This window comes from Halichondria panicea, chromosome 1 (genome assembly GCF_963675165.1).
Source record: "Halichondria panicea chromosome 1, odHalPani1.1, whole genome shotgun sequence".
NCBI lineage: Eukaryota > Metazoa > Porifera > Demospongiae > Suberitida > Halichondriidae > Halichondria > Halichondria panicea.
The window spans coordinates 5667545-5739633 of record NC_087377.1 but is presented as its reverse complement, the minus strand read 5'-3'; the positions used below and the strand labels follow the sequence as shown (position 1 = coordinate 5739633).

Here is a 72089-nt window from a genome sequence, read left to right as displayed (position 1 = left end):
GATCAATTGATCTGGTCACCATAACGAGTTCACTGCTAGTCAGTTTCACTTTAGCCAATAAATATATCAACACGAGGTGAGGTCACCGAGGTCACCGAGTACACTGAGTACAAAAGATGATGTAATGCTAAATATCGTGACATCTTTTTTTTCCCCCCAAAAAAACACATAAACACATAGCTAAACGATACATGACTTAACATAATGGTGACCCATAATTCTAATGACTAGTTACATAATAACGTACTTGTGTTCTGTCCTATGCTGGGACATAGTTCATGAACCAATCTGGAGATTTCCGATTTCGTCCAGACTTGCGTACAGGTTTGGGTATGTTAGTTTCTAATTGAGGGGCGGCAGGTCCCTGTTCACTACTTGGGTGCTCTTCTTGGACTATAGCTTCTGGGAGCTCAATCTCTCGAGGTTCCTCAGTTTGAATCACTTGACGGCGGTTTCGTCTGTACTCGTTTCGTCTGTACTCGTGACATTGGACTTTATAGCTTCTGGGGCCAACTAATCCTGTGCAGAGACTCCAGGTTTTCTCTCCAGGTAAGCGCAATCTCACTGTGTCTCCTGTGTCTCCCGAGGTCAAAGGTGTTAGTCTGACGATTGTAATAGACGTTTTTTCTGCTGGTTTATCGCTTGAGTGTCCTCCTCTGTTGAGTGCTCTGGTTGGTAAATAACCGTTTCCCATTCGATTGTGGGTAGTGTGGGGATGATGTGGTGTGTTCGAAACCGCATTTCCTTGAAAATTCTGCGAACTCTGTTGAGCTGAATTGTGGGCCGTTATCTGGCACCAACTCTTCAGGCACACCCCACATGGGCTAACACTCAACGTAATTACTAAAGTAATCACTCACCTCACTCACCACTCACCATAAGTAATGTACGTCCTTTTAAGCTCACATAAGTCGGCCATGGTCGGGCTGCAAATCTGTGCTGCTGGAGAGGTTCTTTGACTCGGTGGCTTGCATATATGTATTCTTTGGACATTCGTGGCCAATACATTGTTTCTCTAATATGAGTAGTGTGGACCAATTCAATCATCTCCTTCCGTAATATCTCCTTCCGTAATGCCACCGGGATCACTAATCGTTGTCCTTTGAAGATCAACGAGTCTTGCTCGTCACAAATGTCATAATATGCCCTTCGATTTCGTTTCGGGCCAACCTTTTAAAACGGTGAGTCACAACACGTCTTCTGACAATGCTTGCTTCAAATGTTCTATTCTGTCAGTTCATTGACTTCTGGTAGGTACGCTCTGCTCAGTGTGTCCGCCAAATACATCTCCGGGCCTTTCAACCGGAGGTTTGCAACCGATTAAGTAATATTCGTTGAAGCCTATCTGGTGCCAACGGCTTGGTAATGATCGACACCAATGGCTGATGGTCTGTTTCGATATTAACTTGTTCTCGACCGTAGTCGCAAGCAAATACAGCCTTTGCATACCTGGTTGAATTATCAGAGGTTGGTACGCATCGTGGCCAGTGGAGGATAAGGTATAATGCGACAATCAGTTTCGTGATTTTATTGAATGACTGTAACTACTACTCATCCACGACAGTCAGTATCTAGCTACGACTGTTAGCTGCTATAAGGTTAGTATGTCGCTGTCTTAGTTATGTGCGCAGTGGTATAATGAAAAAGCATCCTCTAACAGTCACCCCACCAGGTTCCCCCCTAGCAGTCCTTCGGATGATGATGACGATCACTCACTAACAAGTCACATATACACTGATCATGCATGCATGATTGTTCATCATTGTCATCATACGGAACGTTTGTCTTGCTGTTGAAGCAATAGCTCTTAGAGATTGCTTTTTCCATCTCATCAAGTCGCCTCTTTGACGCGCTCCAGGGTTTCTTGTTGTGCTGCACAAAAGGGACTAGTATGGCTAAGATTGTGATGCAGTTTTAAGGACATTTTTAGCTGCAGTTTCAGTAAAAAATTAGCCGCGGCCGCGGCAGTGCTTTTCTATATGGACCTGGATTTGTGGAAATCAAATCCTTTGTTGTTGGTGATGCTGCTGCTGCTGATACCTGCATGTTGAAGTTATGGCGTTCTCCCTGTCATCTGCTACCTGCATGTTGAGCCTCCCCGACCCTGTTGGTGTCATACCAGCAGCACGGCCGGTGCCTGGTTGTTGAGTTCTCCCTGTCATCTGGTTTTCACTGATAATTAATATGTCTAAGAAGCATCTAGCAAGGGGTGAAGTGTTGCGGGTTATGGCTGCAATCTCAGTAGGTCAGCAGGTTTCAATGTGGTTAACAGGTGCCAAAGCTCGTGCTCAAAAGGGAACAATCTCAGATGGCCGCCCTTGATGTTTCGGGGGTAATCAGGTCTACAGTAGAACTACAGTAGAAGCTACGCCATGAACATCAGCAATTTCTTTGTGTCGATTTTGTGTCGATCATGCGCAAGTCAATTGTATATATTATTACATTTAACTGAAGCGAATATCTTGGGATGTGTTTATTGGAGAGGATGCATCCACACATCTAGGATTTCACGAGGTGATTTTCTTCGCTTTGCTAACAGCAGGAAAGAGCACGTCAAAAACAATAGAACTACTCTACTATGGTTGTCTTTGTGAACCTCAGTCAGTCACAATCGACATGCCATTTCGAGTCGAATGCCATTATAATTGTTCTTCGTACTCGATATAATACACTGCAGAGGCATCAGTGGATCTTCAATGGATCTTCAAAGAAAGGTATGGATCATACATAATTATGTGCCCAGCAATTCAGCAATGTGCCGCCCTTTTTGAGTATCAGACATTTCCACATGTGTGGTTTTGTCGATATCATTATGCAACGGAAGTGGTACAGCGAAACTTATGCATGCTGCCCCTCCAATAAGGGTGAGTATCATTTGGAAGAGTATAATCTTGACATACGCAACGGAAGTAGCGTACCTTTGACTGTTTGCTCACGGGAAAGCAGGTTTTAAACTTTTAGCTAAGACTGTGCAACTCATTATTAGTTGGGCGGAGTCCAACCACTGGCGAAGCGTAGTCGAGTCGAGTCTCACAACAATATACTTGAGACTGGGTACGAATATACCGCATCCGGAATTCTGAGTATAAAAAGAGCTGCGACCTTTGACCCCGAAATCCGAAATTTGCATTCAAGCCTTAGTAACGAGCTTTCTCTTGCACAAAAACCGCTCAGAAGCCACTCAAAGCCACTCAAACACGTGCGAAAATAAGGGGAGGGGGACCAGGTTGTTTTTTCTTAGCAACAAAAAAGAGTAACCATGGCTGACAAAATAAGGCTAAAGGTAGGTAGCAGCTAGGTACAGCCATGTAAAAATTCAGCTTCAGGTCAGCTACACTTCCAGTGAAGTTTCTGGAGGAGCTTGCTTCTTTTCATGAGTGTGTAGTAGACAGTATTGCAACTAAGACAGTATTGCAACTACGTCATTGGATAATATTGAAGGTGAATCAAAATAATTTTGTCATTAGTCAAGTGGGTGCACGGCATCAGGGGAAGAAGCTCTCCCTCCAGCGAAGAGGCCGAGCCGTGAGAAAATGGGTTATTTATCTTTTTATAGGTAAGGTGAATGTCATAAACACATAAGTCACTAACACACTTAAGTCACTAACACATAGGTGGTAATAGTGAACTTCCAGCACTAGACAACGCTTGTCCATTTTGCCACCTCTCACCTTGTGTTGTAACCACATCCCCTGGCTGGTTGATAGGAGCCAGATTTGGGGAATAGGTACAGGCTGTACAAGAAGTTCTGGAGTCATGTCAGGGGTGTGGAAACATCCAGCATACTTAAAGTGACCAAAACTACTGGGAGGGTGTAAATGACAGGAGGGACATAATCATATGAAACTTACAGTGCAGGTACAATGCACGTACAATCCATTTTTGTTTTCCAGGAGGTGTGTTCTGTACAAAGACTTTCAGTCAACATCTCGTTTTATTGTGTAATTATAAAAAAAAGTTTATAATGTTGCCTTTTGATCAAAGGAATAGCAGTGCCAATAAACTGCTTGTGGCGGCAATCAGTAATAACTATTACATACTTACTTTAAAGTTCATCGTCCACATCTGAGTACCCAATGTGCAATGTGTAATGTGTTGGCTCTTCTGACGGTTGCTCAGCATCATCAATCTCAAATTGTGTAAATGCAATAATACCTGAGCTCATTGGATTTTTGCTGAATGTAGCACTCCCATATAAATTATTGTCCACAAATATTGTCTTCTTCACCAGCACTTTCATGGCAGTCCTACATTCAGTCCTCTTCATGTCGCTCACTAGTCGTTCACTTGTACTTTCTCTACATTCTGTAATGTAAATACTGTGGAAAGGTCTCAGTCGAGAAGTATTTTGCAACCTCCACGATCGATCTGGAGTCACAATTAAATTAAGTAAAGTGAGGAGGAGTGTGGAAAGGACATTAACACTTGTACTGAATGTTATTACTAGTTAGTTAGTATGGTTTTTGTGTACTGTGTTTAGGAATTTAGTTTTAGTAGTGATGTCATTTCCTGTAGCTCAGCGCCCTTATTGTTCTTTTGTTGTAAAGAGGGCCTGCGCCTCTCTGTTAGTATTACTGTGTATGAATGCTTTGTTTTGTCAGTGTCTCTTTGTCAATATTGTTGTTACCTGAACCTCTGTCAGTCAACGTACCGCTCTCTATAGCTAAGCTAAACTACATATTAGATCCCCTGCCAACAGGTTATGGGCCCAGGCAATCACTCTCTATAGTTTGAAGAGTAGCTGTCTACGAAGACTCCACCGTGAACTGTCTAACAAACTCTCAATCCGATCGATCGATTCTCACAGCAAGTCTCGCAGCAAGTCTACTCATCAAAACTCAATAGTGTGGAATAATGACTGATTTCAAGATCTCGCTTGTGCCGCTGAACGGCAAGAACTATCCCACATGGAAAGTGCAATGCAGAATGCCGCTTGTGAAAGATAGTCTGTGGGACATTGTTAAAGGAACTGAGACTTTGGCTGAAGATGCAACAGATGAAAGCAAGAAAGAAATTCGTTGCAAGAAGGTCATCGTACTTGCAGTGGACCCGTCCCTACTCTACTTGCTAGGAGAGCCGGAGAACAGTCTGGAAAAGGCTGGAGGAACAGTTCCAGCGGAAAACATGGCTACACTTGAGGAGAAAGCTGTATGCAAATGAACACATTAAGGTGATGACAGAGATTTTCGAAGAGTGGGCTTGCCATTTTTGTCAAAAGCCCGGACATTTTAAGAATGACTGCCGGAAGTTCCTTGCATCACAGAAGTTCGATGCAGAAGTTTTTGAAGGAAGATGGATTGTTGATTCTGGTGCCACATGTCATATGTGTAATGACGAGAGCCAGTTCATAGAGCTGAAGCAGTTGGAGACGATTCAAGAAGTTAGGCTGGGCTCTCCTACAGTCTCCTGAGTGTGTCTAATGCCGGAAAGACAACTGTTTTTGATTGAGATCAATCAGGATGTATGAACAGAAGAAAGTTATAGCGTTTGCTACTCGAGTTGGAAATCTGTATAATCTTGAACATTGTCAACCGAAGACTCAACTCGCAAACACAGCAAACAAGGCCAACAAAGAAAAACTGTGGCATAGGAGATATGGTCATCTTGGAGAACAAAACTTGCAGAAAATTGCACGTGAAGAGTTGGCGGAAAAGTTCAACTATGACCCATCAAATGAGATTGGGTTCTGTGAGACGTGTGTTGGCCCCTTTTCGAGCAGTACAACTCAAACTACTGAAGTCTTGGAGCTCGTCCACTCAGATGTGTGCGGAAAGATACAGGAGAAGTCCCTTGGAGGAGGAGAATACTTTCTGACATTTACGGACGACAAATCTAGGTACACATGGGTGTATGTATTGAAGAGCAAGGATCAAGTGTTTGAACGTTTTCTCGAGTGGAAAGCCCTTGTTGAAAGGCAAAGCAAGCAGAAGCTTAAAGCCCTCAGGACAGCGGGCCTGGTATGGAAAAAAGCCCAGTGTTGACCACCTTAGAGTGTTTGGCTGTGATGCTTTTGCTCATGTCCCGAAAGATGAGTTCGATTCGAAAGCCCGAAAACGCATCCTAGTTGGTTACGGAAAAGAAACGAAAGCGTATAGACTGTATGACACGTACAGCCGTGATGTGCAGTTCAATGAAGAGACCAAGGAAAGCAGCCTTGAGTCACCTGCAGATGATTATCGAATTCCCAAGTAATACGATTGATGAAGCGAACGAACAATCCGAAGATGAACAACCGGACGAAATCGATCAAACTGTTGTGCCAATTAGAAGGTCTACCAGAACGAGAAGACAGCCAGACATACCAGTGTGCCATTTAACTGAGACCCCAAACCCCATTCAAAGAAGCCAGTAGTAGCCAAGACTGGAAAGTGGCAATGGACTGGATGAAAATGATGTGTGGGACCTGGTGAAGCTACCACCTGGTCGGAAGATGGTTGGAAGCAAATGGGTCTTCAAGAAGAAGACAGGAGCTGATGGAAAGGTTGAACGGTACAAAGCGAGATTAGTGGCTCAAGGATTCACTCAAAAGTACGGCATGGACTATGATGAAACCTTTTGTCAGACTAGAGTCTCTGCGTATGCTCATTGCACTATCTGTGAAACAAAACTTCAAGTTGCATCACAAGTGGATGTGACCACGGCTTTCCTGAACGGCTCGCTCGAGGAGGAGGTTTACATGAGGCCCAAAGGAAAGGAGCACCTAGTGTGTAAACTGAAGAAGAGTATCTACGGGCTCAAACAATCACCTCGATGCTGGAATGTAGCACTCGACGCACAATTGAGCGTAATGGGTTTCAGTCAATCGAAGAACGACCCGTGCATCTACTTCAAGGACAACAAGTTGTACCTCGGTGTGTATGTGGATGACATTATCCTGGCCGGAAAAACAGACAGCGCCCTGTCTGAAGTCAAGACCGCACTCTCAAGGAAGTTTGATATAAAGGACCTCGGCAATTTGAAAGTCGAGTGGCGTGCGGACGACTCTATCTGGATTGGACAACCTCTGTACACAGAAAATTTACTTGGAATGCAAGACTGTCAGCACACCTGGCTCCAAACTCACACAGTGCATAGACCAAGCCCTGTACCAATCTGCTATTGGAAGCTTGATGTACCTTTCTGTAAGTACTCGCCCAGATATATCCTCATCAAAGCCAACCACTGAACATTGGACTGCTCTGAAACGTCTACTACGTTACCTGAAAGAAACGTTGAATCGAGGTATACACTACAACAAAGACGGATCAAGCACTATTGTCGGTTACACAGATGCTGATTGGGCAGGTGATGTGAACGATAGAAAATCGACATCGGGATATGTGTTTCTGCTGAGTGGTGGACCATCTCGTGGAGAAGTCAAAAGCAGAAGTGTGTAGCACTATCAACAGCTGAAGCAGAGTATGTTGCCATGGCTAATGCAGCTGTTTGGCTCGGACAATTGATGGCGGAATTTACAAACTCAGAAGAAGCACCAATGCTATTGTACGAAGACAACCAATCGGCAATTGCTATGTCTAAAAACCCCCAGTTTCAAGGGCGGGCAAAACATATGACATAAAACATCATTATATTCGAGAACAGGTTAGTAATGGAACAATCTTACTAGAGTACTGTTCAACTACGGAAATGCTTGCAGATATTCTGACAAAAGGTCTCAGTCGAGAAGTATTTTGCAACCTCCGCGATCGATCTGGAGTCACAATTAAATTAAGTAAAGTGAGGAGGAGTGTGGAAAGGACATTAACACTTGTACTGAATGTTATTACTAGTTAGTTACTATGGTTTTTGTGTACTGTGTTTAGGAATTTAGTTTTAGTAGTGATGTCATTTCCTGTAGCTCAGCGCCCTTATTGTTCTTTTGTTGTAAAGAGGGCCTGGCCTGCGCCTCTATGTTAGTATTACTGTGTATGAATGCTTTGTTTTGTCAGTGTCTCTTTGTGAATATTGTCAGTGAATATTGTCAGTCAACGTACCGCTCTCTATAGCTAAGCTAAACTACACATTAGATCCCCTGCCAACAAATACATATTCCATTGTATACAGTAGGTAGTATAACATACCCAGTCCATAATAGCCAGGTTCATATTCATTTCTTGATCCAAAGTGAAGTATGTATGTAAGTATGTATTGGTGATTGAAAGACTCGACCCAAAACGTGTCACGACACTGCAAATAAACACAATGCATGAAATAAAATCATCTATAACACTAATTGAAAATCACAGTATGACTCCGTATTTTTATAGATAAGGGTTTCCATTAGAGCCGCCTTATAAGCTTCGATGGCAACAGCTTGTAACCTGGACGGTGGCACTTGTTCTGCAATTTATAGGTTAATCAATCAGTACTCACCTGAAAATGTTAAACGATATTTTTCCGCAGCTTTTCTGCTGACTGAGCACAGATCTTCATACAGTAGTACAAGTGGATTTACCTAATGGGTAGATTTACCTAATGGGGATTATATTTATGATTTCAAGAAACAAAGCTTGCGTTTGTCAGATAACCCAACTGCGCCATTTTCTTCGCTACATTCTTGGTCCTTGCATTCTTGGTCCCTGCAATTACCGACTCTGTTATTACAGAATATACGAATATACGTACTTACCGTGCCAGGTGTCGTATGAATTCACAAGGTTCAGCGACGTATTTCTTCACTACAGGTTGATTGTCATGAGCTACTTCAACTATGTTGAGACCTACGACAGTATATGTACATGTCGTATATGTGTACCTTTCGTATATGTGTACCTTTTTCCAGAAGAACTATCTTGGTACATCTCGAGCAATGCACAATGATGACATTTGAGCAGCCAACAATTCTTTTACTGTGCATAATTATAGAGAATTACCGACATACCTTCCTGACAGACAAGGAACGGCGTTGTCGTGGCCAACCCACTGTTGATAAAGTCAGCTTGTTTCAAATACGATAAAAGATATTTACCTCGCCATTGGTAGAGTAATTAGGTGTTGCCTTCAGCATGGATGCCTTGGCCACAGTGTCCAAGTACCCTCCTTTGTTATACACTGTAACCATACATTATTATTATGCCAAACTCCAAATAAACAAAATGTACCATGCACCGACTTTTCCTAAGCGGATGTACTGACTCGGTAGAACTCCAGCACACGTGAAAGCATGAACCAAGTAAATAAAAATAATGACAAACTCACTTCTGGTCGACAATGTATCGCACCACTGACGCCGCAATTGTCACATTGAAATTCAATGCGGAGGACGTGCCCCTTCTACAAAAAAATGTTTACAGACACTACCTGAACTACAGACACTAACTGAAGAGTAGTGGTGGGCTCCGTAGTGGTGGGCTTCCGAGAGTATGACGACATGGTTGGGATAGACGACGGGAAAATGCTGAACAACTGGTCGTCACTGGCGTTAGCATTGCCAGTGAAAAGATACATCAGTCGCACAAGAAATGAAATAATTGCAAGATTTTTATTTTCCAGAGAGTAGGCGTGTCAGGACGCAATGGCCCTTGACCAGAGCAAGAGCTGTGTAGCATCAATCCTGACTGCTGTTAGAATAATTATGTTCAAAGCTGAAAAGGCAGGTAAATAAGTTCTTTTTGTAGTGTATGTAAATGAAATGAATGGATATTTTTAAGTTGAAGCGAGTTCTGTAGAGTTATGAGCGAAAGTTGTCATTGTTATTAACATGATTTTGGACTTTTACATGAAGTAGATGCGACACGCTTTTAAACTATATAGACCAGTTCATATACTAAGTTCATACAAAGTTTTGTAGGTGCAATCCCACCAAAACAAAATGTCAATAGACTTTTGTAGACTATAGTACATTGTGACTCAATCATAAATAGCATATAAACTCACTAAAAAACAAATTTTGATGTACACAGTTATGTTTGCATGTCAAGCATTTCATCATATTCATACTCCAGGCCAGTGACGACCTCTGTCTCGATGTTCTCGGTGTTCTCCTCGTCACTTTCGCTGCTCACACTCTCCGAATCCACATGTACTTCCGTCTCATCAGTTATGGTATTCTTGCAGTCTCGACAAGTGCACCCTGGTCCACATCTGGATTCTTTTTTCATACATGAGCATCTCATGCTGATGCATCCTTTTTTGCAACCTTTGTTAGAAAATTTATCGTCTCTTTTATATTCTGCTGCAGTGTGGGACACTTCCAATCCACAGAGTACTCGCTTTTCTGGAGTTTCCATCTGGTTTTGGGAGAAGATCAAATGGATCTTGTGTGTGTGCTCTCTGATAAAGTTGAGCAACCCAACAGGAGCGCAGCCAGTGTCGCCACATAGAGGTCATTCGATCCTCCTCACTTGTAATGCGATCACTAACAATTGATCTTATATCATTATACCAGCACTCATGCTGTTTCGTATTATCCGTACATACTCCCTTGGTACATACTCCCTTGCTATTGAGTAGCCCTCTTAAGGATACCATTGCACTGAAGTGTTTTTTGAAATACAGTGTTCCTATCAGTCTAATGAACGAGAGGAAGTTTTCCTTGATCAAGTTCGCTATACTAAACAAAAGCTCTCCTGGCATGCCATTTCCCGTAATGAAGGCAGCATGTTGAAAAAAGACGTTGAAGAACACAGCTTTACCCATTCCGGCGAAGTAGGATATGTAGTCACATCCGGAACACACATACACACACATACAGCATTTGAAATATTCTTGGTAAGTGGTCTCTAGTAATTGTAGCTAGATCTGGGTCATTTTGGAGAGCTGAAATTAGCGGACTACCACCTCCGTGTTCTCTTGTAATGCTGTCAGTCCTATGTTATATACGTCAGAATATACTAAAATTGTGGTTGCAGTTGTCTGTTTAACATGTCTCCAGACTCTGAGATCAGCTTCTTCTGCTGTACTGAGGTATTGAGGCGCTGTTGTTGGTAACGAATTATCCCCTGAGATACAGCAAGGGTGCTGGTGTACCGAATATGATCCTGCAATGATAATGTGCAAATCTAATTGATCGCTAGCTTCAATTATAGACCTTTTACATTGTCGGCACTCTAAGAACTCTCTCCACTTCGCTGGGGGTTGTGTAGTGGGTGTAGTGGGTAAGTAGTGGGTTAATGTGCTCATGATTTTGGTCACGACGTTCTTGTTCAAACATTTTGGGGTTGAAAGGTTGCTGTCTTTGAGCGTCAAATATTAGGTGGAGTCAAATATTAGGTGGATTTCTTTGGCGTTATTTCTATAGTGTGGTATAAAAAACCGGTTGTAACTAAGTTATACTGTATACTCAGTTATGCTGTTGGAGGTTCTCAATTGCAAACCATCAAAAACAATTATTTCCGGTACAAAATTTGATGGTAGAGTATTGGTTACAACATCGAACTGTTGGTATCTTTTCCCAATTTTTTCCTTCCATATAGTTCCATATAGCCTTCACTCCTTATAGCTCTCGGAAATATAGAGTACTGTTCTTGAGTGGAGTCATACCCTTGTCCAGTTCTGTTGCACCAGGACAAGCGCTGTCGAAGACACTTGGTTACCTGCTTCATTTCAGTGAGCTTCTGTTTAACAAGCCGCTTTCCTTGTATTTTGGGGGCCATTGTCAATATTTTATGTTTTCTTACAGGGGCGTTTGTGCTAGCAGTTTTGAGTATATGAAACTGCACATACATCTCAAAGAGTTCTTTGCCTATTTTGCGGAATGTCAGCATGTCCTTTTGTGTTTCTGGTGTGGCCTGTACATTGTTAAATACATTAACGAGACCGCGGTCTGTGGTCATACTCATTGATAGCATGTGATATTTGTTTATGACCTCAATCATTGGATATGTTGTCCTCTCTCTTCTTTGTTTCAGGCGAGTGATCGAAAAGGGAGGGTTTGTGATCTAATTGATCTGAAGGAGGAAATAGCTGATTAAGGAGATTTCTGTGGGCAGTGATTCGGTATCTCAGATGTTTTTTGGAGATAAGCTTTAGTTGGTCTCACAATAGCCATTTTCATGTCTTTGTTGATGCATCAATAGCTACACTATGGCCAGAAATGGTCCTTTTTTGAGACAATTGATTACAGATAGAGGGTATTTTTGTATGTCTGCCAGATGGTGTGGGATTAACTTCTGGTATGTTTTTCTGTCGTAGGCTCTAAACAATGGTGCCATAAGTTTCAATGCTGCAACTCGTAATGTCCAGTTTGAGCACCTAACCCCTAGGTGAAGCATTATGTAGGCAAGGCAGCTCCCAAAACTTCCATGTGCTGTCTATCCCTAAATTGCACGTTTTCTTGCCCTTCAGGTATCATCTCGGATATGTGAAGAATGCATTAGCAGTGGATCTGTCTTGGCATTGATAGTCACTTGGGAAAGGTCAGGCATGCTATTCTTACTTGTACTAAATGGATCTAACATAACCCGATAGATTGCTTGCCAAACCTGGAGCAGATAGTTATGAGTTCTCTTGAAGTGTCCACATTTTTCTAGCGATGTAAGAGTTTCTCCTCTAAATCCATATTTTATCTACCCGTATAGTCTTTTTATCTCCATTAAATGCTCATAGGTTTTTCCGTCACCTGTCAGTAGTACATAGCCACTTTGCTTTGATGCATCATAAGTGTGTAGTAGCCACGTACCTCATCGTTTCAACTGAATCGGGGTGTTCGTCCACTAGTTCCATGTAGTATATGTTTGAAGGGCATATATCATTACCACCGATGGCATACAGTTGTTTGAAATCAGTGAAATTACTAGAACTGCATTGCTTCGCAAACATGTACGAATAATTATATCTTATTTTCCAATTTCTCTCTCTCCTTGCACTCATTTTTTGTTTCAATGAAATGGCTAAGACTTAATAACTGGTTTGTGTGTACAGTTGCAGGTGGGCGTGAAATAGGATCTCTCACACTGTCGGTTAACTGCTGCTGCAAACTTCTTGGGACTAGAGTTCTCCGACGTTTTGGTCCTACTTTCCCATGTTTGTGAGGTGAACTAGCTGGAGAATTGGAGACTTCGTTTTGACTGCACTATGATACCACGTGGGAGCATCACTAGATACCTCATGTAAGTGAAATTCACTAGTAGTTTCCTTTCTCCAACAGAGGCAGAGCTTTGTTCAGTGCATTCAATTTTGTTTTGGGAACTAGTCTGAATTAGTTGAACTGTAGTGCCATGATAGCTTCGACTTTGATCACCACAATAAACTGCAGCGTAACATATCGATGCTAGCTACGGTGAATGCATCGGGCTCTAGGTCATCCCACACTCTCCCATCTTAAACGTCTGGCTGTGTGCCTTCCGGTCATAGTAGAACTTGTAACATCCTTGAGCTCTTCTAATCGCTTGTACAGCAATGTCTCGAGCAGAGCTTAGTGTGTGAATCACTTGCTCTCGGTAATCAGCAACATCAAGGTCCCTGATTTCCACTTCGCTAGTCTGTTGGGGACCTACAGTCGACTCCGTATAGTAGGAACGACGGCTTCTCGCCCGTTGACTCGTGCGGCACGTTTCTATAAGCGTACAGTACTCCATAGAGATAGGTGTCCCATTGTTCTCCAAATACTGCGGCATGCTTCCTGAGGACCGTCTTGAGAGTTCTGTTAAATCTCTCTACCATTCCATCACATTGTGGATTATAATCGGTTGTATTGATCTTCCGAATGCCCATCATCTTGCATAGATCCATCATCAAGTGAGAAAACAAATTAGTGCCTCGATCAGACAGCAGGGCTTCTGGTATATCTTCCACTAACAGCTTGTTATTGCCTTTTGATCTCGAACGGGGTACACCAGGGGCAGGAAATTCTGGAACACAACCAGATGTTTGTTTCCCGATTTGGTGATGGGCAAATCCATTATATCAACGCCAAATATCTGAAAAGGTCTGGCCCCGTACTATTCACCATTACACATTGGGGACAGGATTTACAGAACAGCATCTTTGTACATACCTGGCCACCACTTGTATAACTTCTCAACGGAGAAGTGTCCAAGCCATAGGGCTGGCGTAGATGCTCAGGCACGGCACACCCGTCCTGTTTAGACTCAACAAAATATATAAAATATTTTCAATAACAGAGGCTTGTTCCGCGAGCTTTCGCGCTTTCTGTTCATTGGCGGGTAGTTTGTCGTTAATTAATAAGTCAAACATAACTCCGGATGCTGTTCAGCACCAAAGTCCAACTGAAAAGGGTTGGGAACGGGATTCAACTGCAGCATTTTACTGAGGGTCAGGTCTTCACTTTGCACAGAAGCTACCTGGACCTGTCCATGAGGGTTGCGGGATAGTGCATCGGCACTGGTATTCTCCTTTCCCGCATTATAAATGATATTGATACTCTTGAGTCCGCTACCAAAGACCTTCAGCCACCACCTTGCATGCTTGCCAGAGGTTTCTAGCACGGTCACTATAGACGATGACATCATGGCCATAGATGTAGACTCTGAAATGATTAACCGCCCACACTACAGCTAATGTCTCCAGTTTCGTTATGGAGTAGTTTCTCTCTTGGGGAGACAGTAGTGCTCTACCGTCAGCTTGGTCCTGGATCAGAACTGCTGGCATCCGTCTCTAACTTAAAGCCTTTGTTAAAGTTGGGGTATAATAAAACAGGTGCAGAAATCAAAAGATACTTAAGAGTGTCAAACGCAACCATTTGAACTGCGCTCCTTTGCGTGTCAACGCGTGCAGTGGCTGCGCGATCTTGGCAAAGCTCTTAATAAAACGGCGGTAATAAGATGTTAAACCCAAAAACGTAGGAAAGTGCAGATATACGTTGCGGGTTTGGCTGTATGCCGTCTTGCCACTTCAGATTATCGCCTTGTCTCTCAAAGAGTTTGGCAAGTTTCTTCCTCCTGAGAGCAGTGTCGTCCGGGGAAAACACACGAACCATCGCAGGCTCTGATGCTTCTTCAGGTGGTTCCAGGTGGTTCCAGCCTGGGCAGCATGCCCAATCCACGCTCCCTTGTCTAGGCTTTGTGTGAAGCCTGTTGGGTTACTCAAAACTACCTGGGCTAAACCAGTCATATAAGGTCTCTCCAAACTGTACGCTGACTCGGAGAACTGTGAGCTTGGTTCTAGCAAAACTGGACCCTTTCTGCCTTCTGTTTCTAATTGCACTACAGCACTCTTAAGGGGGGGAATGCGTACGGTGTCCACCAAGCGGATACGGAACGTCTGCACAGGAGACGTCTCTTTACCGACCCTACCCCAAGTTGTCTACAGACACCTTCTGACAGTAACAACTGCTCTGGGGCATCCATCTTCGGCGTGCACATGGTTTTGTCTTCGAAGGTTACGTCTAACATCATTTTACCATGAGGACGCTGGTGTGGTATTTTGTCTGGGTCTTTAAAGTCTCACTTCTTCAAGCGAGCTACCCTCTTGAAGAGTTCCGCTCCAATAATGCAGCTCCAGTGTCGACTACTCCTTGGGTGCTAATACAGCTCCAGTGTCGACTACTCCTTGGGTAGGCACCTGGACAGATGCTAGCCTGGGTTTGCTACTTTGGTCTTTCACTCGTACCTGTCCCACTTCACTGTCCTCATCTGATGATGAGTGTAGGTACTGTCGAGGGTCATCTTCCACTTGATCCTGTGAACGGGTTTGACTACTCAGTCGGGACTCCTGTTTACGCAGCTTACAGTCACGTGCAAAGTGATCAGGGGAATGTCTTCCCTGTTCTGGGGGTCAAGGGTTTGGTTGCAGGTAGGTGAACCTGCGTTCTCTCCCCTTGTTTCTTCTTGTTCTGAGAGGACGCTGTATCGCGGGTGTATTGCTGCCTGCGCCTCAACTCAGCTACTCGCTTCTCTTCCCGTCTAACGGCTAGACAGAGCTCCGGGTAGGCCCGAGACAGCTGGGCTCCTCATCAGGTCATACCTGAGTAACTGGCCATAGGCTATCTGGAAGAGTCTCTCAATCCGCTTCACATAATCTGCTACTGTTTCCTCTTCTGCTTGTAGAGCGTGACGAAAATCAGTTGCAGTACTTACTCGGTTCTGTGGGTCGATCCTCAGACGTAGAGCACTTATGGCATCTTTATATGTGGTCCTTGTAAGGCCTGTGGCCAGCAAGCTGCTGACCAGCAAGCTGCTGACCAGCCATTCCACACAGTTGCTCTGTCCAGTGTGGGGACCTGTGTTCTCTACTTGACATGCTATATACATGTACAGCACTGCACGCAGACTTGATGTGAAGTGTTCAAAACCCAAAATTGGAAATCGTTGGAACGGAACTGTGCACGAGTGTCACCAGGCTGGTGGTCACCAGGCTGTGTTTGACCGTTCCCACAACTTTTCAAAAAACTTATAAAAAAATTAACCATTCAGAACCCACAAATTAACCATTCGAAACTCAAAATTGGAAATGGAACTGTGCACCTGATATGAGGCTACCGTTCCCACAACTTTTCAAACAACTTGTAAAAAAATTAACCATTCGAAACCCAAAATTGGAAATCGTTGGAACAGACAGAACTGTGCACGAGTGTCACCAGGTGACCAGCCTACCGTTCCCACAAGAAACTTGTAAAAAATTAACCATTCAGAACCCAAAAATTAACCATTCGAAAACTCAAAATTGGAAATCGTTGTAACAGAACTGTGCACAGCATCAACAGGACCGTTTAGATGTAAAAATTTACCATTCAGAACCCAAATTCGAAACCCAAAATTGGAAATCGTTGAAACGGAACTGTGCACCTGACACCAGGCTGTGTTCAAAGTTTCAGACCGTTCCACAACTTTTCGAAAAACTTGTAAAAAAATTTACCATTCAGAACCCACCATTCGAAACTCAAAATTGGAAATCGTTGGAACGGAAGATATGAGGCTGTGTTCAAAGTTTCAGACCGTTCCACAACTTTCCAAAAGGCCAAATTCAAAACCCAAAATTGGAAATCGTTGAAACAGAACTGTGAACCTGATATCAGTGTCAACAGGCTGTGTTTAAACCGTTCCCACAACTTTTTAAAAACTTGTACCATTCAGAAACCCAAAAATTAACCCCAAAATTGGCGTCAACAGGCTGTGTTCAAAGTTTCAGACCGTTACACAACTTTAACCATTCGAAACCCAAAATTTAAAATTGTTGGAACTGACTGAGTTGACACGAGGTTGTGGCCAAGATTTCAGAAAATATTTCCAAAAATTTGTTAAAATTTCCAACCAACGGATCGGATCGGTCACTATTACCTGAACTGAGTGAAACTATGCTGTGGTGCTATGCTGTGGTGAAAATTTCAGACCGTTCCAACAATTTTTATTTTTTGCCAAGTTTGCCGAACAATATCTCGTTAAAGGAGCGTGTCCCTTGAAATGTAATTACAGTCTTAGAAAATTGTTCTCTGTCCTCAGAGTAGGTACACTACCACCATACCACAACACAGTTTTGATTGGCATGTTTATTGTGATAATTATGACAAACATAATTATGACTAAGCATAAGAGCACAAACATGAAGTGACCACTACACAGGAAACTTCTTCAATCTTGATCACACCTCTTTTTCAATTTTTCGTTAAATGTTCTTGCGTTCCAATTATGCACTAAGTGAAACGCTTGTGGTACACAATGAATATAGTATACAGTTGTTGAGAATTGGTTGTTTGTACATGGAATTTCGGTCGTGAGTTCTTGGTGTTGCGAGGGCAGGCTGTCACTCTCTACCTGTCTCCTGTATATAAGACTCTACGTCCTCAGTCATCCCAACATGGATAATCTGTCTAACAATCGTGACCCAGACCGAACTACCCTTAGTTGAGTCGACTTAGTAAACAAATTAAGGATCACTTCATGTTGGGAGTCCATCAAACTAGTATACATATCCACAAGACGAAATCTATCTTGGTACATTGGGTGCATCAATTAACTCGCAGCCCAAGCAAGTAAATGTACACATCTGACAATAATTATATCACGGTCATTTTGTAGTCGATGAAGAGCCATTGGAATGTCTCAGCCACGGTACCGATGTTGTAAATAAGATATGCCCTTGCATGGTGAAATAAAAATTACAATTGGGCTTTCCATTCCAAGCGTACAAACTTGTAATGACTTAAGGCATTACGAAACCAAAGAAATGCCAATTTCTTTCAATGACTTAGTGGCATAAAAATTTTATTAATTGGTATTAATCATTTTTTCACTGTGTATGCTTCGTCTACGACAAAACCTATCAATCTTTCCTTATAGCATTCTTCAATCAGCACCCAGCATTACGATGTAAACTAACTGCTTTACGCCCTCTTTCATCTCTTCATTAATACAACAATCTAGTAATAGCAACAACGGGCGATACAACCAGCCCTTCTGGTGAATTCTGGTGAAGTTTGTCGGAAGGCAAACATACCGTATAGCGGGTATATTTTGAGGGTATAAATGTTCGCCTGTTCGCCTGTACCGCGAACATTTATACCCACGAAAATAATTTATGAATAGTGTTCAGTATTATGGATTCGAGGCTAACGGTGTGGAGGTACAGCTGCATGTTGATGTGCGCATACTCAGACCATACTCAGACCACGAAAATAAAATCCGTGAAATCCTTCGTAGAGGTCTACCCGCAAACCCTGCACACGGATTCAATAACTTGGAGCCTTTAGTTCTTACAGCTGCTTCTTTGATTGCTGTGGATGAGTACATTTCAATCCAATCAGTGTGGTTTCACACCTTACCACTTGAACGCTGCAATCTGATTGGGCTGCAAGTTTTCTGCAGTTGGAACAAAAACGTGTATTGTCGTGAGACCCAACCACTGTCCGCCCAACTAACTCATCATATGGAAGTGCAGTGCAAATGTAGTGTCCCAAATGGATTGGCAGCTCGTGGACTTTTTACAGACAGAAAAAACGATGTTCATGAATTATTCATGGCTCGATCAATCAAAACCGCGAGAGTAACACGGATTAGGTCGCTTCCGTTGCCAATTCTCAATTAGACGTCTGAGCAATTGCGTTCCACCATGAAAATACAGACGATTCAATTGTACTAAGCATTTGCTCTCAGATGTTGCTACGTGTACCTGTGCCGTTTCTTGATAGACTGATGTACTCAACAGGTTGATTCAGTGACTGCATCAGTGTGTGGACCAGCCGAGACCCGATACTCGTAACACACAAAACTGTGTTTTATGGGGAGGTCGGGTCGAGCCACCCACCCAGGTATGAAGGCACTCGCCAGACCAAAATTAGCTGGATCCACCCCTCTGTGATCTGAATGACATTGTCGTTCTAATCAGCTGAGTTGAAACGGTTGAGTGAGAGCACTAGAGATCGCACAGACTGCAAGTGCAAGCAGCAGTCGGTCGAGTGGAGAGGGAAGGCAGACCACATACGTGCACTGCAAACTTCGCGTGTGTTGATGATTGCTGGGTCTACATGTGTATTGCAATACTAAATATATAGTCCGGAAGTCCGTCAGGAGGAGTTCAGTCGGGGGGGGGTGCTGTCGAGCAACAGCATAAGTCAGAGTTAGGTCAAGCTGAGAGCGAGGTCAGCACTTGGGCCAGGGTTCAGGTCGTTGCATACTCATGCGCCTAGGACCAGAGTTTGACACTAAAAATAATAGCGCGCGATAATCCACAGGTCAGAACAGAAAAGAGCAGGCCTCTATGCTTAACCACACCCATTTAGTCTGCAGGAGTAACACAACTACCAGCAAACCATTTCTGTCGGGTCTCAGATCTGTTGTAAACCATTGGTCGGTCGGTGTTGTCACGGTACAAAGTGGAAGGGGCGCAGTACTCTCCTAACGAACACACAGGAAATGATTAGTAATCAACTAAGTACAGATCATAAGTTGGTTAAAGGTGGACTGCTGTGGACTACGTTTCCAAGTTTACAGTGGCCATCTTAGTGTGGACGCAGCTCCTGGTCCAACGCCTACTGTCGCAACACACTGTGAGTATGAGATAATTATACGTGTGCCGTACATTGGCGAGACTATTGAAAAAAAGATGCTATAATATTACAAACAGAGTAGGCCAACGTACAGTTGTGTACCTTCATACCAAAAACTTTCGGCCTGTCTTTGATCATTTCTGGCTGCGACTGTCACTGTCAGTGGCGTATCCAGCTAGGGGCTCAGGGTGCTCAACATTAATTACTGCAACTTACTGGATAGCTAGCTGGGAGCTGAGCCTGAGCTTGGCTAGCTAGAGCTCGCAGAAGAGTTTTTATACGGTTGGAGACCACACATCCAAGTTTCCTGGGCATGCGTACTGTGACTTATAAAATAGTACAAGCCAAGAGTCTGCATCAGGAGGTTGTTCCTTGTCACTGTCAGTGTCTGTATAATTCAGAAAGCACCAGCGGAGGACTAGAAACTAGACTACCAGGTAGAGGACAAAGAATCTTAAACAATGGTTTTGATACAAATTTTCTTGGTGATAGTATAATTATTGTGAACTCTGCCTGTATGTCACTAGCTGCTCAGCAGAGAGGCCGTCTTTCAGTGGTCTGAAGAGAATAAAGACAGCAGTACCATCACACACAGAACGATTGACTAACTGGACTAACTTACACCATAACATAAGATAGTGATATATATATCTATACAGTTGTAGCATATAATACAGGCAATGCATGGTAGAGTTGATATCATTGTGACTGTTCTTTATCAAGGTGTATCCCCTGCCATGCGCAGTAGAGGTGGGTGTGGCTTCCAGTGCGTGGGCGGGCCTCAAAAAATTTCGCGCTATCGCGCGACCTCAGCACCCTCCTACCACTGACTGTGGCCCAACCTCTATTGAGGAGGACTTCGCAGGACTTCACTTTCGTTGCGGCCCGGCGTGTACTGTCAGTCACTGAACATGTGTGCGAGTACACTCTGAAGCTACTACCCTCCAGGAGCTGAACAGATCAGTGACAACAGATCCTGTACTGACGAACACAACAAGGCAGTTATAATGTAGAGTCTTGGGAAGCCTGGTGGTGTCGTCAGGATTTTGTTTGCGACATTGCGACGAAGAACCTAGGCTTTATCATCCACTATGGTGTCCCTAGGTCACTGGAAGACTACTTTCAGGAGAGTAGCCGAGCGATAATCAGCACTGAAAGCCTCGGCTGTGCGAGACTATCTGGAGAAGATTCATGCTGCTTCGATCCCCAAGAAGATGTTGTGCTGTGACAACAGTATACATGTATAATTAGTATCAAAAATGTTGGGGCTCGAATAATTATACAAAATCTTGTGTATATGGTGGGTGATTAAGTCAATCTCAAAATGTTAGGGTCATCAAATATATCATCAAATATGCATGACTAGGCTCTGTCGGAGTCGCTAATCGGTGCAGTATTCTCTGTTTAAGTCTCTTATGCAGGGGGAACTTGGGGAACATCCGATGTGATCTGTACAATGATCTTGAATACCTCAGCATCACATCTACCACTGTGTTAACGTCTGACCTCGTGCTGTGAGCTGTTGCTTCAGGGTGATGCCCATGGAGATTCTGTGGAGAGATCGAGCTGCCCAAGTTGCACCCATGTTGGAGATGATATGCTTGTTAATGTGCTCGTTCTGGAGATCACATGGGTGTTGATGAAGCGGCCCCAGGTCAGCTGATGAGAGAGGTAAATGATTGCAGCCTCAATGCCTCTAGTGCATACTTACACGCTCACCGTCTCCTTCCTTCCAGGCGTCCAGTACTAGTGAGGTAGATTGACACAACACTCGAGCATACCCGTACACGTGATCTCCACTGTCTACTACAGGTTCTCCTACTACAGACGAGCATACCCGTACACGTGATCTCTACTGTCTACTACAGGCTCTCCAAGATGCTGCCGTAGTCGTAGCTTTTTCCAGATGAACGGCAAAAAGGTGTGTACAATATGTTTGTATGTACATGCATATACAATTAATTGTGTTGTGGTAGGCTCTTCACTGGTATTACAAATGTGCATTGGCAGGCTCTTAGTAGGCTCTTGTAAATTAATATAGTTTAGTTTAGTTTGATGTACGCACTGAAATTCATCAGCCCTCAATACACGGCTCAAGCTCGGCATTGCACATGACGTTTGGCACGCTGCTCTCGCTCACATGTGAGGTGATCACCCCCAGGTATGACACCATTGCTCTCATGATCTCCTCACTACTCACTATCTCGTTGTTGTGCAGCACATCCAAAAAGATGATTTTGCTGTGTGGAATGTGTTTGGTGACTAGCTTCTTTACACAAGATTCTACCTCCCTGGATGACAGTCTCCAACTGTGTCCGTGCACAGGCCTTGACAGCGAACATGTGCATGAGCTTCCCATGGTGGTCACTTTTCTACGTTGTTACCCACAGACTTCACGAATGCCCTTTCAGAACTTTTGTGTGGCCTTCACTTCTCAAGTGCTCTCTGCTTGCTCAAGATTCATAGTTCGGAACAGTGACGTCGGCTGGGCACTCTTGCTGCACAACAAATCACACTCATCATTAAGACGCGAGACGAGATGAGAATTAGAGAGGATTGTACATTGCCCCCAGCAAGTGCAGCTTCTGCAGATCAGGACGGAAGAGTACCGCCTGCTGAGTACACTAATATCTGTAACAGTATGCACGTTACAATAAATATGTCAGTAGCAGTGCTGTTGGTACTAGAGCTTGCAACACTCAATTCCAGCTACATGCATGTGTAAAGCACGACATCACACACGTTATTTTCCTCTACATAAAAGTATATAATTCGGTTCCTGAGTAGTGGTAGTCTGGTGAGAAATCTCGGCACTAGTAGATTGAGGAACGTTAGCGAAGTAGGCACAAGCCTCCTTCCTGCACCCCCAACAGTACTTTATCCTGCAAATGTGCTGAGAAAGACCATCATTTCGAGTGACTGGCACATCTATGACCCTCTCTGTAGGTGGGCAAGTTCTGCAGCATAGGGATTCTGCGGTAGCCATAGATCAGTTTATTATTATTCCAAGGTACCATGCGATATAACGTATTCTTGTTCTGTGTTTTTCCGGTGAAAATACTTTGAGTACTGTAGTGTTTGTATAATTTATGTATTGTGATGTCATCATTTACTTCTGTCTTACTGTATTTACACTGGTGTTTTGTCATTAATATTTAGTCTCTTTTGTGCAGTATTTTGCTGATGATTGTTAAGTAATTATTGTGCTTGAACTAACTAAGTCAAGACACGACAGTGGCGATGAGGATCATGGGAACATGGCAACTACGCTGATGGGGCACAGGGGCACATAGAGGCTTTCGATCCTGATGCAGACGATTGGCCGCAGTATGCAGAAAGAATGGAGGAGATGTTCGTATGGTAGGAGATAACAAGAGATGATAAGACCGACGTTCTGTGTTTTTGTCCGTGGTGGGAAAGCGTACGTACAACATTCTGCGAAGCCTTCTCTCACCAGACAGACCTTCCACTAAGACGTTCAAGGAGTTAACTGCAAGTCACTTCAGTCCACCGCCATCAGAGGTGACTACAGCAGATCAAGACAACCAGGAGAGTCAGTCATAGCGGAGCTGACTGAATATTGCTGGATGCAGCTCTGACAGACCGAATAGTTGGCGGAATCAACAATGAGGCAACACAGAAAATACTACTGACAGAACGAGCATTGAAGAGATTGCCCAGAGTGTGGAGACGTCAGACGCCAACCTAAGGCCTGTTCCCATCAAGACAGAGCCAGTATTTCAGATTGGTAGGGAGAGACAAGAGACTCAAACAACCTCACGTTGTGGTACTGAGGGACATCTACCGACGGTGTGTCGGTTTAAAGATAAATATTGCAACTTTTGCAAAAAGAAAGGCCACATTGCCAGAGTGTGTAGAAATCGACTACAGCAGGCAGAGCCAGGGAGAGCCAAGCACTCAAGAAGAACGTCGGAGAGTGAAGACGGCGAAGACCTCATCAAAACAGTGGCCGATATCTCTCAAGTCAAGAAAGGAGGAGAAAAGTCACCACCCATCCAATGTCTGTGAGTTGAAGTAGATACAGGTGCCGTCATGGGAGAAGCTGAGTACTTCCCCAAACACCCGCTAGAACAATCTGAGGTCACTTATTTGGGAGAACCTATCTCTGTGATTGGTAGTGTTGTGGTTAAGGTTGAGTATGGACCACTGATTATTGTCAAGGGAAATGGTCCCACATTGCTTGGTAGGAATTGGTTGAAGGATATTAGGTTGGATTGGCAGTCTATCTATTATACTGAGCCTGCTGGGTTGCCCAAGGTACTAGAGAAGTACAATGAGATATTTGAAGATGGCCAAGGCGCCCACCATTTAGAAATCAATCCAAGTGTTCAGCCTCGTTACAACAAAGCTAGGACCATACCCTATTCTAAAAGAAAAGGGGTCGAGGATGAACTAGTTGCTGAGGGCACACTGGAGCCCGTTGAGTACTCAGACTGGGTCATAGTGGCAGTCTTGAAGGCGGACAAGAAAACTATACGAATTTGTGGCGATTTCCGAACAACTGTGAACGCAGTATCGAAACTGAACCGTTACCCAATACCGAGGGTAGAAGATCCTGGCAGTGAAAGGAAAAACCATTGATCTTAAACAGGCGTACCTACAGATGAAGCTGGACGCTCGCTCTCGAAAGTACGTTGTCCTATTTAGGTACACTCGCTTACCTTATGGTATCAGTTCCGCACCAAGCCTTTTCCAACGGCAGATGCTACGAGGCATACCAGGTGTTGTCGTGTATATGGATGACATACTGATCACTGGCCAAACCGAGGTGCTTACTGAAGCTGGCCTGCGAGCTAAAAAGAGCAAATGCCACTTCATGGAGCCGCAAGTAGTTTTCCTAGGACATGTCGTGGGGTTACACCCTATGTCGAGCAAGATGAAAGCTATCCAAGAGGCACCAAAACCAAGGAACGTGACGGAGCTCAAGTCCTATTTAGGTTTGCTAACCTATTACGGAAGTTTATGGCGAACCCCTTACACCTTGTTAAAAAGGAGCACAAGGTGGAAGTGGTCTACAGACCAATAAAAAGCGTTCCAAGAGTCCAAACAGCTGCTCACCTCCTCCAACCTGTTAGTTCGTTTTGACCCATCACTTCCAATTGTGTTGGCATGTGACTTGTGTTGGCATGTGACGCCTCTCAGTACGGTATTGGGGCACATAACGATGCCCGATGGTTCAGAACGACCAGTTTGGATACGTTTTGAACGATGCTGAAAAGAACTATGCTCAGCTAGAGATGGAATGGCTATCTCTCGTCTTTGGAGTCTATTCGTAGTTGTTTGGGCATCCTTTCACACTGGTCACAGACCTGTTGGGACTACTGAGTGAGTGCAAGTCTACATCACCTCAGGCGAGTAAAAAGGTGGACACTCTACCTGTAAATGTTCGAGTATACGCTCACGTTTAGAAACAATACGCAGTCCAAACTGAGAAAAGTTCTCTCTGCACGTTTCGATTACAGCTGTGGAGGTTGCTGTGGGCTTCAACAGGGTCAGCATAGTCAAAGTGTAGACGTGCCCAGGGCCAACTCCAGGGGGGCTCTACTCGGCATTTTTTCACCGTCCTCTCGATGTCCTGATTGACCCCCACCACACATACCGTACCCTCGCCCATCCCCTCTTTTGCTTCAAAGTTCTTGCATGAGGGTATTTTCACAGCCCACCCAGAATAAGAAGTTGAGCATGCGCAGTAGCTGAATGCCACATTAATTTTAGTGAAGAAAGGAAGTTTTAGGTAGTAGCTAGTAAGACTATACTCGACCAAGATCAGACATTATAACTTTCCCCCCTGAAGATATAATTATATGCAGGGAACCTATAGCTGAGAAAGGAAAACACAAGTCCAAGAAAGTTATCACACAGGCTAATTTTGCAGGTTACCTTGCCTTGGTTTTCTGAAACAAAGTACCTGATAGCTGCTCTGTAGGAGTATGACCTACCATCCTTTGAGAAGTTTCTGCTACATATACATCTAACATCAACGAATAGAGTCAGAGTCCACTCTTGTCATGCTTTAATCATACTCATGCATTAGTTTATAACATTGTTGTTGTCAATAAAATGTTCATACTATGCATTAAAATGAAAATACAGCAAAGTGTAAACCTCGATTTGAGGGGCGTATGTTCGAATGAAAACTCCCCGTTCGCGCCCAGTCCCCTAATAAACCTAGACTTCTTGCAGAAAAGGGTGGGCGTATTTTCGCGAGGGTACGGTAACATACGAGCCAAGGTCTTCATTCGGATGATTCCTTGGTGTCCCTCATGTTAGGCCTTGATCCCCACAACAAACATCCTTCGAAGGTCGACAATTCGTTCTTTTTATCGAAATACGAACTCAGCTGCAACCCTGATTCACATATTGTGCGAGCACCGGGTCCTTTCGTGTGGCTTTAGCAATTAATTTTGTTTTGCAGACACCGGAGAGCTTTCAAGATGCGTTGTCAATAGTACTAATTCGGCTGGTTCGAAATGTTTCTTGGTTAGCTTGGTCCGAGGCAAGCATGACAAGGCATCCACATCAGATAATGGGAGTTGTTTTACCAGTTCGGAGATTCACCACATCACGACAGCTCCCTACCACCCTGCATCAAACGGATTGGCTAAAAATCAAAAATCGGGAAGGCACATTCCGTGCTCAACTGAGCAAAACTCTTGCCGCGCATAGATCAGCTACTACGATGTGAAATGTTACTAGACTCGATTTCCTACGGCCTAATACAGTTGCAGTTAGCGAAGGTTCATTGCCCTCTGGAGAAAAGTGGATCCCTGGGGTTGTAATGAGCAAACTAGAAGGAGGCAGGATCCAATTGAGACAGAGGCAGGTTGACGTTGAACCTTACGGATCTGAGGATCTAACTGATGATGATTTACCCGAAGAAGAGGACATAAGTGAATCCATGGAAGAGGGTCGAGAGAGGGTGGAAAAGAGTATCCAAAGCGGAACCGCCGCCAAGTCGAGAGGTATGACCCTTCGTTCGCATAATGGACTTAGGGGAAAGGAATGTAGTGTTTGTGTATTCATGGGTATTGTGATATCATCATTTACTTCCTGTCTTACTGTATTTATACTGGTGTTTTGTCATTAATATTTAGTCTCTTTTGTGCAGTATTTTGCTGATGATTGTTAGTAATTATTATGCCTCGAGGCGTAGCCGCAGGAGGGATACGGTAAAGCTGTCTGTGTGTGTGTGTGTGTCTGTCTGTCTGTGTGTCTGTTCCAGCTGTAACTGCTTAACGGTTGCAATGCGACGAAAACTAACAGCTTCTATAAGGCTTGGATTTTGATTCGCAAACTAAAGCTTCTTTCTCGAGTTATGGCTAGTTTGACTCACATTGAAGGCCTCTTCAGAATCTTTCATAGCATCATCTGTCCGCACAAACTTTCTATTCAACATATGAATTAGCCTTGCACTAAAGCGCTAGCTTTTTGTTAGCTACAAGAGTCAAAAAATATCTGTTAAAACAGCTAACATTTATAGTAGCCATCAAATTTTGTGAAATTGATCTCTTAGGACACACCCTTTAATTATTCCTGGATGTAATGCGCATGTGCGCTCGTGTGAGAAAATAATATCCAGAATCCAGATTCTCCTGGTAGAGTCATCTTTTTCATGAGGGCCTACCATTAACAACATAGATAACAATAATTATGCATGTACACAAGTTTTTTCTTCTCAATAGATATTATATACACTGAACTGATCTTGGAAGTCAATCCTGAACAACAAAAGATGCATGTAAATAAGTCTTTTCTTCTCAGTGAGTTAATATAGATAAGCTTGAGGTCCTGGTAAGCCACATAATGGTAAGCCACATAATACAATAAATAAGAACAATAGACGCATGTAAATAAGACTTTTCTTCTCAGTGACTTTATATAGATAAGCTAACTTTAATAAAAATTCATTACTATAGAAACTAATATAACACTCTAATACTTTTGAGAAAGCATTAGCACAGCGCCAGCTTGAACACTAGTTGTGCTTGAACTAACTAAGTCAAGACACGACAAGTACCAGGCCGTATTTTAACCGGCCTTGAATCGAGGCTAGGAAGGAAGCAAATCGTGAGTATATTATTTTCCAAGGTGGAAGTCCAAAAGCGTCGTTGCGCATGCGTATTCTGCCAAGTGGATGTATGCAAACGGTGAGTGTGCACAACCTGTGATCTAGTGCTCATAGTTGAGCTAGATCTAAGATAATAATTGTAAAATGTTTTCGTAGGGAAGTACAAGTTCTGACACACTAATGTCACAATCTCAAACACTTCAGATGTTGTACCGAGTTGAGATCATCAACCCGGCCAAAACAACAGACTTGGTTGTTTAGAGACATGATTTCTACATGATTTCTTTGTTTCCTTTTTGGAGTTATCATAGGTACTTCCGGCGGTGTATCTTTACTTGAATCAATCCCTGTTGTAATCATGCGACTTTTGTTAACTTTTCCTCTCTTCTTGACAAACACCCTTGGATTTATAATGCTATACAAATCCAAAGTAACACATTGAATTGTTGCTGGTACTTGACCTTCCCCTCGGCTATGAAACGTCCTCTGCGGCAGCTGCAATAAATTGTGTTTCTCCAATCACCCAATCAGCTACTAGATTCATGTACAGATTCATCACATTATAATTATGTCGGATGAGATATTTTAAGTCAGTGACGCGGATAATGTACTTTTAAACTGTATTAGAATATAGTCTTATTGTTATTCCATTATTCTATTATGTCATAATTATGTGTTAGTATATTCCGATACTTGAAAATGCGTATAATACAATATTATCAATGGTTTCCAAAGATCTCATCATGTACTTGACTTTTGAAAAAGCTAGTCCGATGAGTACGGGGGCAGGTAATGATCCAGCATCACTGATGACTGGCTCAACTTCATGCACATGGTGGTTATCCATGATGACAATTTTCGTTAGTACCATTGAATGCACCACCACCTCGAACAATTTTCAATCCGACATTGCCGCAATGGCATTCTCTGAGATAGTTGTATCCGTTCGAAAGTTTGACTACAACTGAGGTCAGGTGGTGGATCCAAGGTGGTGGGAGCTCCCTTGATGTATTCCACTATAATTATATGTTCCAGCCTCACCAGTCTACTTAATTGTACAGCCATTTACATTCTTTAAAAAGTAGTAGCTGGACCAGGGTTCGGGCTTTGCCAGTCTATATGTATAGTCCCAGTCTATGTACCGCATAGTACGACATGAAGTTTGGTTATTAATGCGAGATCTTTATCCATAGTAAGGTCAACTTAAAGGTCAAACGGTTTGGTCACTCGTACCATAAGGTCACTCGTACCACGTTTTTCAGGTTGGATCGAGTATCATAATTCCGATATAATTCCGATCTAATGAAACAGTACCGGCTTTTGAATTGTGATACTTGTGAGCTTACAGTGTCTCGTGTCAACAGTTTGGAGACATCTTTAGAACTGAGAGCAAAGGCCAGAATCACAAGTGATGAAAGCGCGAAAAAAAGTGGGCAGAAGCTGGCCTTACAGAAACAAATTAATTTGTAACTGATGAGTGAAATGAGTGAAACAGGCACTGACAAGGGATGCTATAATGGCAACCATTGAAAGCCGCAACAAAAGATTGGCTCTGCACAACGAGGCACGAGTAGGCGACACCTAACGAGAGTGTGCGTTGTACTTGTGTCCGGTAGTATCTGAGAGTGGAGTGAAATTAAGAGTGGAGTGAAATTAAACACTGTGCTACGCTAAAGGGACCTGGTGTCCGCACGTTTGTAATTTTCACTCCCGTTCTCATCTAGTTTAAATATATATATATAGCTATAGGTTCTCTTTTTTTATACTATAGTATTTTCTTATGTTTTGTTTTTGTTTTGTAGATTTATACTTGTTTTGTTTGTGCAACCTTCAATATGACCTGTGGATTGATTATCCAATCATAGATGATGAGTCAGGCCATGTGCGTGCTTCATTTAAAGCACACTCTGCATGGTCTCAATTATTATTATTATTATGTGAACTTTACAGCTATGCACAAAAGAAATTAAGTGAAAAGATTGGGTGTGAGAAGGAAATAGCTGACAGACTTACTCCAACATTGGAGCAGCTGATGTATATTATATAATGTATAGAGTGATCAGGCTCTGATTGAATTGGGTGCCATGTGTGTGCATAGATACTGTAAATTATAGTATCTATGGTTTAAGACACTCTGCATGGTCTTACAACTAGAAGTGAACATGATGGTGTAAAGCAGAAAAACTGAACCAGAAGTGAACATGACAATGGAGCAAAGAAGCTGATGCATATAGTGACAAAGAACACCAAAAAAGTGAGTTTTGAGCTACATGTATCTGTATACCCAGGAGTGTATGAAGGGGAGTATCCAACTAGCTGTAGCTGTAGCAGTTGTAGTGTAAACCATGTTCCGTACAAGTATGTCATACCACATCACTATCAGACCTCATTTTAAGTGGTGCGTGGGTGTAGTGGTTAATTAGTTAAAAATGATATCAGCATACACGCACATGGTCTGCTGTGGTTTATACCTCCAGCCCACATTTAATTTTAGTCCGGGATATAGAATAGAATGTGCGTGGGAGTCGCATACTCTTCTTCATACACTCCTGGTATACCGTATTACTAGAATATTTTGCTGGTGAACCAAAACCTTTGCGAATGAGCCAAATCAGCAGAAAGGTTGACCGTGTGTATTTACAATAATTTAGGTTTTGCGGATTTTATTGATGCGAATTGATCAACCCTCGCAAAATTCGCAAATGTTTGATGCTCGCAAAACATTCGGTAATTATAATTAGTCTCGCAGGCCACACTTCGAAAACTGATATTATAGCCAGGTTTTCGTGTTGAGGTTCGGAACAATGACAATACAGCAAGTATTCAAAAGGGGCGTCGTTTATATACAATCGCCCGCCATTGCTAAAAGCTACAATGTACTGTTGGTTGTACAATCAAGCACCCTAGACTATTATTGTATTGCTTTCTGAATATCTAGCTGTCTGAATATCTAACTGATGGATGTCAAGAAAGCCAAAACTATGGTTTCATTATTCCAGGCAGAACAGCCAACACGTACCCAGAACATGATAATGTATGATGTGGGTATGGAAACAGAAATCAGTGCAATAGACAATATTTTTCTTGTATTATGTGCAGCTCTACGGATTTACATCTGCAATTGTTGTGTATAAAGCCTTGATAGTCTATGTTTGCATGATAGCTTCTTTCACTTTAGATACTTTTTGTTGCTGTAGAGTGTAGTGTCTATAATATATTATCTAAGGTAACTTTGAAAGACTGGATTTTTGTACGGCAACATTGCAGTATAATTATGACAAGATGCAATTATTGTGCTGCGCCACAAAATCCTGGCTATAGTCACCATACGTAGCCTGCAAGAATACGTAGCCTGCAAGAATATTATTTAATAGGGTATAATTATAATAGGATCAAGACAAATTACCGTGTGCATTTGCTATAAGTATACTTTAGTCTCTCGATTGAATGCAGTGCTTTTTTTAGATCACAATAATTATATTGTGGTTTCGAGGCTCAGCACGAGTTTGAATACCAAATTTTCATGATGTTGCGGCAGGCGAAACTGGGAGAAATTCCCGCACACTGATATTTCACATGTGAAGCTATTGGTGGGTGTGCATTGAAACACGAATATTAAAACCACGAAAATTTATGTTTATGGCTCTGTATCCAAATAGCGACAATGTGCACTCGGGGGGGGTACAGCATAGATCAAAGGGCGTGGTCATAATTTTACGATCATTCTCTTATAATTATGTCGGATAGGCACATGCGTCAAATTTTCACTGTCCGTAAAAATATCAATATACATGCACAGAGTGAGTATACAAGATACACATAGGAAACTGTCAGTTGTGCTAGTATCTAGATGCAGTGCTAGTGCTTGTAATACCACCGGTCACGATATAACTGAGTTAACTGGTAGTAGGGGACATCTTTTATAAAGCACGATCTGATCAACAGCCACTTTGACTCTGTATTAGAGTTACAGTACATTATAATATGGAGTATGCCATTCTAGTGCAACTTCTTCCCAGAAATTTAAATTCCCTGCGATTAAGATATCTTGGTTGTGCTAAATAGCATTGTACTAAAGTGATTAGGTCACGTGGTACTAATGTGATTTATGCCATTATTCTACAACGTTTTTGGGGTAGGCTGCCCCACCTCACTAGATGAAACCCTGCCGGATAATCGAGGTTCTACTGTACAGTAATGGCTTAGTAACATGCTATATAACGGCCAGGCACCTAAGTGACTGACTCAATATTCGACACATCCATTATCGCGACATGAACCTACTTTGTTGAGATGGTAGCAGGTGGTAGCCAGCTCGGCTTTCAGTTCTTGCTTTTGCTTTGAGACAACTGTAATGTCGAGACCTGTCACGTGAACCGTGCCCGTGCAGACTGTTTGTAACCTCTCTGCATGTATAAAGGCCAGAACATTGTTCTCCAAAGGTATAGGGGTTCCATTGTATTGCTTATGCAACATACTCTGTAGGTGAATCCCGTACCTTGATCAGTTTTGATGAAGCTAACGTTGAATGAAGGGGGTGGGTTGTGGAGGTGTACATATATTAAAATGGAAGAGTATGCATTGTTGAAAATGAATTTGCTCCGTACTATTTTATATACAGTAGCCCTCATATAAAAGTTCCCGTTCCGTACCGTTCCACTGCGTAAAAACGCACGCGTAGAAACGTGACAAAAACGAAACACATTGCTCATTAAAATTTTGAACGGAACGGAAACGGTACGGAAATTGTCCCGTTTTATTCCCTAATAACGAAAGCACACGGTTTATTTTTGCTCGAGCTACATGTAGCTAGCTAGCTATAGCAAGACAAGATGGTTTTCAACGACTACACTAAGCAAAGGATTCTAATCTTTCATAGTCACGGATACAGAGCTCCTACTATTACTAGGAAGCTTCAAGATGAGGGAATCGCTGTCAGTAGGCGAGGTGTGGCAAAGTTTTTGTCCAGATTTTGGGAGACTGGCACCACCAGAAGGAAAGAAGGGAGCAGCAGGCCTACTAAAATCACATCCCAAGTAAAACAGCTTATTGAAACTCAGATGAGGCTTGATGATGAAACCACAGCCATTCAAATTTTTGCTCTTTGCAACCGGAATCGGATAAGTATCAGCCTAGCCACCATCCTTAGAGCAAGAAAATGTCTTGGCTGGACGTTCAGAGGATCTGCCTACTGCCAACTGATACGAGATGTTAACAAGGTCAAAAGACGAGACTGGGCAAATGCTAACCTGCATGACAGCTTTGACGACGTTATATGGACGGATGAATGCTCCGTTCAAATGGAATCTCACAGAAGAACGTGTTGCAGGAAAATTGGAGAGGCTCCTAGACCTAAACCACGGTATTGTGCATTGATATACATGTAGATCTACATGACTGTATGATTATTATACTCAATTATTTGTGTATTGTCCTCTGTGTCATTCGTGTCTCCCCCTATACAGACCAAAACATCCAACAAAGGTGCATGTCTGGGCTGGGATTAGCAGGAGAGGGAGAACAGGTGTCTGTGTGTTCGAGGGAATAATGAATGCTCCACTCTACACGATGATACTTGACGCAACCCTCATCCCATTCATTAATAGTATTTATCCAGACCATCATCGCTTTATGCAAGATAATGACCATAATGACCCTAAGCACACATCACGGCATGCTGCTGCGTTCATGGTAACGAACAGAGTCAATTGGTGGAAAACACCCCCCGAGAGCCCCGACTGTAACCCAATAGAAAACTTATGGCATGAACTCAAAGAGTTTCTCAGAAGAGAAATCAAACCCAAGTGCAAGCAAGAACTGATTGACGGTATACACACATTTTGGAGAACAGTCACTATTGCGAAATGCCAGAAGTACATTGGCCATCTAAAGAAGGTACTTCCCAGAGTCATTGAGCTACAAGGAGCAGCAACTGGCTACTGACAAAACATAATTATTACACGTATAATTTTATACTGAGTGGTGTTATTGTTTTTTTAAATCATAAATAAAGTCATGTATACGGTACATTCAATCTTGAAGTATACATTCTTCATTACTATAGTAACAAGTATTCATGTGTCAATAAAAAGTATTGTGTAGTCAATAATTCAATTTAAAATTTAATTAAGTATGCAAAATAAACAGGTGTGCAATAACTAAAACTTGTGAAAATTAATAATCATCAGTTCTCTTGTTGCTGCATTCCTCTCCTTATTCTTTTGCAACCTTGTTCAATTGAGGTAAGACAGTTTCCCCATAGAGTTTCAAATCCTACTGGATTGCACCAGTACACAGGGAAAATACGAAAAATCTCAGACTTAAGTTCGAAGAGTTCTTGCCTCGGAAGTGCTGGTTGATCTCGACATCCATTGGGTGTACATCTAGCCATTATATCTTCTCCAAAGTATGTAAGCCTTGCCAGTCTCAATGCTAGGGTTGGTGCCTTGCTTTCATATTGGAGCTTTTTGTTTTGGGCCAAAGTGGTAGTCTTTGGCTGTAGGTTCTTCTTCTTAATTTCTGATGATGGCAAGGCATTGTTCAGAGACTTTTCCTTGCGCAGTGGTAGTGGGCTAGGAGCTGTGCCATCAGTTTGAGGTGACTGCTGAGGTGGCTGCTGGTTCTGAGGTGGCTGCTGGTTCTGAGGTGGCTGCTGGTTCTGATATGGCTGCTGGTTCTGATATGGCTGGTTCTGATGTGGCTGGTTTTGAGGTGGCTGCTGGTTCTGAGGTGGCTGGTTCTGATATGGCTGCTGGTTCTGATATGGCTGGTTCTGATATGGCTGGTTTTGAGGTGGCTGCTGGGTCTGGGTCAATCTCAATTGGCTAGGTTGGATATATCTGTGTGGGGTCTGAGGTCATGAGGTCATGATGCGCGGTTGCAGGTAGGATTCTGCTGTAAGCCCATACATCTCTTGTCGCTCCAGCTGCTCCAGTACAGACTTAAGAGTGTCCTCGAGAATTCCTACCCTTTCCTGTAACTCATGAATGTCAAGTCTAGCTTAAAGGAGCTCAGTAGATTCAACAGTGTTGTTGATGGGCGACGGCGAGTTACTGATATCCATATTCGTTGAGTTATTGTTATCTGTAAAAAAAAAAGCATACATGTCACGTCAGTAGTCACACACAGGTACATGTAAGTATAATATTATACGTACTTACCATAGACAGAGCTGTACCAGTCAGGGTTAGGAGAAAGCGGTGAAAACAGTGGTTTTGATGTCTGGGACACAGTAGGGCTGGGGGTGAGATCTTTCTGGAGGTTAACTGGGTTTTGAATGCTCTGCATCGGGCTGAGGATGGGAGGGTTTTGACTGTTTTGCGTCGGGCTGAGGGTGGGAGGGTTTTGAATGTTCTGCATCGATATAGTTGGGCTGAGGGTGGGATCTTGCAGGGGATGGGGAGAATCAGACTTCGTCAGGTCTATTGGGGGCTGTTGGTCTCCCACAGTTAAAATAGCTCCTGTAGGTGGTTTAGGTTCTTTTGTTTTAAGTTCTTTTGTTTTTCTCTTTGTAGGTTCCTTCGTTTTCTTTTTTTTCTGTTGTTTAGGAGTATTTTCTTTGTTTGCGTCCTGCTTTTTCAATCTTTTCTTGGGTGGTTCTTCAGTCTTCTCTTCTTCATCAGGCTGCTGGTATTCTTGCTCAAACTTTTTTATGTCTTCTTCTGTTCCTGTGAACAAAATCAAAGATAGTAATGTGTGCCTTGTAAATCGTTCTCTACACATGCACAAGCTTATGCTAGTATCAGTACAGATATTATAACGTACCTATAGCAAGTACAGTCGCATCAAGGTATTTGCTCCCATATTTAACCGGGTACGCTGTGCCTTCAGTAATATCATTCTGAGTATGGATCCGCCGGATGTGTTTTTCTTGAACAACAGTGACAGTTTTGTCACAAGACCACTCGACAAGGAAATATTTCTCTGTATGCTTTGTACTTTTCTTTGCTGAATAAGTTTATGCATGACACTTAGTGTGCATGTGTCTTTTTATTATCAGTGTACTAGCTTTAAATCGGCATAAGTAGTACGCTCACCTCCAACCTTAAGTTTCACTTCTCCAGAAAATGCATCCCGCGTGGTGCCGTTTTAAGTTTATGAGCGACATTACCTACGTTCAAGCTAACAATTAATATACGTTTTAGTTGTAATTTCATAAAAGTTGAGCAGTACGTATAAAACACTAGCATTAAGCCTAGGCCAAATTAATGTTTGGTCAGTATTTCTGATGCAGTTTTAATCTTCTTTTTGATCCGATGATCAATCGTTTAAAAAAATATAAAATTTAATCATGTAGGCAACGTATAAAATTATCTACTTGAATAAGCTGCACGTGAGGGTAGAGAAATTGTAGTGGTTTTACTAGCTAACCACCCATTTTTTGTGCAAACCAATCACGAAATATTCTCTGGTGGCATTTCAGTTTCTACTGAGATGGTGCAAATAATTTATAATGTGTGGTTTGCATGTGTCTGGAATCGTTTGAGAAAACAAGAAATTATTGTTCAAGATGATGTTGCTCTCTCTCATAGTCCACTTGGCGTGCCCCCATACACGCTCAATACCGTTGAGCTCACAGTGGAACTTTGGAACATACAAAACAGTGTGACCTTTGGCCTCCAGATTTTGGTGCAAGGCACTTTTCTCGTTTTTAAAATAATCGTGGCAGCTGAGAATAATTTTCATATCTTCCAATTTTAGCTGTGTTTATGCCCCTTTAGGTGTGCCATCATCCAACCATCTTTTGTGGCCAAGTGGTGTCTTTCATAGCTGGTTGTTTACTGCCTGGCTTCCTGCCCAATCGTAAAACCACCAATGCATCATGACTGTGTGCCCACACGAGTGGTAAAATATCCAAACATGCTTGTAGATGCGAGGTGGGTTTGGCTTCGGCTATCTTGAAGGCTTTATCAATTTGAACCATAAATAAATCATTGTTCCAACTCTTTGGCTTTACCATACTCAAAAAACACTCTCGCAGACTGTTCAATGATGAAACATCTATATACATAATAGGTATCTGCAGAGGAGATGTTCCACCACATTAGTTTACTTCTTAGATCTACTACTACTGCATGCACTATACTGCACTTTCTGTGTGTAAAATAGGTATCTTCAAGACCAGCTAGCTCACTGACAGTTGACAAACACTCTCTGGGACAAAAACCATTGCGTAGCTCTTACTGCAATATTTCACAAACTTCCTTTAGAATAATAGCGCATGCATTGCAGAATACAGAGGCTGCAAAAACGCATAATGACTTCAATGTAAAAGGGTGTGCCAGCTCAACACAATTTTACTGCGGAAGGTATACAGGAAGTAGTTAGTGGGCGTTGGACTATTTTTCAATCTTGTGGTTTCAAAGAATGCAATAAAAGGTCTTTCTGTACCTGGCTTGTTACTGAACAGTTTTGTAGCTCATACGCTATTTAGATGTGCGTAGTCCTCGTAATTTTTGGTGTGATGTTGCACTGGAATAGATCTTTGAAAGATTGAAGGTGTCCTTTCTCCGTTGAAGCCGTCATATGATGGCCACTCTAGTGGTCATTTTCAAAAATTCACTATGCACGCTGTAGGTACCAGCTAGCACATGCGCATTGAGCATTGAGCTGTTCTTTCACGTGGTATCTTTAATATGCTGCCTCAAGGTACGCTTCGTACAGTAATGTCGAAAGAAAAGTGACCGTTTGGTAATGTTTTGTAGTACCACTTCAGTGAGGTTCTAGAGTAGCTAGACAGTGAGAATATCAATGCTTATGGCCTTGTTGAGTGAGAGGTGATACGACCTTGCAGAGAATTTCTCTCCTGATTGAACACACTTATTTAGTGTCTTTAGCCACTCCGTGCCCTCATACAATGTTATTTGTGTACATAATTGTGAATGTTTGTAAACAATTGCTAATTAGTGGGGGTAGTCAGTTGCTAGGTAACGAAGATGGTGTCAAGATAGCTCTGGGGTCTGCGTTACCTGTAGGAAATAGTATAAGTCATTTTAATTATAATTATGAACGTTTAAAGAAAATTGTTATTTATTCTGTATTTTCTTGTTTTAATTAAAACGGGGAAAGGGTCTTCCCGTAAAAAAGCTATCCAGTATTTGAATCGGTGCAAAAAGGATGTCCACTAGCCGGGTAAAGTCTTCCCAGTGTTGGTTTCCCTCAGGAATGGTTTGTCTGAGCATTAGTAAGAGTAGTCATCCTACCTTATTATCGTATCAGGATAGTAGTACATTTTTGGTGTGATGCACTGGAATAGATCTTCGATTGATAGCATTATGGTGCCAGTTAATCTCTTCCCGTAGAAAAGCAATCCAGTCTTTTGAAGCGGTGCCAAAAGAATGTCCACTAGCCTTGTAACCAGTCCTCTGGAATGGTTTGTCCTAGGAGTAATCGTCCGTTTGTGATAGCCAAAAACATTAATTTTATTTCAAAATAGCCATTCATGCAAGATACGTAGCACTCAAACCATTAATTTTAATACAGATTAGGATTTTTGCTTCATCCACCATCATCTCGACTGCCATAAGTCCCAAGAACTAGTACTGTTAAATACCCTGAAGGGCATACATGTCCACTGTTGCCTACAAGTGTCCGTGCTTCCTAAGCTAATAAATGCATGCCAGTTCAGAGGATGCTTCGGAGGTTCCTCGTGTGTGTCTGGAGGATCCCACATTGGATCCTCCTCTGCAGAACTCCTAGCATGCAGTATACCCCGTGCATGAGGATCCTTCATGGGATCTGCACCTGTGTCCGAAGTTGTGCATGCTTGGAATCCTCCTTCATGTGTGTCCGGGGATGGGATCATCCTCTTGTGTTCGGAGTACTGCTTGGGATCCTCCCGTGTCCAGAGGATCCTACTCCTGTGTATGTGTATGTATAATTATATATATACACCTGTGTCCGGAGGATCCTGCTTGGGATCCTCCTGTGTGTCCGCAGGATTCTGCATATACACCTGTGTCCGGAGGATCCTGCATAGCTATACATACACCTGTGTCCGGAGGATCCTGCTTGAGATCCTCATGTGTTTGTGTATAATATATAATTATGTCTGGAGGATCCTGCTTGGGATCCTCCTGTGTGTCCAGAGGATCCTGCATGGGATCTTCCCTGGAACAGAATTATATACATGCATATATACACCGTTCGTTGGATTCTGCTTGAGATCCCACGGAGGATCTTGTATATAACCGTCTTTTGTATGTGCATGTCTCCTAGGCCCTGTCACATGCATGGATAATATTATCAAAGGTAACTGTAAAACGATTACGTAGTTGTATGCACGAAAAAGCCAGAGTTGATTAATTTTGCTCTGGTTGTGCAAGTTGCAAATGTACAACAAATAAAACATGAAGTGGTGCCTGTTCATCTTCCTTGATATCTTCTTGTACCTTGACAGCCATGCAGGCAAATGTTTGTTCACAAACCTCCGTGTCGACCTAAAATTACGATGCTTAAACATAAGGAGGAGACAAGATCGAGGAACTGCATGCTATATGTAGTATAAATGCGCAATCGTATTTGCCAAACTCTGCGCCATCACTGTTTATACTTACTTCATCCAGATCCACAAACCTCCGAGCATCACAATTCTCTTGGCACTTTGTATCCACGTGACCCATGTGCATTTTGTCGACTACTATCTCCAGGGTAGCTAGTTCCTTGGCGGTTTGAGTGAGGTCCTTCCTAGAAGGATTTCTGGCAAACTTTCGTAAATGGCAACCATCGTCAGCAGATATAATCTATATACATGTAACAATAATAATAATAATGCCGCTGCAGGTATAATTATATATGATTGAATATGGCTTACTCAGAGTTAATAGATGTGATGAGTTTCGTCTATAGTAGTTGGCTCTTGGATTTAGCTACGAACAGTTCTGACAACATGGTGATAACTCCGCAAGGCCAAATCCCAGCTATAATCCCTGCATATAATTATGTAACATAATAATTAAATTATATGACTATAATAATTATCATTATGATGCATGATGAGCAAGATATACCTGCTGTATGATAATTAATTAAGCTTCTTTCCTTTGTCCTTTTCTGTATTGCAGCTCAGACCTTCAGTTTGAAGCAGAGCACTATCTACATAATTATATTCATATAGTCATGATTGTGTATATTCACGTGCGTTGGTATATAATTATAAATAAGGTCATGCAAATAAGTGATTACCCAGAGTTGCTAAGTGATATCCAACACTGTTGTTTTCTTCTTGGTTTGAGCTGACATGCACATTAGCTGTAAACGATAGCTGATTACAGCTCGATTCTTCGTCTATATGGACTTCTGGCATGATACCACTTTGAAATTCAGTGACGGCTGATTGGGGAATGATGTCTTCGTGTACCCAAGATGCAGACACTTCTTCCTTTCCTACCCATAGTATCTATAATCGCGCATTTAAATGAAATAGCTGTTAATTACACAAAACTAACCTTGTAGTAATTGGCATTTCTTGTAGTCCTTTTCTCTAAAATCCTCTCCACTACTTCACTATATGTTGCACTGACAGGAGGGGCGGTAGCATCTGTGTCCAGTGTATTATTTGTACCACAAATTCGTACTTGGTGTATTTTACAGAAGGTGTATTCATGCACCCGGTCTTAATAGATCCTGGAAGTCCCTCGTACTCAGTATAGCCTGCATCTCTAGCCTTACAGACATCACGATGGTTCTTTATGTTTCCATCTAGAACCATGACACTCTTACACCCGGGATACTTACAAGCATGACCTATATAATGAACGATGCACGCATTAAGGGCAGCATGTGATTAATTAATAGCACAAACTCCATACTTGGATGAGAACAAAAAGTAGTACTTCTTCTAGCACTGCTTCATCCACATTCCCTAGCGTGAACACAACGTCTTTCGCACTTAATAATGATGGATACCAGCTGCAACGAGTGTTGCAAGCCTCTCGCCATGTTTTTGCTTTCGCTCAAAAGTAGTTATAGAAGAGGTAAATAATTTACAATGTGCTTTGATTGTTTCAAAGCAAAGGGGTGTCCACAGTTAATAATGCATACTGATCAAGTGGGAGCAAACCTTTGTCAAAGGCAGTAGTCTGTGAGATAAGCAGAATTCAATCACAAAAAAGTACAAGCTTACCAGGGGCGTAGCCAGGATTTGAGATAGGGGGGTGCTTGATGAACGAATTACCAATGGGGGTGGGGGCACTCCCCCAGAAAATGTTTGCTGTTACATGCTCTGAGATTGATTCTAACGCAATCTGGCTAAAGAAATGAGGGTACTGCTGCTTTGAGGGTACTGGTGGTTAAGCCACATCTTCATTTGAAGATGTCCTATAAAATGCATTGTTTTGAGTTGTGACAATTAAATCATGCAGCTGCTAACCAGGTTCTGCTTGTGAATTAGCAAAACAGGGTGGCAAGCCACTTGCAGTTGCAGTGCTGCTCTGTGAACTGGGCTCAACGGAAAAATACTCATGATGATGATGGTGATAGCTCTCACAGGGTAACAGCAACACAGTTGCAGTGCTGCTCTGTGAACTGGGCTCAACGGAAAAATACTCATGATGATGATGGTGATAGCTGCTGAACATTAACAGTCTGCAACTCTGTGGGGGACCTTGGTCTGCTCAGCACGTGGCTTTGCGCATGTGCACTGACTGGAATGAATATTTGGAGGTGGAGCTAGATAGTTAGAGGTGGAGTTTTGAGTTGATCGTGCAATTATAGAGCTCTAGTTACTCTCGATCTCATATCAGCTAGCTAGCTTAGCTAGTTAGTAAAATGAACTTGTGGAGCAGAGTCTGAGGCCAGAGGGGGGTGCTGGAGCACCCTCTGCCCCCCTCTGGCTACGCCACTGCTTACCAGGACCTCAACAAAGAAGAAAATTGATTCTGCCAGGATCTGGGGCTCAAAATGAATTGTTTTACACGTTGGTATTGAGTGCGCATGCGCATTACATCCACAGGAATAAGGGGTGTGTCTGCAAGTTCACAAAAATCAGTATACTATAATAGCTAGCTAGCCTTCTTTAGCAGTTCTTTCTGACTCTTGTAGCTAACAAAAAGCTAGCACTTTAGTACAAGGCTAACTCATAAGTTGAATAGAAAGTTTGTGCAAACAGATGATGCTATAAAAGATTCTGAAGAGACTGCAACAGCCTTCAATGTGAGTCACACTAGCCATAACTCGAGAAAGAAGCTTTAGTTTGCTAATCCACGAAAAATAGAAGTTGTTAGTTTTCGTCGCATTGCAATCGCTGAGCAGTTACAGCTGGAACACACGCACACACACACACACACACACACAGTCAGCTTTACCGTATCCCTCGTGCGGCTACGACTCGAGGCATAAATATTGAGAATAGCGAACTTGAAATGTGCCAGCTCCAACCTTCGCCTGTCCATTGCTAGGCAGTCTGCTTCTTGAAGTGATGGATCATTGCATGTTAATATGCAGTTGTCATCACTGTAATTATTAATTTTACCTTTTATGTGGCAAGCACTCTACAGGAGCTGCTGTCGTTCTCAAAGTTTTCTTAGCTTCATCATACCTATCACTGCGCTGCTTGTATGACAGCTGGCCAATTAGTATTTTGATATCAAACCGTTGCAGAAGGGATGTTTGAAACCCTGTTTCTCTAGTTGAGATGAAGTACGGAAGCGACAGAGAATCATCTTCATACACAACATCCCCCCCCCCCCCCCCCATTTGTGTGGTATTCATAGTGCTGGACAAAAGAGCACCCAGCGCGAAATCGTTTGCAGATTTTTCTGTACTGTGTTCCATGAATGGTACCAAATTGTTCAGTGTACAACACAATCTTGCTCGGTCTGTCAGCTTTAACGAGCAGGCTGTGCATTTATTATTTGGAGATATTAAAACAACTCCTAGTGGCGAAGGGCCAGCAGAGGATTGTAGATCTATAGCCAGCTCTTGCAGTTGCTCCGCCAAGATTCCGGAAGTACTATCTAAGTACGCAAATTTATTTGCAACGGAAGTAGCAAAATGAAGCTAATACTACAAGTAATTAAATATTCACACACTTATATTCCTGTACATACACTCACGAACGAGCTCAGGCACGTAGAACTGTTCCTAGTCTACATGCATACACGAGAATAGTTGTTAAGCTTTTATGAGTTTGGCTCCACGAGCTCAAATAGCACTCTATGTCATATGATAGTACTCCTCCAGATCAAGTGACAAACAGTTTTTGCTAACAAAGTGACGCTACGTGATGAGTATCAACAAAATTTATAAGCTTTGAGCATTACTTTACAAAAATATTTGCTTGTACCCAGCTTTGAAGCAAAAGTTATGAGCTTGCAAAACTTAACCACAATTTCCATGTCAAACCACATGGAGTCCCACAAGATGGAGTGCACCACACAGACTATGGACACATTATAGACATTCCAGGTGTGTTGTGTCACACAGTTCTAATATAAATATATAAATACAAACATTTGTAAACAGTGTCTAGGGAAATGGCTACGAACAACTAGAAGGCAGCTTTCTTTTAGGGAAGTCAGTGACAGTGTTGCGGACAACGGAGTATGTGAGTTGTGCCATGGCATCAGTGAGAATATGAGTAGTCCAAGCAACTGACAAAGTGAGCCAGCACGTACCCTTGTAGCCTCCTTGAACATTGATTTCACTCGCCAGGTTTGTGTAACACGCTGTTTAGGGGATGATATACATACACACCACGATGGGACAAACCAAACAGAAAAGCATATGCATGCAGTGTATTAGAATGTACAGATGCTATACTAGCGCCACTCGGTAAACCCAAAGAGCTCAGCACTTCGACACGCTAAATTGGAATTTTCGAGGGCATTGAACTGCAAATGTTAGAACCCACGAATTGCCCTAATTGGCTTCCGTATTAGTTATTGGTATCTTTGATTTGTAGTAGCGAGAGGAGGATAGGGATGACAGGAGTTGCTGAACTACAGATACCAATCCCACTATGCAAACGACACTACCACATAGTGTATGATTTAGTGCAGCCATCAAAGCAAGTATATGTTGTACTACTTGTGGAACCACATCGAGAGTTAATAACCACTCAAATCCTAGAAAGATAGGAGTACCTAAGAAAACACACAGATTTTGATGGCCATATACTTCAAAACGACAAAGTTTGCCATACATGTTACAAATCTCACCTGATTATTCTCCAGACTAGTAAATGCCACAGTACAGATGCAGACCTCGAGCAGCTCATCAACGACCTCTCAAAACAACTCTCCAGTTTTACAGTGGGCTCTGAGAAAGATGTAGCCAACAACGCAATGAATGCTACAGCACTTAAGGTAGCAAAACTGCTTTTAGTGATATTATTGCCTACAATCAAAGATATATATTAATGTGCTCAACTGAACACTCGGCTGACCTAACAACGACAAAGCAATCGATTACATCCAAGTGTATGCTAAGTAAGGATGTTACCAAAATTTTTTGTCACTTGTTTTAGCATGTCTAGTAAAGCAAGTAAAATCATAACAAACAATATCTTAAACATAACAAACAATTCTTGTTTAATCTTCGTCTAACTCAGGCTCTGATTCGGACTGATTAGTTTGACTGTCACTCCCTGTATTTTGTCCAAACACCCAGTCGACGATGTCTTCCCCTTCTCTGTCTGTCAATCGGCCTGCCTCCACATCTTCTTTAATGTGAGCTTCGTTCTGTCTTGGCTCTGCTATATATTATTGCTACAATTTAAACACTCACAGCCAATTGAACAATGCTTCCCCCTTTTCTTGCAGCCACACCGTCCTGTCAAACAACCTGTCGAACACTTGCAGCCTTTAAGACATACACTGTAGCTAAAGGCTTGTACAACAGCTACCAGCTAAAATTGGCTTGTACTCGCTCACTGTTATTCCGTAAGCACCGTCTCAGTAAAAATTCCAGGGGGGCTGGTGGTGGCTTTTTGTAACAAAAACAGTGCAACCTCTTTCAAAAATGAGGCATGGCATTATTTAAGGCTTGGTGGTTGCTACAACACCTACGCAGCCAGTATCACACGTTTAGCTTGAGTTATAGGACTGCATCTTCAGCTATTGCCACTAACCTACAACACTATCAAGCAGAGCTTCTTTGTGATTTTTGTTGCTGTTGATGACATCACGGTTGCAAATATATTCACATGAGCTGTCAGATGGCGGAGCAACTGCTTGATGAGAGATAAATGCCATAGGCTCTAAGAACTGCAAGTTCTGATGAAAGTTTTGGTCTTTTCGGGTGCATGGGATCCTCCGGACTAAACAACTAACTGATGGGGCGTCCCGGTACTGTCAAATCATCCCAAGTATATGTGTCACCCATTGTAAAGACAGACCCTACTTACTATACAGCATGGTGGGACTGTCCTAGGATGTCCTATATCGTAGGACATCCCAGGTAGTGTACCCCCAAGTGTAGGCAACACTGGACATCACTCCTGAAGGGTAACATGCTATACCCACCCTGTCTCGCGTAGCCGTATGATACTATTCAAATGCAAATCATGTTGCTTAACAAACTTGAAACCAGTAATAGTCGATAAAGGTTTTTAGTTATAGCACATTTTTATGTACTTCATTTTTTGTATTTTATTTTTTGTTTGGGATTTGAACTTTATTTTTTCAACACGGCAACACAGCAAGAATAGAACTTGAGACAATCGCTATTACAGTTGCGATCATACTAACATGGGCGGATTCCATCCCAGGCTCATTTTGTGAAGATTCTGTGATCCTAGACCTAGTCCTCTACTTCTTCCATGTTGACTGCTTTCATCTTGACTTGGCTTGCATGTGAGGGCGAAAGATGCTCAATGTCACTCAATATAAGGATTTAGAAATGAAAGGATTAGAAATGAAAGGACATAATTTCCACCTGTAGGGGATCTGTGGAGCCATCCATCAAAATGCTTACAACATTTTTTCCTTGAGTGACTCAACAAGATGGTTCAGTCGTTTCTGTTTTCACCTTTCAAAAGTAGCAATACTAACTACAGAACTAGTACTAGCACTATAACATTGTCTGGCCAATTTGTCGAACACATGGCAAATTTACCGGTTACGTGCACTAAATGGTTGGTAAATTGGTAAAACAGAATCTTATTTTTCAGCAGTTCCCAGGGTACAATTATTTGACTGTCTCAACACGAGTCACAGTAATTTTCTTATAAATCATTACAAATGTGACAAGTAACACTTCGTCGGACTGACAAGGATTGAACTTTGCACAAAGTTTGGTACTCCAAACATTCTTTGTTCTCTAAATATTGTTTCTGCGCTTTGTAAAGGACACCCTCTACAAACATGTATAGTAAATCTCCGAACGAGGCAAATGGGGGCGTAGACATTTTTGAATGAAGTTTTGATACAAGTAAACACACATTTTAGTGAGGACTTTATACTCTATATTTTCTTCTCTTTATTAATCTATATTACTTTTTCGACCAAGAATGTACGTTGACTAGTAGTAGAACAACAAATAGTATCTTTTGTCTTCGCCAAACGTGAATTTTTCATGTAGTGTGTGTGCTTGTTGTTTGCTTGTGCTCACACATTCCTCAGATGGATGGGTGTTTAACTGCGATTTTCTGTCTCTAGTATTACAGATTTTTTGCCAGCCACTATAATGCAAGCAGCACTTCATTCCAATTTTTATCATGAATGAGTACATGTCGCACATCACTCAAGGGTACACTAATACACATGCGCTAATTAAGTACACAATAGTTACCTAGTGAAACGATTTCACAAAGATAGCAGTATGTGACAGCAGATCGGGACAATATTAGGTACCCAGGTCTCAATCCATTTCCCAGACTTTCGTCACTCCTAGCACTCGATTCGCAATAATTATGTTCTAGCTCTTTTAGCAGCTGCAAAAACAGTTGGAGTGGGTTCCCAGCATTCATGCAAGAAGTACCCATGTTACCTGTTAATGATCTTGCAAAAAGGGATATTTAGCGACGATATTGTCTACGAATGACAAAAGTAAGGTCCTTTAATTAATTGCTCGACCAACATAGCATTCCTGTTTGACTTTGTCCATTCAGTCCTAAGTACATTGTTGTGCCTCTCAAACGACACACTGTCTTCACCATTACCAGGTGATCGTTTGACTTCACGCGGCTTAATTGAATCATTATATATAGCAATATTATACCTTTCTGATAATCTGAGCATCTTAATGTTTCCTTAGCGAAAGCAGCATCCATAACTTCTTGAATTGATTCACGAATCGTTCCGTTGAGAGTTGCTATAGAGTCTCTTCTACAAGATTGCCTTTAAGGTCATGTAGAGGCTCTGTTGCCATTATTTCAATGTTGCCATTATTTCATAATCCTCCAGATGGTAGGGCCTTTATGTCCGCTTTTGGATTTCCTTGAAGTAGTGCAGGAACATGATTAATTCCTGCTCTTAGTTTTTTGTAAACTTGGAGCAGGTCAGTCTTGTTCTTTTTTCCCGTTGTTACGCCGTGCGCCTGTAGTTCTGTTCTCAATTCGCTAACACTCAGCTTGTCCAGTGGTTTGGTACTTCCTTTTCTCTATGCTTGACCCTTAGTGACAAACGCTTGTCTCTCCATAAGCTGTCGGCTCGAAAACAATAAGCTATAATCGTTAAAAATTGCACTGTGAGCAGCATAACCAACACACAGGTAGTGACCACCAATTTTTGCTCCTGCTTCCACTTGCTGTGCTGGCCCATCACCATGAAACACATCCTTTACACCATATTGATTGTACTTGACATGCAGGTGCCTGTAATTCTTTGATGCAATCTAGTCTATACTCGTGAAATAGAATTGCAGGCTAGATGTTGATCGACCTAGGATATGTATGTAAGGCTGTTCTACAACGTCCAGTACATCTAAATGTATTCCTCTTTTGGATAGTTCTTGAGTGGTATAATAAAAAGCTGGGTTGTACCTACCAGAACTAGTAAATGTCCGTGTCCAGCTATTTCTGAGTGATCATGCCATACTTTAATATGCCTTATGCGTGAAACTCTTTAGGAGATTTCGAATGTCTGTTATAGATAGTGAAAAAGTGTGTAGGATGTTTAGTTCAGTAAGTCTGCTTTCGTCAGTAAGTTCCGCTAGGCACTCATCACAACTGTTTCTAATCACAATCATGGTCATCCATCATTTTCTGTCGTATATCTGAGAGTTTGATATGTCTAGTGTGGCTTAAGTATATTAGTTTCTCTATTGTGTTTGTGTCTTTGTCCACACGAAATCACTTTATTTCGTGCTCTACTATAATTATTTTCTCCAATTAAAATTAATTTGTTTTCAATCTTTTCTTTGATAGTTTGTTTGTGAGCTGTTGCTGGTGCGTGCATTGGAAAAGACACACCGTGGTGGGTTTTTTTCTTCGCTCTTCTTGGAGCTCTTGTGGGACGTTGTATTTCATTGTTGGCTAGAAATTCTTTAATAATTTGTCCGCCGTTTTTCTGAACTAAGCGGACAGTTTGGTTTGTGCTCCAAGCACTTGCTTCTTCAGGAAGTTTTTCTTTGTCAAATTCAACTGCTGTGTTTTTTCGACGCTTAGGTGTGCTGTTTTCAGTAAGGCGTTTCCTGGAAGGGTTTTCTAAGCTTTCATTCTTTCTCAGCTTGTCGTATGTGCTCCAACTTAACCTATTGCCCATGCATAACTACCTATTGCCCATAACTAGCGCTGTCCTCCTTCCAGGCAACGGTAGAGGGCGGCGGCGCCGACTAACAAAGCTAGATGTACTATTTATTCTAGATCCATAGCCATAGGCAGGCTAGACTATAGACATATATAGTGACATATAGTATGAGCAATTAACTCTGGACATCTAGTATGAGCACTTATTATTATAATAGTATATATTATATCTGAATTGATGAACATACAATAATTATAAAGACTATACTTGTTGACTATAAAGTCATTGATTCTAACTACTTTATCGACACTTGGTGCAATACCTTTTTTACTTTGGCGGCGTCAATGCATCTACCAATCTTCACATCCGTCACAGCCTACCATTCCTTGGCCATCATCTGCACATCGACAGTAGCAATAGACAGGGATTTTCAAAGTGCGTGCAGGTCCTGGTCTTTTTGTTCGGAAGACAGTAACGAGATCCATTGTTTTTGTATAGTGAAACACTTGTACAAGTGGTGCTGGTCGTAAACAAGGGAACATGGATCTAGTCCATGTGCAATGCTGGTACAATATGCAGCTGCAAACAGTGCATGCACAGTCATTTGGTTTGGGAGAGCTTTGTCCCTCGCTTTGTCCATTCTGTGATGCATAATTACAAATTTTTCATGTACACTGGTACACTGGAGGTCAGACTCACCGGCACCATAAGCTCACTACCATTTAAGATGAGTAGGGGAGCCTTGTCCCTCGCTTCGTCCATCCTGTGATGCATATACAAACTTTCATGACAACAATTATTACGCTGGTACCATAAGCTCACTCTCATTAAGAGTGGACAGTTTGGACTTGGAGCCTTGTCCCTCACTTCGTCCGTCCTGTGATGCATAGATCTATGCAACTTTTACGCTGGTACTGCATCAGACTCACTCACCATAAGCTCACTCTCGGCATTAAGAGTGGGCAGTTTGGAGCTGATTTTGGGATAGCTTTGTCCATCACTTTGCTGTTCAGCCTGCATGTATACAACTATAATTATTATTATTATTATGCTGGTTAAACTCACCTTAATCTCTTTAGGAATCGTCTATAATCTGCACACAGAGCTGCATGCTATGAGAGAGATGTACTCGGAACTAGTTTTAAATAGCAGCAACCGCAACTGCAACCGTATAGCCTCGATAATCGGCCTGGTCTCGAGGCTACTGCAACCGCGACTGCAGCCTCAATAATAATCTACGGCGAAGTATACGGTGTATTTATATACATTTACGGGTATCTCATTAACATTCCATAAGAGAGATTCCACAAGATTTCAAGATTCCAAGTGAGATTTCAAGATTTCAGTTGAGATTCCAAAAATTTTGTACGAGATTCCTGGCTGTTGCGGACCCCTCAGTACTTACTGCTCTTATAAATTGACGCAAAAAATAGTCTATATACTTGCGGTTTTGATGCCCATTCATGCATCTTCATAATCATAACATTCTTACACAAAACAATAGCAATAGAGTTGATAATCATACAATATAAGTACAGCAGACTTCTTTGAACCTGCAAAAGAGAAAAAGCTGACAGAATTAAACTCATGAATATTCATGAGTGATCACAATACCCTAACCTTAAGGTATGCCTATTAATTTGTATCGGTGCCGGAAAATGTGTACATCATAACCTAACCCTTTAGTAATGTTTCAAGATTCCAACTCACCAGTATTTAGTGAAAAACGTTGTCCTTAATATTGATATACACGTACATGTAACAATTATTAATAATTATAATACATTTTTTCTTCATTGCAGATGCCTATGGCTATTCAGGAGAACATTTTAATACTTTCATTCTCTTCTCAATTGTTTTAATGCAGCCATACAATTAATATACCGTACCTCTTTAGATACCGTACCTCTTTAGCTGTCAGCTCACAGTAATTGGCTTGCTACACACAAAATTAATTATACCACACTTACGTCACCACAAATTGATCTCATTGGTCAACAGCTGTAGGATATTAGCATACAGCCCCAGGCATGCACAGTTTTTCAAGTTGTTTTTTAGTTTTTGTTCAAGAAAGTAAGCAAAGAGAAAAGAGCCATGCTTGACGGTACTAAGACTCAAAGCGACAGCAGAAACACGGGAGGTGCTCTCCAACAAGATGGCTAAGCTTCCATGGGTCCATGGGCGCGGTTTCTTACGAATAGGTGCATAGTCGATTCTGTATTATACCAGTTGATTATGTATTGATTATATCAAAATTCCTACATGACTTTTAGGATGTCAATTGCCTCATCTTTGTCGCACCAAGCTCCAGTTTGGATAATACATAGTGTCACGAATGAAATTGAAGCAGTGAGGAGACAAATGCCCGTGAAAGCCTTCAAGACACATTCAATCCAAGACTGACATCACGAATGTTATCTAGAACAGACGCTTTTGGAGAGCTAGATCAATATTGAACCATTATTTATTCTAGTCATAATTATTTTGTGTACATAATAGTAAAATTTGAGACGACTGTTTTGAGATTCGTGAGAACAATTGATCAATGTCCTCATGTGTACGTGTGTGCTCCACAGGTAGAATTCTAATACACGTGACTAGGTAAATGCAGTGTACACCCTCTGGTTAAAGGCGAGTTGCGCTCAAGAAAGTACAAACCTATATAAGAAAGTTTACGTACCTCTCGTGCTCTAGTTTAGTTTGAAGTGATCTAAAACACAGCTTAGGTATTAGCACAAGTATCTTTGTCTGTATTGTGTGATCAAAGAGATGGCATTTGAAGGACTTGGGAACATTCCTGTTTATGGTTTGTAGAGAGTACTGACACCGCCTTTGGAGCTCACTTCCTCATCACTTTGCATAAGTAGCGCTCTAAAAGATGAATAGCCTATGCCTAAGTGTATCTGGTGTCTCCTGAAGAGCACAGCTTGCATGCATGCATGCTGTAATACAACTGACAACAAACTGACATTTTGAGTGCACACACCCCTTTTGCTCATTACACGCCCCTTTTTACTGGACATGCGCGACCTCGTGGTTCTGTACACCTGCAACAATGTTTTGGCTGTGTGGTTTTGGTAGCTATAAAGTAATAGTACTATGTCTCCCCACGAAATAAAGAGCTCTTTTGGAGCAGGAGAAGAACAGATGGTGGTATTGAATACTTTTCTGTTGATAAACGACGAAATCACAGTGGCTGCATAGAAAGAGTACTCTGCTATGGTCCTATACTAGCCAGTGCAGCTTGTAGGTAAGTTGAACCACCCTATCTATGGTTGAACTAACGTTTCTTTTATTATCAATGTCTGCCAAAATTTTTTCTTGCATTTTTCTACGATGCAGGTCTTTCACTGGTAAATATATAGCAAGTGCCTTATCACTGAAGTTCCAGTTTAGCCTCCTGTGAAAGATCATCACCATGACCACCATACGCATGCAGGTATTACGCAGTAGTAGAATTTTATGAAACTTGTTCTGATTGTCCGCAAAATATTATCCTTTGTGCAGCCCACTCTCAAAATTTAATAGTAACCTCGGTGAAATTCGAGGAAGACTTTGTCATGGCAGAGTTCGAGTTTTTGTGCAACGTTTGAATTAGCTGGGGCTAATAAATGCTTCCTCTGCCAAACACAGAAAACAATACCCCCCCCCCCCCACCCAACTTTAATTCCTTACCCTTTCCTGGTAGGCATAATTTGAATGACAGTTACTGAGGTATGAAATTGTTGTAACAGCCATAAAAAGTTGTTTTCAGTATCCACGTTATAGTAGGCGGTCCAAGGATGGCTATGACAATTAATGTTAGCATGCACACACTATAATTATTTTTTAGTGCATTTGTTTTACCCTTTTGCCATTGCATACACTATTCCAGCAAAGCTTGGATTGCAAGATGACTGAATAATGGTTTGATGCTGAGAATCGTCACCTGGTATCGACGGCTACTATAATGAGGTTTGATTAGTTTATAGGGGAGGAGGTTTCTCTGGCTAACAAGGTTTAAAAATCATAAAAGATTATAGTCAAATACCATAGAAACTATATTATTAGCACATACGCTCATGGCGTGAATAGTAGCACTTATATTCGAGAACCTGCGCCTCTGGTAATAACGACTACACTTACCGGTGCTACGTTTGACTTCGTGCATCAAGTACTTCACAATTCTGTGATGACCTGCTTAGCATGCAATTTGAAGTGGATTCACTGGATTATAAATGGTGTCCAACTACCAACTTTGAGTGCGTTGTACTAATAATAATGGTGATGTTGATGATGTCATTATTCCACAAACAATTTTTGTTGTGGGGGGAAGGTTCACCCCTGCCCCCCCCCTGGATTTTTTTATCTGTTTTTGAAGCAAGATGTCATGGCAACCAAACCCTCTCCTCAGTTGAACACCTGTACGTAGTACATCACATACACTTGATGACCTACATATATGTACAGCGTGGCCAGATAATGGCAAAAATGCGATGTGAGCAGCACACGTGCACTCACATCCTGCACATATCTGGCAATTGATAAGCATGTGTGCTGCTGGCGTGCTGCATGGAGTGCATGCTTTTGTTAGAGCTGTGGCACGTGTGCCTCATGTATGTAGCCTGCACACAGTTTCTAGCATGTATGCAGCACACATGACACATGTAATGCACGCGTGCTACATATACATGCCTAACATGATTGGTGCTTTCATATCACACACGTATATTACATATTGAGCATGCATGATACTGATAATTATCTTGCACATGTGCACCATGCGTGCAATACAAATTGTGCACGCATGCTACATACATGCCTAATATGATTGGTGCTTTCATATTGCACGTATTTAGCGTGCATGATACTCATATCCTGCATACATTTGAATGCTATAGAAAGTTGTCACCATGGAAACCACGTATACATGCCGCCATATACATAATATTGGATGGTAATTATACAGTATATACATGTCCGTATGGTACATAACAGTTCAGTCGGTTGTAACTGTAGATGCAGAGCCCCTTACTCTTCTCCGAGCCCCACTGCAAGCGCTGTTAACTACTGCGTTAAACTTGCCATTGTTAATTGCAGTATTTGGGTACAGATTTGTTTGAAGATAACCTGTATAACGATAAAATACATTCTGTATTTACTCGATCTGTAGATAGTGTCAAAGCTAGCCTTTTAGGGCACCCAAATCTTCTTTTCCCATAGGGGTATTTTTGGTGCCAACAGCATGCACACATCTGAGCGAGCTCTATATCGTCGAACAGCCTCGATAACTAGGGCACAAATCATCTTCAATGGTGTCCTGTTTGGCCCAGATGGATCTCCTTCATTGTATGGATACACATGTGTTCTCCTGCTAGGTCCGATTGTGAACGTATTTCCTGGTTGTAGGCATTTTGAACAGCCATAAAATCCATTGAACTGCCGAAAGTTTTGAATGATACATTTAGCCGGTAGGTCACACGTACAGCTAAGAGAATGTAACCCACGATTTAGTCATTATAGGAGAGCCACTGTACCTAAGAGAGTCACTATCCTAAGTACAGGGCAACAGGCAACTCCTTAGCAGCTCTCAAGATTGGGGCTACACCTTGAGAAAGATATTATTGGCCATGGTGTCCCACCGCATTTGAGGAGGTGTGGGTTGGTGCCATTGATGCCATTGGGCAGGCTTGTAAGCATTCTAGATAGTATGTATTAGACAGGCCTAAAAGGACAGCTCATTATTTATGGATACGTTATGTGCTATACGTGTATAAATAATATCACATAGTCATAATGTCATGGCATGGTTGAAATGAAAGAATGTAGTACATGTATATAGTATTAGTAGCCAGTAGCATCGCCATCAAGTTCAACTATGACTTTTCGGAGGTGCATTATGTACTTCTCGCACTTTTGAATGCTCACTGTTTCCCAAAATCTTTGGATACCTTCTACCAGCTCGGCCTTTGTTTTTGGTTTTGTTTTCCTTCTTACTCTTTCAGTTCACACCTGTGACTCTGTGACTCTGTTCACAAACTCAATGCTGTGGTTAACGGTGCCATGGGACGCCCAACAGTCAGAATATATCACTGTGCTTGGTTGAACATGTGCCTGTATTATAGGCACCTAATGTCCTGTACTATCTGCCACTAACGGGGTTTGACGTGTCAGCCAACCCAAACACCCACAAGTCACCTTGTGTTCCACCTCCTACCACTGTTGACATACTGGTAGTGGATTATCAAAGATCTCAGAATGCCATGTGGGAGTGAATATCCCGGCAGTAGCGCACCAAGGTCAAAGGTCATTTTGCTACTGTTAGTAGAGCATGCAATCAAGCTACGCCCCCGCTTCCGGAAGCAATTAAAAATTGGAGGCGAATAGTGTTAGTGATCCGTTATACCTACGTGTATACATACCGTACCTATAGAAATATCGGTACGTACAGTAGAACCTCGATTATCCGGCCCTCCATTATCCAGAACCTCGTTGGCAGTTTTTCTTTTTAATCATCAGAAAATGGGCGTGTTCCTCAAACGTGTTCCTCAAATGCTCATGCGCGTTGCAGCTGTTACCATGGAGACATGCTTGCTTATTTTCTGCGCATGCGCAGAGGCACTGCTGTTTATCAATAAAGTGGGTGGATCAAGGCGTGGTTTATCTATTCGATTATCCAGCCTGCTTCTGGAACCAAGGTGTCCGGATAATCGAGGTTCTACTGTACTGTATACTTGAGTTCATGCATTTCTCCCCCACCAATTTCCATTAAATAATGTTTGTGTACAGCATGTTAGGCTGGATGTCGTGTGTGTATGTTTTCCTGACAGTGTGTGAGTGCTTTCTGGCAGTGCCATGGCAGGAAATTATGTCCGTGTTTTCTATTTCAGAATGCAAGCTAGGAGAAAGCGTTATCGTTGCAAGAAAACAATTGTGTCACTGCTTTACTGCTTTACAGAAACACTGCAACTACAAATCGAAGACAGAAAATTCAGCACCGAACAACGGTACAATTATATAAAGAAGATATAGTCATGTTGACTATACAGTCAGCAAAGTAATGAAGGGAGGAGCGAGAATTGAGCATGTAAGAGGTTTAGCAGAGAAGTATAATACTGAAAAATCCAACACAAACTTCATTGCCCATGAAGTTCGTGTCGCACTTAACAAGTTTAATGAGCATCATCATGTTTCGATTTTGTCGAGGACGGGGAGATTCTGAATCAGTCGTATCGAGCTCTTATCTGAATTTTGATTTTTCTGCTCTTTTAGTACAATTGTGGAGCCCACTCTTCACACTCACCTATATAGACATTTCATTTGTCCCTGGTGGAAACAAAATAATAATCCATCGAACATGCAGCTGTCTGCTACTGTCACCCAGCCCAATAATTCTCTCAATTGTAGGGGGTTCCACTGTATTCTGTTTGTGTACCGTACTTATACCTAGCTAGCTGCTACCGTACTGCTATATACATACAACTATACTAACACGTTGAGCTTGCTGCTGTGCTTTGATAGCAGTCTCTTTCTGAGGTGGTGGTTCGAAAAGTACATTCTCACATGCAGTGTCTACACGCCTGTGGCCTGTTTGCGAGGCATAATTATTATGGACAAAACAGTACTCAAAGTCTAAGGATGCGTGTAATGGCAATGCCATTTAAACTTCTCGTAAAACCTGAATAATTCCACCTCTTACTGTATTTTTTTGACAATGGAAAGCGAAAACTAGTTGTTCGTTCGCCTAACCGTTATTGTCAATGTTGTGTGTTAAGGTTGTTGCGAATGGTTTGTGAAGAATCTTTTGAAACCCAAAAATCTTTCCCGAAGTATGACACGGCACACCTATATCCAATTGAGTCGACTGTTGGATTTTGCTGGTCGTAGGGTGATTTCTGAATGTTTTTATGCTCTTTGCCTACTTCCTGAACAATTCACTTGATGTCAGCCACTTGACCAACTCCTCGTATCATTCATGCCCATTTGTAATTATAATTATACGCTCTACAGTACAGTGGAATTCAATTAGTGAAGAGGCGTCAAATACGGCTCTCAGTTTGGTTGTTGTGCTTTCCTCTTTGCGGACAGCATGCATGAGCGAATAGAACCTATTTAACTCTTTATCAGAGCTAGGACACTTCATGTTTGGTTTCTGAAGAGTCTGATCTATAGTGCCCAACATAAGGTACCACTTACTTTGTCTGTACCCTAATTTTCCACTCTGTGGTGAATAAAATAAGTTCACTCTTTTAGTTTTGGCTACATAGAAAAAGTGTTACTTCTCCAAAAAAAAAGTACTAACTTTCTCTAATTTGGAGTATGCATATAGAGTAAGTTTTTACTTTTACTCTACTGTACCGTGAGAGTTCTTAGTGGTCCGGCGGTCCAATCTGGCACTCGTCTTGAATTTCTAGCCAACATCACTATTGATAACATGCTGGAAAGTTACTATATATAATTTTATGCGTTTTCCTTCAGTAGTATCTGTGCCCATTTGTCAGTGGATATGGCACTAAAAGTCCCATAAACATGTTGTACCCAATAGTTTGTACAGTTTTCCCGGTTGTTGAGCTTCAATGGGGTTTGCTCTTGCATACTTTCTCTGTGCAAAAAGATGATATGAGTTTTGTCAACCAGCTTCTTGCTTTACGTTAATGCTGACAACATATTATAGCTAAGTACTTCTAGTGCAAGCCAAAACGCAAATTATTATTGGCGAGGTAACCTGTTCTTGATTGATTACCTCTTGTAATTAATTTTATGTATGTTATAAAAGTAATTCAAAAAGAGTATGATAATTTTTGACGATTAGAATCAACCACCTCCTTGGAGTCGTGGAGGTGTCCAGATGAAGCCATCCTTGACATTCTCCTTCACAGAAAACTGAGTCTTGACATTACACCCCACTATCGACTCTTACTTTCTCACATATAGGACAGCTTAGCTTGTTCACTCGCAGGTGACGCTCTTTGTTTTTCAATTAGGTGTTTATTTCAGTCCTGTCTTCTCTTCTTGAAATTCTCTTGCTTCTTGACGTTCCTCTTAGCATTTTACTTTCATTATTGAAGAGTATAATACTTCTGTAATGAAAAAAGAAAGGACTAAAAAAAGATTTGCCATGTGAAACGTTGCTAGAATTTCCAGAAAAAGCGTGGTAACAAGAAATTTGGCGAGTGCATAACTCCAATCTGTTACAATGTCATGAACATGTACAGCCAAGTTAGCCTCCTTCGCAGGCCTTCCTTTTTCAGTTATAATTTTGTTTCTGTTGTTTGTCACAATATTAACACCATACGGGAATAAGCAAAGAAAGAAAAAAGGAAGCCACTAAGAAAAAGGAAGGCCTGCCCCGCTAAGTCTTGTGATCTGCTACTGACGTAGCCAAATTTAATTGAGCGTGGGCAAGAGTAAACCGCAATATCTGTCCTCCCACACACTGTGACACAGTACTTAGAGCGTATTTACCAGGAACTAGAGGCAAAGAGTGTGTGAAGCTACAGAACACAGTATGTAGAAGTTAGCTCTACAAGATGAAGCATGAAAGGCTAGAGTACTACTGTATTTGATAATAGCACTTGTCAAAAGGACCTGGGCAAAGAAGTAACCTATCCCAGATCCTGGACAACTCACAGCAATACTTCTGACATGCCAAAATTGACAGATCCCTTCATGTCATCAGAAGGAATGTTTTAGTCCAAGTCATAATAATAATAATAAGAAGATTGCCCTGGAACAATCACACTATCCAAACTAGAAGGGCAAGGGCAACCTATTTTATCCTCGGATAATTACAGTAGAACTACAGCAGAACTACAGACTACAAGACTCGCCTTATCAAACTCAATGTGCTCCCACTCTCAAGACCTCACGTTCGACCCAGTCGAGTGTTTCAAATTACAGCAGACAATGTAGACCTGAGTGCTTATCTGCAGGTATTATTTCCGTATCCACTATAGAGCTGGTTCTACTGCCAGAAAGTTTCCAAAAGGAGCAGAACCTCTAATACTACTACAATAGGATTACACGACTATGGAATTGACAGGACCCTATCGATGTATTGAACTAAGGGAAAATTCGACATTGGTGCTCGTGCCCCTGTGAAAACTGTCTCATGCACACAAATTAGTATAGTTTAGTCACTCTGTCAGCTCATGAGATCACAACCTTGCAACATTGTCATGTCATTTTACACTGTTTCTAGACTAGACTACTGCTCAATAATAACTCAAGCCTCAATTTGAGGCTTGAGGATAGGCTCAAAGATAGACCTTTAGTCTTCAGACTTCACTATGCTAGGTATTAATTAAAGCCATCGTCTATGATAATAATTATCTCCAGACTTGCATATGAAGTAAGTCTACAATGCGTAGGCATCCTGTGGCTTTGTTGCCTGTCAGGCTCCGCCCATCTACTGAAAGCCCACGCTCATTTTCACTGTGCCACCGTCACGCGACTTAGCGAGGCAGGCTCTCCTTTTTCTTAGACGGTTCGTTCTTTCTTTCTTTGTTCCTCCAATTCTTACCGTATTTTATCTTATTGACCGTGTGACAAAGAACAGAAAAAGGAGAGGCTGCGAAGGAGGCTACAGCCAAGTGGCCTACTGTTATAATGAATCAAAATACTACAATAATGTAAACATCGAAATTTCTTGAAACAGTACACGTAAATGACACTACAACTTCATGCATACTGGCCTGCTCCATGCGGACAGGGTTCCAGCGGCCCCGCTGATCTTTGGTGCCAGGAAACCTTCGGCAAAACATCTCCAGTATGGCTTGGCCCTCCTTTCACCTGGAAAATTACATAATAGAGACAAAACATTTTGAAAGCACCGCAGTTGAAATGCTGCTAACTTAACAATGCGTACTTCATAACCATTTAATACCCCTTACAGAAATGCAATGAGTGTGACACGTGTGTGGCACATATCAGTTGCACACATGTACTCTCATAGCACACACTTCTGACATGTATGCCACACGTGTGCTACACTTCAGAATTTCGCACTCAAGCGTGGTACAAGTGCAGAAGGAGAGTAACATAAAAGCTGTACTAAGAGTGCCCCATGAATGTACTGTGAATGCAGTCTGCACACGTGCTGCTCTTATTGTATGCACGCGTACCGCACCTATGTATTGCTTGTGTGTGGCATACATGTATGGTATGCATGCCACACACATGTCACACGTATGCACGACGTGTGTGATGCTTTTGTCTCACACTTATGTTTCCAGATTCAACATACGTGCTGCATGTATGTAGCACGCATGCAGCACGTCTGCTGCTTGTTTTATGCACGCTTGATACTGTACGTGCTGCATGCATGCAGCATGCATGCAGCACGTATAATGCACGCTTGATACGGATGTCATAGTTTAATTGTTACCATGGAAACTCAAGACCATTAAATGCATTATACGTACATGTACATACATTATACGTACATATTATGACTAGATCATGCAGTGTATCACAGTACTTCGACTTTTAAACTACTTTGGTCCTCCTTCTTGCCCCTGAGCAAGCACTGTTGACAACAGCATTGAACTTTTCATTCGTCATCGTTGTGGCAGTTGGGTAGATACTCTGCAAATACCCTGTATGATAAATAGATCGAATGATAAATCATTGCGACAAATAAAAGCTGTGACCTAGCTACGTTAGTAAACAGCTATGTATTCGGTTCTAAGGATGCGGACTGAATTAATATCGTTTTAGAGTACATGTACGTATCTTAACTATATACAATCAGGCTTAGTAAATACATAATTATATATACCTTTGAGAGCGCCCAAGTCTTCTTTGTTCATTGGTGTGTTTTTTGCGCCCGATTTCCCAACTGCACACATCGATCCGAGATCAAGGTCTTCGTACAGGATGGCAAGAAGTTTTCTAAGAGTGTACGGCCACTCCTGGGAGGCACTGAGGCATTTTAGTGTTGCCTGCTGTCCTGCAGTCAGGGACAAAGACTCTCCAAGAAAAAGGGATGACTCTGTTGGTGAGATCTTTGTGCTCTGACTTTCGAGTGCCTCTACACGGCTCGTTAAAGTATCTACAAGCAGTGTTAACTTGTCGATCTTGGTCGCTAAAAACACGTTTGGTGGAGGTTGTTGAGACCAACCAGTGTTGTCTGACGCTTGCTGAAAGTAAGGGTTTAAATATGGATTCGGCAAGGCTTGACGTTGTGGGAGCCCTGCAAGTGTCCCTTGTTCACCACAATACGGCTGTAGCGGTGGACATCTGCTGGTCTGAGTCTCATGGTTACTGTCAGAGTCCTCAGTACTGCTGTTTTCTTTTAGAATACTTAATGCTGCTCTAATTTCGTTTTCTAAAGTTGTTTCTGTTGTTTTTGTAGCTTTTTTTAGGGTAGCTGTTTCACGCCTTTTTCTTTGTTTTTCAATGGCTACGGTGGTGTCAATGGTGCCGATGGTAGTGTCTGGGAGCTCAGAAGGCATTTTTGATACTTGCTTGAGCTGTGCTTTAATCTCGTTCTTTTCACCTAAAATTAATAGATATTTAAGTGAGCATGCAGCGGCTAAATTGCATTGTGTAATTAACTGATACTAACCACTTTATGCAAAGCTCTTTAGTTTGTGGTATTTTATAGTACTATGAGTAGTAAACAAACAAGCTAACCACTTAGTTTGTGATAATATAAAACCACATATACATGTAAGCATGCAAGTATATAGTAAACAAACTAATAATTATATCACTCACCAATATTGAGAATTTTTGCATCGTAGGTTTTCCTCTGATAGTTAGCTTGCACTATTTCTCCTATGGCCTGGTTGCCTGTAACAATGCTGGTAACAGGCAAAGCACTTAGGCTTTGCTCTTCAGTCCACTCTAACAGAGCATATAGAGCCATACTTCCAAGCTTGCCAACAAATAAGATTCAAAAATGTTGCAGCTGCCACTGTGTTACCATGTGAACAAGAAACATCTGCACTCATCCTGCACACATTGATCACCAGCAACTAGCTAGCTAAGATATATAAGTTCTAATTAAAGTTACCTAAGTCTTGCAGCAGTTTCTGAGGTACGTATGATGGAATCAAAAAAGAGAAGGAGATATAATGCGTACCTTAAAAGTGACAATCCTCTTGAAGAAATGCCAAAAAGCACAAAACGATGGCTTGGTCTACCTGGTCAGGGTACGTGGTACTAACTATTAACTATATCCTATAGAGTGGCTTGAGTTTAATATGGTATGTGTACTAATTATTAACTATGCCAAGCCCATGTAAAGCTCTTTTAGTAAGGCTGCATTCATGTGCATGCATGCACACTGCTAATTTAATTTTACCTATAGCTGGCCCTAGTTCCTCTGTTAAAGAAACACCATTGCTCGAGGACGGGATTGCTGATGACCTGTTAGAAGATGCACCATTGCTCGAGGACGGGATTACTGACGAAGATGCATCATTGTTTGAGGACGGGATTGCTGACAACCTGCTAGAAGATGCACCATTGCTCGAGGACGAGATTGCTGACGACCTGCTAGAAAATGCACCATTGCTCGAGGACGAGATTGCTGACGACCTGTTAGAAGCTGACAACTTGCCTGAGGATGGAATTACCGACGGCATTAAAGATGCACCATCGGTAGATACCCCTCTCTATCCAGAGGCCTCCTTTTCCCTTCATGTAGCTTTGATACTTATTCTGGCTTTTGTTGTTAACCACAAGCTGTCAAACGAAGCTCTTGAAGATTTACTCTCATTAATTGGTACATTGCTTCTCCCATCACACATTCTCCCGAAAACTCTGTACAAGTTCTACAAATTACTGAACATAAAACAATCAGATATTATCCGACACCACTTTTGCCCAGCCTGTAGTATTGCCCTTGAGAAAGACATCCACACTTGCCCAAATCCAGCTTGCACCAGACATTTTAGTTCCAAGTCAGAAGTGTCATATTTTGTTCAACTTCCGCTGGAAAAACATCTTCAAGACATGTTCAGCCGACCAGGATTCCTTGAACAAATAAATCACCGATTTGAACGTCCAAATAAGCATGCAAATACTATCTGTGACGTTTATGATGGATCTGTCTACAAGAATTTGGAGAAGAATGATGGAATTCTATCAAAACCAGGCAATATATCACTATTATGGAATACTGATGGAATCCCTGTGTTTAAATCATCTAACAATGCGATATGGCCCCTGTATTTCATCATAAACGAGCTTCCTTATAGACTAAGGATGAAGTGGCAGAATGTTATATTAGCAGGCCTTTGGTTTGGATCGAAAAAACCTAACATGAAGCTTTTTCTTAGGCCTTTTTACACTTGTCTATCAAAGCTGGAAACTGAAGGTCTACTTGTTAAAGCCTGGGACGCTTCGGAGAGCTTTGTGGTCAAGTGTGTACTGTTGGCTGGAACTTGCGATCTTCCTGCCAAATGCATTGTGCAAAACTTTCGGCAATTTAATGGCTTCTATGGGTGCTCAAAATGCTTGCAGCCAGGAAGTACATTCACCCTTGGACCAAACAGAAGAACACATGTTTACCCATACATTTCATCAAATCCAACTGGACCTTTAAGAACAAAACAACAAACAATCCAAGATATCCAATACGTAGCAACATCAGGAGAACCAAAAAATGGGGTGTTAGGGCCGTCATGGCTTACTTGTTTGAGGCACTTTGACATTATTAGAGGTACAGGAATCGACTACATGCATGGTTGCCTTCTTGGAATAGCAAAGCGCATGTTAAATTTGTGGCTTACAACAGAGCACAAGCATGAGAGATATTACATTGGTGGTTTAATCGGCTTACTTGATAGAAGGCTAACTTCAATTCAACCACCCTCCGATATTTCTCGAATTCCACGCTCATTGTCCGACCGAAAGCATTGGAAGGCATCAGAGTATAGGTCATTCCTTTTGTACTATTCGTTGCCATTGTTATTAGGGGTGCTACCACTCGACTACTTCCAACACTTCTCTTTGCTAGTTGTTACACTTCGAATGTTCCTTAGTGAGAACATTACTGCTTCCGATTTAAAAGAGGGCAAGGTGTGCTTGGATCTGTTCTGCAGAAAGTTTGGATCTTTGTACGGAGAACAACACATGGGCATTAATGTCCATTCATTGCTGCATTTGACATCCACCGTTGAAGAGCTAGGTCCACTATGGGCTTATTCTTGTTTTTCCTTTGAGGGAGTAAATGGCCTCTTGTTAAAAAATCTGCACGGGACACAAGGAATTGCCTTGCAGTGTATGCGTACATACAACATGATTCAAGCTATTCCAACGTGTGAAGTATTTCCAACTGGAAGTAAACTTGAAGAGTTGCGATTTGTGAAAGAGTTAGTCGGAGGGGCATCATTATTGCCATATTCACGGAAGACGATTGTGTTGGGAAAGATTGTGTTGCAAGAATTTACTGATCAAGAAAAACGGGCTTTAGATGCATTTTTTCCACAGTGCTCAAGCTCTTGCAACCAGTACCAAAGAGTTCGGAGTAATCGACAACTATATAGCACCAAACAATTTTCACAGACCAAAAAGCGATGTGATTCGGTTGTGTATTTTATGCACTCTCGTTTTTCTTATGGGCAAGTACAAAAAATTGTTCAAGCAGACATCGAAAACCAGTTGTCGACGCTTATAATAATACGTGTTTATGAATGTAGCAAGCCCTTTGATGATATTCCTCTCACAATAAAAAATTTTTTTTCTGTTAGGCCAAAAAATGAACTAATCGTTATTAAAGCAGAAAATGTGCTTGGAAAGTGTGTTTCTATTGGAATTGATGAGATGTTATATGTCACTAGTTTAGTCAACACATTTGAAAAAGATTAATTATAATGTCACCTTTACTAGCTAGCTGTTGATCTTTATAATTTTATTATTGTTGACTGTTTTATTGTCGATAATTATAATAATATAATATATAACTATTTGATTATAGTAGCTAGCATGCGTGCAGGTACACGTATATGCAGTTCGCTCATATATGGAACGTGCAAGTACACGTGTGTGCATGGCTATAATTAATTGTTTGCAGTTCGCTCGTATACTAACTAGATGTGTACGTGGAACGTACGTGTGCAGTTAGCATGCGTGCAAAGTACACGTGTGTGACTTGTATGCAGTTCGCTTGTATACTAACTAGATGTGTGTGGAACGTGTGTAGTTAGCATGCGTGCAAAGCACACGTGTGTGGCTTGTATGCAGTTCGCTCGTATACTAACTAGATGTGTGTGGAACGTGTGCAGTTAGCATGCGTGCAAAGCACACGTGTGTGGCTTGTATGCAGTTCGCTCGTATACTAACTAGATGTGTGTGGAACGTGTGCAGTTAGCATGCGTGCAAAGCACACGCGTGTGGCTTGTATGCAATTTGCTTGTATACTAACTAGATGTGTGTGGAACGTGTGCAGTTAGCATGCGTGCAAAGCACACGCGTGTGGCTTGTATGCAATTTGCTTGTATACCTACCATGTGCGTGCAGAAAGCGTGCAATAGACACGTGTGCAAACTACACGTGTGTGGCATATGAGCATGATAACAGTAAAAAAACGTTCTCATGACACACTTGTGTCACACTTAAAATTCCTTTGCACACGTGCAGCACTTGTTGTTGCATGTGTGCAGCATACGTGTTGCACTTAAACATTTCTGTAAGGGACACACTACGTTGCTGCTAGTCAAGTGTAACAATTAATGCCTGCACACATGCACAGACTCCTAAGAACATTGTTGCGATTAGCAGCAGCCTGACATTGAGTGCTTTCGTAGAGCTTCCTTGGCCACATTCAGTACCCCCAATACCCCCAATTGTCTCCCAACTAGACAATAATCATTTGAGCAGGGCAAATACAATAAAAAATTGTTCCTGTTTTTTCTTTGTTGTCCTTTCATGTCTTGTTAGAAACACATACTTTATCAGTTACTGAAGAATCACCATCATCCCACCCCCAATGGATTGGGGACTCTTTTAACTGCCATAAGGCCAGGACCACAGGAAAAACATTATTAGGAATTTACACATATCAACATTTTTTTTTCAAAAACAGCGCATGGACCTTCGCTTTCTTTCTTTTTTTCTAACTCTTTAGAGCATGTACATGTACTTTGCCTGGCTAATTTGAATTCTGTGTCAATAAGTTTGTGATTTTCTGTAACTTTAGAAAGATTTAAGTAATAATTATGGAGAGTTTTTCATTTATGCTGCTACAGCTTATTAATTTTTTTATTTTAAATTGATTCGTTTTGTGAGTCTGGCTTTGTGGAATGCATGTAGATCGAGCTATATAAACACAATAATATACTTTTCTCTACAATGAATTCATTAGCTCTTGCGCAGGATTTGTTCGTGCGTGATCCGGAAATATACCGATTGTCGTGGGCGGAGTCTAGTAGGGTGGACCTTGTAACACACCGAAGAGAATCTGCCCCATTCAACATAATATTAGTTTATTGAATTATTATTATGACTATTATTTTAAATAAATTTTTATGAACTCCGATTCTGAAAACTTGCAGATTTGTGAGTCAGGGATTTTGGTAGATGAACTTTTGTTGCACAAGTGTAGATGCACTTGAAAAGTTTTTTCTTATCATCACTTGGAACAATTTTAATTATATACATGGATAAATTATCATTATTGTTATGGGGCAAAACGTATATACCTGCACCCTCATTCCTGTGAAGATGCAATCAATTTGTGACACAATCGAATGCCTGAATGGAGGACTGATTAGGTACATCCACTTCTCTGCCTACATTTATATACAAGAAATTGTAATTGTGTAATAGACCCTTCTCCATGATTTGTCAATATGCCACGAACACACCGGCTTTTAGAGAGTTACCAAAGCATTGGTATTAACACATTTACACAGCGGCCCTTGAAAACGTTAGGTTGTCAACGAATCAGTCAATGGGACGACCTATAGATATCTGGATGCTACATTGTCGTGGAGATGACAAATAGAAAGTGAAAGTAATGCACGAAATCAAGTTTTCCAGAAATTTGATGAAATCACGGACAATGGTCTGGACAAACAACAAAACTACTTTTTCGACAAGTTTGCAGCATTGGAAACAGTAACTATTGTATGTCCATAATCTGTTGCAGAGCAACTACAAAGGCTTTAGTTGTCGACTTCTGGACCTATTCTCCAAGGTGGAAAATCAGCAGGGATAGTGTACCCAAGGTCCCACGTGTTGGGTAGGTACCGCATTCTGTTGGAATCGATGCAAACATCTCCTCATTGGCAAGGTATCCTAACTTTCCTCCAAACCCAACCACCCTCACATACTGTACATTCGAGCGAACCAGTGCAGCCAATAAAAATTATGGTATATATTCCATAAAGCACAGTGATATTTTCTTCTTCCTCCTTGTGAACTCCCGTTGTACACTGAGGGACCGGAGATTTAAAGTACTTTAGAGACAACAGAGTTTCGCAGTCAATTCGATGGTTGCTCCAATAGTCACAAAATTATGTTCAATAATTATGCTATTCATTGTTCCATAATGATATGCATACATTACCACCTGATTGATTAGTCCTAATATCAAGTTTTAGCCAATGTCCTATGAGGTCGTGTCCTCGCAACACTCAGGCGATGACTTAGGAACCCTTAGTAGTAGGAAGTCCGCATAGGTAAACGTTATTTTTGGCACGTCATATGCATAATCATATACACACCATCTGACCAGTATTGTACAGCCCATCATTTCCATCTTGTTCAGCAAGGCACCATTCACAGATTTCAACAGCACAACACTTTCAAGTCAGCACTAGCTTCCTCAGGCATATTGCTATATTTGAGGCACTCGGTCTATCTTTAGGGCATGGAAACAAACAGGGAGTGGTAGTGTTGGGAGCTTCAAGTTACAGCAGTAGTCGGTGATTCGGCTAGATTACAAAAGACAAAATCAGTTAAGTACATGCAAGTCAGAAGATTTGACTATTGCCTCAATTTAAAGCACCAAATGAAAGCCTCGGCGAAGAAATTGTGGCAGAGCTAGTGGAAATGAAAATGCCAGATAATAAATTATTGAACGCATAGTATAGTCAGACATGCGTGCAAGAATCACTACAAAATCAGTGCATTGATGTCATGAATAGGGAGAAGTAACAAGTATTAACTGATAAGTGTTAACAATGATATGAGAACAGCAAGTATAAATTAATAAATTAACGAGATATATAAGTTATGACATGATACTTGTTATATTTTAGATCGAAAGGTGGGGCACTGGTCAACGACTTTGATGATATAGGTTTCCCAGTCCCATAAATCTCTGTAAGATGTAAGTGTATGCTCTGAGAAGATAGTTATCTTCGTTTTGATCTTGTATATAGAGGCGTTCAGTGATTTTTGATGGTTCTTTAGTGCGCTGGTCTGTACCAGTGTCTCGACTTCATCTTCCGGATTACTTTGAGTTGGACAGATACTTTCTAAGTCGTTAATAAGTGTGGCAGATGCACCAAATGCTGGATAGGTAAGTTCCTGTTTGCCTGAGAACTCGTGGACTTGTACCCGACTCAACTGATATGAAACATTTTCTGTAAGGCGCATCTTCCCACAATGTCAATGATATATTTCCTGATTCGTCGCTTCTTGTTTCATCTATCCAGTTACCACTGTTACAGGTGTTTCAACTTTGATGGCAGTAACTGTTACTCGATCATAATAATTATACTGAAAGTTTATAAAGTTTATTAATGGAAAGGTATGGGCTTGCCCAGTGTTGTAAGATCGTCGACTTGAATATTTATGTCCGCTGCCTGCTCAATAAGTATCTGTAAACAAAGAAAGACATATACAATTTTCTATGTACGAATAGTCTCTTGCAATATTTTACCAAGGATTAAGGAAGATTGAAGATTTTTGCTCTCAAAACACCAGTAAATGACTTGGGCATGCGCAAAAATAATTATACCACGCCCCTTTATTTTTCCAAAAGAGGGGGGCTCTAAAAAGAATGGCCGTGTGTACGTGTGCAGCTCTTTTGCTAGTCTTGCAGCTACCAATAGCTATCGTGGTAATGTACTAAGTAGAGTAGCAACATACGCACTCTTCGGAAAAGGCTGCAATGGTATTCCAAGTAGGCATAACTCGAGAACGAAGCATTATTTTGCAAATCGCCATAGGTCACCCAATAGTGTAGAGCGCACCCTATAGCACTAGTTTATTTAATAACAGCATCATTATAATTATAATTGAACAATAATAATGATATGACATCGTAGAATAACAAAATAACGATGACCTGATACTTTATGTGATAGATAGATGAAAAGTTTAACGATAATGATGGTGTGATACTTTAGGTTCTTCCTATTTGTCATCATCTTCTTTTCATGGTGATGGAAATAGTTGCTTTTGTCCTCTATGCTGTATGAACTAATTTAGGTTGTTTTGGTACGAGGAGAGTGTCAAAACGCCAGCAGCCCACTTTTTCTTTTATACGTAGTGCACATGAATCCATAATCATCATGCATGCATGCGTTATTGAGACACTAAATTCCAGCACCCGTTTCATAGCAGGGTTTTCCAGAACAGGATTGTTTCTGCATTGAGATAGCTGCATGCCGCTTCCGATTAGAGTAACATCAATACTTTTGTCATGTAATTCAACTGTTAAAAACATGATTATAATTATGGGGTTTCATTTATAATTTCCACCCAGGTTCCTGCCTTCTTACCACGAGTCTTAAATTTTGACGTTCCCTGGTAAGAGTAGAGAGTACGCTGCATTACTTGTGATCATCAAGTTTCGCTGTCAAGGACAAGTGAACTGTAATCTCCATGGTTTTGATACCCTGTATGTAAATTACACCCTTGAGCGAGTTCTGCATCTGTCACAACATTGCTTGCGTTTGCTTGCACCACCTAAAAAGGAGTAAATATCTGGGGTCACAAACTTCTTGGTTCTCAATTTAGATGCTATCCAGTCTGCCATATTCGTTGCTCTTTTAGCCAGCTCATCTTCTTTCTCGTTGCAAAAAGCATCCTTGAACGTGATATAAAGGAAGTTGTGTGTACATAGCACAAGTATTTAACATCCTCTTACACTGTTTACTTTTTGTAAATGAACGCCTTTACTCCACACGTACTATCAAGGCCCGCCCTGCTGTTGCTATACATGCACTTTGCTGCGGCCTCTCCTCTTCTCTTCCGCCTTGTTCTTTAACTCCATCTAATAATCCTTTCTTCTCCTCTCCCTTTCCTAGCAACATTGTATAAAGATTAAAGTTGCATTAAATTTATACTCAGTACATGAAATAATCATAACTCACTGCATCTTGAGGATGATCACCAATAGCTAAATCTCTTTCTAGTAAAAGCAATGATACTACTCTGACACACGAAACAATGAGTTATTACGTAAGTTGTCTAGCAGGTGTCCGTCCTCTGGTGAAATTCGAGGAGACACGTGCACACTTTCTATTTCCATTGGAACTTCCTCAGCACTTGCACTTGGTAGTGATGCCATAATTATTTTTTGCAAATGAAACAACTTCTAGGTCATAATAAAATTATAGTGAAGTCGTTGAGAGCGTCCAAAGGAAAGACGTAACGGCCAACTACATGGTGAAGCAATTTTGCGTTGGATTCCCAGCTATAATTGTCGCCATTGATGATGCTTTCTGTAGCTCTCCATGGCATCACTACACAGTTGTAGTATGTCATAATTATACCACTATAATTATACTATAATTATACGAAATGTGAAAAGTGTCGATAAGTTATTATTTATACTAATTATGGTTATAATATAGAAGTTGCATATAATTATACCCAGTAATCACTCTCAGTCTGAACAATATGAAGGTCCCGAGCTCCTCAACTGCTACGCTGTGAGACAAACGATTCTGGAACCCTGTTTTTTCCAGAAAACTAATAGCCCAGCAGTAGCTCATTTCACATCCTCCAGGTCGTACCATAATTGTCTCTCCTGGAGAGAGCTATAATCACAATTATTATGTTAATGAATGCATACAGGAATGTGATTGTCAGAGATATGGAACAAGACAAGCTGGGATTATCTTTATTTTTTCTACCATGCACTCCATACCCAAGGTGCAGTGGTACCGTATAGCGTGTAATTTTCGTGGGGCAAAATATTCGTGGTTGGAGGTCTGACCACGAATATTTTACCCACGAATGAAGCGACCTTGCCTACCTTTACCTGCAGTGCAAGCAGCAACCACGAAAATATTACCCACGAAATGTCTCAATATTGCTGAACCACGAATATTTTGTCCCCCGAAAATTACCCGCTATACGATATACAAAAACAAACTGCCGCTCATGTCTATGCATGCCCTAACAAAAGTTAGTCCAAACACCCACACTGAATTTGCATGGCTTCTTTTGAAGGTTGCTAAGAAGACACAAATAATTATATATAACTAAATGTTCCATTGTTGTATTCTTGAGAAGTGCAGGCCTGGAGTGGTTTCAATTTGCCACACTTGAACTTGAAAGAAGGCTGGATACATTCTTAAATATGTCAGTTGAAATAGTCCCTCGATCAAAGGCGGCTGGGTATGGATGCCTTTCACTACGCACGTGTAGGGCAGTTTGTGTTTCAAATGTATCACACACTTTACCAGAGACTCACCAGCCTTCTGAATTCTGGAAGGTGTTTGATTAGAACCCATATTCCTTAGTATTGTTTTGAGCGAACGGTCAGGTCAAAAGGGCCTCTTGTACTTACGCATCTGCTCCACAAAAGTTGGGCCTTCTGTCTCTGACAATGAATAGTGGTATTGGAGAAGGGACCATCCACTGGGATAAGTGACATATAGTAGCAGAAAGAAGAGACCACACATCTCTCTTCAAGGCCGGGTTTTGCATAATTATAATAATTATTATGTGGAGGTCTTTAGGTTGAATCTTTCGCTGGTGTAAACCTCCTTGCCAGTTCTTGCAGCTCTTGCCAACAAAGCGGATAAATTTTCCATTGTCATCTGATGAACTGGTCTTTCTGAAGATCCCTGTGCCTACAAACATACCAGAAAACAATGTTTATTAAACCTTCACCAGTAAAACGCCACAATTTCTCCTCCATTTCGGGAGTGATCAGCTGAGCATGCTTCCTTATATGCCGACACCTTTCTTCGTCAGTTGCTTCATTCTCGCTCTTTCGAAGCATATCAAAGTCAGGACAATTTTCGTTGAAATCTCAGGTCATCCATTCTCGCAAAGGTGTCTCTGAATTGCAGCAACAATAATCAGTATTCATGATGGTTATGTCCATCTGTTCGATTGACTGAGATTAATCTACACCGAGTAATAAATATGGAAGCCTAGATACCATTACCACTACATAGTTATATATCGCTCTAGGTACTGCTGTCAGCGTTGAGTACAGCTACCCATTACCGCAACGCTCCTTGGAGGGTGAGCCGGACCATGACTGAAGGCCGTTATTATGGTTAGGAAGTCCCTCTAATTAATTGGAGGAGTGCAACCTCGCTAATTAGATAATGATTAAACGTTTCTGTTGCTCCCCTAATTAAGTACTTGGGGGTAAAGAGGTGGCCTA

The 72089-nt window shown here is 41.6% G+C and overlaps 1 protein-coding gene and 3 long non-coding RNA genes across 6 annotated transcripts; 2 read left to right on the top strand and 2 right to left on the bottom strand.

Moving 5' to 3' along the window:
* Positions 1–39171: 39171 nt before the first annotated feature.
* On the bottom strand, positions 39172–41432 carry LOC135352430 (uncharacterized). 2 transcript variants are annotated; one of them, XR_010399786.1, is made up of 7 exons: positions 40760–41432; positions 40397–40694; positions 40134–40347; positions 39959–40043; positions 39763–39877; positions 39506–39691; positions 39175–39388 (listed from the first exon to the last, which is right to left on the bottom strand). It is a non-coding gene; the product is annotated as an uncharacterized LOC135352430 (long non-coding RNA). The 2 variants fall into 2 exon arrangements; XR_010399785.1 differs by lacking the exon at positions 40760–41432 and having other exon boundaries at positions 39172–39388; positions 40397–40745.
* A 7389-nt stretch (positions 41433–48821) lies between these two features.
* On the bottom strand, positions 48822–49778 carry LOC135352431 (uncharacterized). 2 transcript variants are annotated; one of them, XR_010399787.1, is made up of 5 exons: positions 49643–49778; positions 49511–49591; positions 49400–49469; positions 49277–49340; positions 48822–49218 (listed from the first exon to the last, which is right to left on the bottom strand). It is a non-coding gene; the product is annotated as an uncharacterized LOC135352431 (long non-coding RNA). The 2 variants fall into 2 exon arrangements; XR_010399788.1 differs by having other exon boundaries at positions 49400–49454.
* A 1730-nt stretch (positions 49779–51508) lies between these two features.
* LOC135352432 (uncharacterized) lies at positions 51509–53176 on the top strand. The gene is made up of 3 exons (XR_010399789.1): positions 51509–51827; positions 51920–52016; positions 52452–53176. It is a non-coding gene; the product is annotated as an uncharacterized LOC135352432 (long non-coding RNA).
* An 8362-nt stretch (positions 53177–61538) lies between these two features.
* Positions 61539–64395, top strand: LOC135352429 (uncharacterized). Its single transcript, XM_064551614.1, has 2 exons — positions 61539–61713; positions 61872–64395. Exons 1-2 carry the CDS (start codon positions 61605–61607, stop codon positions 64373–64375), a joined length of 2613 nt encoding a protein of 870 aa, XP_064407684.1. The 5' UTR covers positions 61539–61604; the 3' UTR covers positions 64376–64395.
* Positions 64396–72089: the final 7694 nt, after the last annotated feature.

Coding starts and splice junctions, on each gene's coding strand:
- LOC135352429 (XM_064551614.1), top strand. CDS start 61,605: ATGATGGAATCAAAAAAGAGAAGGAGATATAATGCGTACCTTAAAAGT. Junction 61,714..61,871: donor GCTTGGTCTACCTGGTCAGG/GTACGTGGTACT, acceptor TTTTACCTATAG/CTGGCCCTAGTTCCTCTGTT.